This window comes from Gymnoscopelus braueri, assembly GCF_963280865.1.
Source record: "Gymnoscopelus braueri genome assembly, chromosome: 7".
Taxonomy (NCBI): Eukaryota; Metazoa; Chordata; class Actinopteri; order Myctophiformes; family Myctophidae; genus Gymnoscopelus; species Gymnoscopelus braueri.
In genome coordinates this window covers 11099849-11171937 of record NC_137608.1, presented here as the reverse complement: position 1 = coordinate 11171937, position 72089 = coordinate 11099849, and the positions used below count along the sequence as shown (strand labels likewise).

The 72089-nt window shown below is 42.4% G+C and overlaps 1 protein-coding gene, 1 long non-coding RNA gene and 1 pseudogene across 4 annotated transcripts; 2 read left to right on the top strand and 1 right to left on the bottom strand.

Annotated features, from left to right (window-relative positions):
• The first annotated feature begins 28187 nt into the window (after positions 1–28187).
• On the top strand, positions 28188–35622 carry LOC308089514. Its single transcript, XR_013933515.1, has 3 exons — positions 28188–28424; positions 31140–31220; positions 34159–35622. It is a non-coding gene; the product is annotated as an uncharacterized lncRNA (long non-coding RNA).
• A 5155-nt stretch (positions 35623–40777) lies between these two features.
• On the bottom strand, positions 40778–46273 carry LOC308088887 (proteasome adapter and scaffold protein ECM29-like; annotated as a pseudogene). Its single transcript has one exon. The product of its transcript is annotated as a proteasome adapter and scaffold protein ECM29-like (transcript).
• Positions 46274–56206: 9933 nt separating this feature from the next.
• Positions 56207–66633, top strand: arrdc3a (arrestin domain containing 3a). Of its 2 annotated transcripts, none has more exons than XM_080433957.1 (8): positions 56207–56801; positions 59949–60030; positions 60260–60407; positions 61075–61177; positions 61416–61672; positions 62499–62661; positions 62800–62939; positions 63104–66633. In XM_080433957.1, exons 1-8 carry the CDS (start codon positions 56522–56524, stop codon positions 63170–63172), a joined length of 1242 nt encoding a protein of 413 aa, XP_080290083.1. In that variant the 5' UTR covers positions 56207–56521; the 3' UTR covers positions 63173–66633. The 2 variants fall into 2 exon arrangements, with proteins under 2 accessions (XP_080290083.1, XP_080290084.1); XM_080433958.1 differs by having other exon boundaries at positions 56671–56801; positions 59878–60030.
• Positions 66634–72089: the final 5456 nt, after the last annotated feature.

The window sequence follows — 72089 nt, the reverse complement described above, 5'->3', positions numbered from 1 at the left end:
CGTACATAGCCGCTAGGTTTCATTATGGAGTTTAACTGTTAGAAAGACATTTTATAGGCCCATAAAATAACAGGTGATCTGGTCTGTAATATCTCGGGAGAAATCGGATCTCAGAATGAACCTCACGGGTCTGGGTCCATCTTTTAAAGAAGAACGTCTGGTCCACTCGGAACCAATTTCAGTCCCATCACTCAGCATTGCCATCTGAGCAGCCATCAGCCGGGTGAAGATCCCCTCAGGACCATAGAAACACTCCCTTACCTTAAGCTTGCATCTATTTCCCACCAGAGCACATTATTAAATGATGAATTATTAGGATTATTTTACACGTGGAGGCACAAGCACAAACCATGGCATGGAGTCTCATTCATAGTCTACTTCCAACAAAGCCTTGTTGGGTTTTCTCACAAAAAAACTGCCAGTTAGTCGTTCCTTTTATTCGTTCCTTTTGGTTTGTTTGTTCGTTTAGCCCAGACATTCTGGGGTCATTTGTACCTTTTTCTTCTACCTGTATAAATTATAAGTGAGGGTTACCCACCTTTTTTAGAGCCAAACATGCCACACGCTCGTCGGCGTCTCGACCGATTTATGACGCGTCGCGCGGAGAAACTAGCGAACGTGAGCTCGCGGGGCCTGGTTTGGCTGCGCGACGCCGGCGCACAACGATGTGTAAAGGCCGATACGTGCTCCTTCCGCCGTTCGGAAAAAAATATCCGTTTTGGACGCGGCTTTCCGAAAGTCTGGACTTCTGGGGGTGCAGGGGCGTCCGAGAAAATACAATGAAGAACATTTCAGAAGTTCTGAATGACGTCAAAATATAGTTATCATATCTCACCTCCCTGTCTGGGAAGAAAAAAAAAATGTGGACGTAGGAAGGAGCATGTATTGCGCTTTAATGGGCCTTCATAATTTCCATAAGTGTCAACTGTATTTTCAATATTCCAGTGGATGAAATGCACTGATAATGATGATGATGATGATGATGATTATCTCCACTAGAGGCAGCATGCTTGTTTAGAATAGATTGTGCCAAAGACTGGTGTGTATATGCTCACTTTTACATCTCAACGATTGTCATCAATTGTTGTATTAAAAAAGATTTTTTTTCGTGTACTGACAAATGAAGAAAATAAAGCTTATTATTTGGCATCATTAAAGAACACTGACGTCTTAAATGTGTGTGATTTGCATTTGATTCAATTTTAAGATTTTGACTTTTCAATATTGCCATAATTTGGCACTCCCTGGATGCCAGACCAGAACCTCTGCACCGCATTTTTGGCATGGGCCTGTTATAGCGCCACCAAGAGGCTGCTTTTTTTTTGACAGTACTCCTACAGATTTTGTCCAAACATCACGCAAATGGGTACACAGTATCTCTACAGTCATTAAACCAAACGGGCCGGTCATATTTTTCATATTCCATCCTGATTGGCTAAGATTCCAGGCCCGGATCACTCGCGTAGCGGTCTGGGCACCTAGGCTACAATGTAGCCTGACAGCGTGTCGCAGGTTCGAGTCCCGATCCCGACGGCCTTTGCTGCGTGTCACTCCCCATCTCTCTCTCCCCATTTTCCTGTCCGCCTAATGTCCTGTCAATAATAAAGGCATAAAAGCTCAAAACATAAATCTAAAACAAAAAAGTTTCCAAAGTTTGTAGGAGGGGCCCGTTTTGAACAAAATGCTGCAAATCATAAACTTAGCGTCCGATTGCAGTGAAACTTTAGACGCACATTCACACTACGTTGAGGAATAAATGCCACCCTTTTAACATTGCCCTATTATAGCGCCACCAGGAGGCAGATTTTTGCTCACGCATATACATCACGCAAATCGGTACATAATATCTCTATAGTCAAGTGATCAACACGGTTCTGTCTGATTTTTTTATATTCCATCCTGATTGGCGAATTCTGAACATTGCTGGCCCACAATAACCTACCTGACCTCGCGGAGACCTGTGCTCCGAGGTGCACTTTTAGTAATAAAAGTCCAGAATTCTGGACTTTTACTACTTCTACATTGCAGTATTGATACTTTTACTTAAGTAAAACATTTGAGTACTTTTTCCACCACTGGATCTGACGGCGTGAGAAATGCCATGTGTGGCGTGAGTGCGTGTGAAGAGCGTTGTTTGCGTGTGTGTCTCCCGCTCGCTCTACCTCCACGCCTGTCTTAAGACTTTCTCATAAACATAGAAACCTGTTTGTAATGAAGCTAGCGTGACAACCTGTTCACCTGAATGAAACCACAGTATGAAGCTAGCGTGACAAACAAATAGTTTATCAGGTAGAACTTGATTTCCTATTGTCCTCAAATAACCCTACTGAACTCATATAATAGCATGGTGGAAAGTAACTAAGTACATGTATTCAAGTACTGTATTTAACACTTTAGATTTATTTTTTTTACTTTACTGGAGTATTTCCAATTGTCAATACTTTTACTTCTACTCCACTACATCTCAGAGTCAAATATTGTATTTTTATTCCACTGCAATTCTTTGAAAACGTTAGTTACTAGTTACTTTGTAGATTTTAATTATTATAACAAAACATACTTTAACCTCTTCTGCCCTTTTCAGACTTGAAAATAGCAGATCTACAAGCTTGTACATGTGCAATTTTCAAAAGATTGTTGAAATACATTTTATACATTTGAAAATCTGCAAAATGGGACATTATGCATGAGGAGTACTTTTGGTACTTTAAGTATATTCTGATGCCAAGACTTTTACTTGTAACAGAGTACAATTAACAATGTAGGCATTTATCAGACATTCTTTATTCAGAGTGACTTACAGTAAACAAGGTAAACACACAGAATGTAGAGAGACAGTGTAGTGTCTCAGTAAACTATAGGATCATAGAATACAGAGACAGTGTAGTGTCTCAGTAAACTATAGGATCATAGAATACAGAGACAGTGTAGTGTCTCAGTAAACTATAGGATCATAGAATACAGAGACAGTGTAGTGTCTCAGTAAACTATAGGATCATAGAATACAGAGACAGTGTAGTGTCTCAGTAAACTATAGGATCATAGAATACAGAGACAGTGTAGTGTCTCAGTAAACTATAGGATCATAGAATACAGAGAGACAGTGTAGTGTCTCAGTAAACTATAGGATCATTGAATACAGAGACAGTGTAGTGTCTCAGTAAACTATAGGATCATAGAATACAGAGACAGTGTAGTGTCTCAGTAAACTATAGGATCATAGAATACAGAGACAGTGTAGTGTATCAGTAAACTATAGGAACATTGAATACAGAGACAGTGTAGTGTCTCAGTAAACTATAGGATCATAGAATACAGAGACAGTGTAGTGTCTCAGTAAACTATAGGATCATAGAATACAGAGACAGTGTAGTGTCTCAGTAAACTATAGGATCATAGAATACAGAGACAGTGTAGTGTCTCAGTAAACTATAGGATCATAGAATACAGAGAGACAGTGTAGTGTCTCAGTAAACTATAGGATCATAGAATACAGAGACAGTGTAGTGTCTCAGTAAACTATAGGATCATAGAATACAGAGAGACCGTGTAGTGTCTCAGTAAACTATAGGATCATTGAATACAGAGACAGTGTAGTGTCTCAGTAAACTATAGGATCATAGAATACAGAGAGACAGTGTAGTGTCTCAGTAAACTATAGGATCATAGAATACAGAGAGACAGTGTAGTGTCCATTTTGAATTACGTAAGTAGACCCTGCCCGTTGGTAACGTTACAGCACGTACCACGGACACCAGGAGCGGAGGACTCCTCCTCCAGCTCTGAGCTCCACAGAGCCAGGGAAAGTGGGCTCCCTTTGTGCGGGTACTTCTCGGAGTAACGCTCCAAGTATCACTCACGCTGCACTGTCGATCAAGCGACAGACACCCTTATGAGTTAATAACTATAGGTAAGCAGTTGTTAATTCTGGAATCCTCTGAGACAGTTTTAATACAGTCTAAAAGAGAAGGGGAAATTCGAGTAAATCACTACCATAGTGTAATTTTCACTTGGAATCCCAGTAAAAGCTTACAGATCAGACGAAGAGAAATAGAATAGCCATAGGCATATTCTCCTCCTCTTCAAACTGACCCGTAATCTAACTTGAGTGCCGAAATTGCTGCCTGAAAGGAAAGCCGTGTTTTCAACACAAACCTAGCAGGCTCGTACAGCCTGGCTAAGGCTGCTTGATCCTTTCGTGACATTTCAGTTAGCGCCATTTTGGATTGCGTAAACACACCCCTCCCGTTGATAACGTCACAGCACGTGCAGCGGCTTTGTGGAGCTAAGAACTCCTCCCCCAACTACAGTTGAGCTGCAGTGAGACATTCACTTGAGATAAAGAGCTGTGAGCTAACACGGACACAGACCAGTTATTACTACTATATGAACGGGTAAATGAGCGCTGACTCATTTGACCCACGTACGGTAAACACTTAAAGGACGACTTCACCGCTTTTCAACCTATCTTCATATAATTGGTCCTCACTAATACTCATGATAAAATGGTACAATTTTTTCCTACTTGGTCTGTGTCTCATAGGAGGGCTGTGGACAGTCCAGAAACCTGTCTACCAGTGACATCATCGTTAAGCATGATTTTTTTTTCCAACAAGATTTCACATTTTTTATCTAGATTTGTATTAACACGAGAACAATGGCTTCTTTTATTGCATTGCAACTTTCCAGGAATAGAAAGCCTGCAGTTTCTATTAGCTTGGATTCCCCATTGATGATGTCACTGGTAGACGGGACTCTGAACTGTCCACAGCCCTCCTCTGAGACACAAACCGAGTAGATTTTTTTTTTTACCATTTTATCATGAGTATTAGTGAGGACCAATTATATGAAGATAGGTTGAAAAGCGGTGAAGTCATCCTTTAATACTCTGTGTGTGTGTGTGTATTAACTACTCACGTCGCTACGCGACAAGTTAATAAGCTATCAGTCTCTCTTAAAAAGTGATCTCAACCTAACCAAGGGTTGAAAAGTGAAAGTGATCATTGTACTGTGGTGGTGACGTTGTGTGGAGACAGACTAGGATCCAGTCTTGTATTTAGAGGTTTTAGCTATAAACGGTGCGTTCGAATCGGCAAGAGTTTGACTGTGAATTCACAAACAAAACCGGGGTGACAAAAGTTTCATCTGGGTCATTTGGTTGATAACTCACAGGCAGAGCCTGGTTGATCCAAACCCAACGGACCATATTAATTTTTTTTAAGCACAGGGCTTACTGTTCCTCATTAAAGTTTGAGCTCGTTTTAAAGTAAAGGGTTAATAAGTTGACTGCTTAATTCGGAAAGTTAATCTTAGTTAAAATTTGGAAACAGATTATTTTTTTTCCTTTGTGAAACAAGTCTGACAGTTGCAAGGTATTTGCAATATCCGTCAATTTTTCAATGTTTCGGTCTCCAAAGATACCTTGCAGATAGTTCACGTTTGTTCTGAGGTTTTTATAATTGGTTAAAATTATTTAAAGTTTAATAAAATTATTAAAAAAAAAAAAAAAAAGTTGAATTAAAAAAAAATTTGGGATTAATTTTTAGAGATTGAATTTAGTTAAAAGTTTAAAAAAAAATAAAAAAAATATTGGAATTCATTTTTCAAAAACATTTTTCTTTCTCGCATAAAGTTTTTTTCACTTCTCTCTAATTAATTTTTCCAAATTTAAACATTTTGTTTCCTCTTTTTAATCTCGGTTATTTTGGGGAAAACCCAAAGGAATCTTCAAAGACTTTTCTCTCAATCAAAGATACTTTACTATCCGAATCAAATAAACGTTTATTTGAAAAATAAATAAACTAAACTAAGGAACCTGGGACTAATAATCCCTCTTAAATTTTTAGGTCTCGAACAAAGCTAAACACCTCAAAATAATTATCAGGGAAACCTTGTCTCATCTTCACATGGCCTACTAAGTACAATTCCACTGTTAATTCACCAGTTTTGGCTGCATGTACCACTCCTTCTAGTTTTGTCCAAGATAATAGCTAACACTAGCTGAACATATTTGGACCAAATCCAGAACCCTAGTAGTCACTCCTTTGGTCCTGTCCATTAAGATGGCCTCTGAGAAAAAGGTCGATGAGCTACCGGACAAGGTAAAGGATTTGGAAAGTAAAGCTGCTTTGCTGACAACAGCGGAGCAGGAAATAGTACAGCTAAAAAAGCAAATTGCCACGATGGAACTAGCCGTAAACAAATCACTCCACCTCCCCCCAGCGCAGGGCCTGGACAGTCAGGTCCCGCTGACGCGCGGATAATTCAGCTAGAAACAGAGGCGCTCGACCTTCAAGACCGCATCTCTGAAGGACAAACAGCAAAAACTAAACTAACCCAAACACTCCTGGCTATTCAGGCTGATAACAATGACTTCCAAACTCAAGTGAGCAACCTGCGGAAAGACGTAGATGTCTCCCAGGGTACGGTAGCTATCAGAGACCGCCTCATCGGGTCTTTAAGGGCAGAAATAGATGGTTTTACACAGGAAAAACAAGCATGGGACAAATACATCTCAGAAACTAACACTCATGTTGCAAAGTTGAATCGTGAGCTGGAAGTCGCTACACATCAAGTCACTAACCTAAAAGTGGAAAACCAAATTGCCAGCTATGACTTGACTAGGCTAGCACGTAGAGATACGGTTCCCCCGCCGGGGAGAGCAGTGGGTACCCCGTCAAGCGGAGCCCCGCTTCCCCTACCGGGGACCCACCCTGTGTACACTAGCCCAAGTCAGCCTCTCCTGAATGGTAGTCAAACCCTCCCAATTGCAGGAAGCCACCCCCAGCCCTTTGTGACACCAACTGTCCCAGGGTATGGGGCGTCTCTCCCCCACTGGCAAGCAGGCATGAGCCTGCCAGGGCAAACCCAGCCAGGGCAAAACGGTACAGGTATTCACTTAAGGTCAGGAAACGGAACGGTGTCACCTCTGTCACGGTGCGAGGCAGGAGTTTAGGACCCAAAGTAGAACAGACAGTCAGGAGCAGAGCAGGTCATATGCACATGGATTTATTTAACATAAAGGTGAACAGGACTGGACAGAACACCAAGACAACATTTATATTCTAGCAAGGAACATGAGGAACTGAGGGTCTATATATACACACAGGGTAAACTGGACACAGGTGAACACAAGACAAATCAACACAGGGATTGGCTGGGGCACAACAGGACACAGGTGGAGAACATAACTAATCAAAGGGAGGTGAGACAAGACAGGTAGCAAACACTAGGGCAGACAGGAACACTAAGAACATAACTACACAATAAAAGTACAAAGAGAACAGGAGCAATACATAATGATATACAAGGATCCTGACAGTACCCCCCCTCAAAGGATGGATTCCAGACATAAAAAAAAAAAAGTCAGAACACCTAGCAGGGTGGGTGGACGGGGGTCGGAAAGGAGGGTCACATAACTAAACATTGGACTGGCAGGACAAGTTCGGACAAAAAACACTGTAAAGGCTTTGGGCAGGGCAGAACAAAAAGCTAAACACAGAATTAAAGGATCGAATTAGCTGGACAGAGGGACACAAAACTAACTGATTGGGAGACACACAGACAAACATGCAGGCAAACACACAGTCAGACATGCTGTCAGACAGATAGACAGACAGACTGACAAAAAGGAAGACAAACCGAGGAACTGACAAGTGACCTGACAGATTGGTAGACAGGCAGACAAACAAGTCATTTGACATAAAGACAAGTAGGTAGACAAGTCAGACAGAAGACTAGACGACCGGGGAGTAGACTGACAAACGAAAAGACTGGCAGACAAACTGGCAGACACACAAACAGGCAAACAGACAGACAAACAATCTGGCAGGACAGGGTACCTAGGTGGGCTAGCAGACGGGGCAAAGTGAGAGCTAGCAACCTTAGTAACAGGGGGACTGACAAATGGAGGAAGAGCGGTGCTAGATACCTGGGAAACTGTAGGGCTAAAGACAGGGCTATGAATAGGGATACATACTGGGCTAGCACGGGGGCTACGAACAGATTGTGGATCAGGGAAAGGAGCCGACCTCTCGAGTGCAACCGGTGGCAGTTCTGAATGTTCAGGAGGTGTGTCAGCAAAGAAAGCTGACCGGGCTTCAGGCGGGCTGTCGGCTGACGAGGGCTTAGAGGACACAGGCAGGCTGTCCACAAAGACAGCAGACGAGGGCTCTGGCAGGTCTTCAGCTGATGAGGGTGAAGGTAGCAGCAGCTCTGTTGCGCTAGACGGCAGCTGCGGCGGAGCCTCTGTGGCGCTAAGCTGCGGCGGCGGGGCCTCTGCGGCGCTGAGCTGCGGCGGCGGGGCCTCTGCGGCGCTGAGCTGCGGCGGCGGGGCCTCTGCGTCGCTGAGCTGCGGCGGCGGGACCTCTGCGGCGCTGAGCTGCAGCGGCGGGGCCTCTGCGGCGCTGAGCTGCGGCGGCGGGGCCTCTGCGGCGCTGAGCTGCGGCAGTGTCTCGGCGTCGCTGAGCTGCGGCAGCGTCTTGGCGTCGTTGGGCTGCGGCAGTGTCTCGGCGTCGCTGAGCTGCGGCAGCGTCTTGGCGTCGTTGGGCTGCGGCAGTGTCTCGGCGTCGCTGAGCTGCGGCAGCGTCTTGGCGTCGTTGGGCTGCGGCAGTGTCTCGGCGTCGCTGAGCTGCGGCAGCGTCTTGGCGTCGTTGGGCTGCGGCAGTGTCTCGGCGTCGCTGAGCTGCGGCAGCGTCTTGGCGTCGTTGGGCTGCGGCAGTGTCTCGGCGTCGTTGGGCTGCGGCAGTGTCTCGGCGTCATTGGGCTGCGGCAGTGTCTCGGCGTCGTTGGGCTGCCAGTTACACTGCTTGGACCGTGAGCGATGTCGACCACGGCCACGCCTTCTCCTGGCAGACCCAAGACAGGCAGGTTCAGGAAGCACAGAGTCAGGAGGACAGGCAGGTTCCAGACTTAAGAACCCAAGCCGAATCTCTGGAGCAGGCAACTGGAGACTTGTAGGCCGAGGAGTAGCTGACAGGAGAGCAGGCTGAGATGCAGGAGAAACAGGAGAGACCGGCTCAGGGCCAACAGGCCGAAGATGGTTGCTTGATAGCAAGGATGCTAAAATGGAGGTTAGCTCTCTTGCCATTTCATCCAGCAACCTTGCTAGGTCTGGTCTCTTCTTCATAAAGCAAACTTCCTTCAGAGCCAACCTGAGACCTGTTTCCTGCTGCCTAACACAGGAGGTGTTCTTAATAGCATTAACATAGCTATTAATTGCAAGCAGGTCATCGTCGATTTCCTGGAGTTCTACTGAGTCCATGTTTGGCTAGAATATACTGTCACGGTGCGAGGCAGGAGTTTAGGACCCAAAGTAGAACAGACAGTCAGGAGCAGAGCAGGTCATATGCACATGGATTTATTTAACATAAAGGTGAACAGGACTGGACAGAACACCAAGACAACATTTATATTCTAGCAAGGAACATGAGGAACTGAGGGTCTATATATACACACAGGGTAAACTGGACACAGGTGAACACAAGACAAATCAACACAGGGATTGGCTGGGGCACAACAGGACACAGGTGGAGAACATAACTAATCAAAGGGAGGTGAGACAAGACAGGTAGCAAACACTAGGGCAGACAGGAACACTAAGAACATAACTACACAATAAAAGTACAAAGAGAACAGGAGCAATACATAATGATATACAAGGATCCTGACAACCTCGCGCTAACCTAGCCGGTCGACACCTAACCACTGACGATCTAAAAAAGCTTGCTAAATTTATCCCACGCTTTAACCCCACCACAGATGGGGCCGTGTATACCTACACCTATTTGGAAGACATTGACTACCATTTAGAAGAATATGCCCCTGTCACATCTGAAACCAAATTAAGACTCATTACGCTAACCTCCAACCGAGAGGTCAGCAGTTTTGTTAGACGGCAGACAGAACACACCCGCCAAGACTGGCAGGCTATACGTGCGGCAATTATCGAGGAATTTGCCGACCACCAAAGCAAGAGTGGTATTACCGCCGCCATAGGAATTCGCCACTCAAAGGACGAACCTATTAACGTATACTATGCAAAACTGCGTAGAGCGTACTTTGGCGATCAAAACCTACCCAATATGGAAGAAGACGAAAACTTTAAAGCCTTGTTCTTGAGTAATTTGCATCCTTCCATTAAAAGGCAGATCCCCTTGGGAGTCGAACCAAAACAAACGCGAGCTAACCAGCTACGCAATTTGGCACGTGAAGCATTCGAGAGAGATCGCACAAAGCCCCGAGAGCATGCGATGTACCCAATAGAAAGCCTTGAACTTGAGGGGGGGCACCCTCGCACAGACAGGTCCAACAACGGACCGGGTGACTACCCCTCACATCAAGAGCAAAACGATTGGGAACAATATGAAAGGCAAGACGACCGCGATCAGTATAGGAGAAGCGACCGCCAGTCTCCCTCCTGGAGCCGACCTCGCTCCCCCTCATACGACCGCGATCGTCCCTCCTCCCAAGATCGTAGTCCAGACCGCGGTCGCTCCCTCTCACGGTATAACTCTGGGACAAGACCTGGATTCCCTGAGTTGGTGCAACAGCTCCCAGCTGAAGTCCCCAGAGAATCACGACGGCAAAGCCCAGCCCGTGACGACAAGAATTGGAGAAAACCTAATCACTTTGTTCCAACGTATGTTTCATATGACACCACTTCACAATAGTTCGTGTTTCATCTAAAACATCAGGGGGGTCCGGTATATTTTTAACTTTTTGCGCATAGGTTTCTCAAACTTTGTGTCAAATGTTGAAAGATGGTTTGCATTATCGTTCATAAAACGTGACCAACCTAGGGGGGGGCACGACGATACATACGTCAGGGTTACCACGCCAGACGTGGTGGCCCACAATGACAACAACCCCGACCTTTATCTTGACACCAACAAGGCCCAAGCCTGTTGGAAGTATGACTACCTTCCCACCACAAGGTGGGATGACCGCCGTGTGTGTTGTATTTTGTTTGAAAAAAAAAAAAAAAAAAACTTTATATACATTTTGCTTTGGCATTTTATTCTTACACTTTTATAAAAAAAATTCTATTGCATTTTATTTTACTTTAAGTCAAAAGTAATTTTGGGTGCAATACCCGCCCAAACGGGCTCTTGTTTTACTGTTAGAAAAATCCCAGCATGCGATCTTCCCCTTTCCTCCGGAAAGGCAAGCAAACTAAAACTTTAGCGCATACTGAGTGTGGCCCTACTCAAAACCACCTGTTAGGTTTCAAAGAAAACCCTGTAGGTTCAGTTAGATGTTGGGCTAATGTCTCATTGGCACTATGTTTTTGTTTTTATTCTTTCTGTGTTTTTCTCTTCTACTGGGCCCCCATAGAGATTCAGAACCCCATGTCATACCGTGTAAACACTGGCCTTGGCCAGAGTTAACTCCCCCGGTTCTAGGACACAGACGGTCCTGATATCCGCATGGTTTTATTGATTTATTTATTTTGGCCCCATTAGAACATTCTTAGCCAACAGCCAAGCCCGGCGGGCTAAGAATCCCATAGAGAAAGAACACCTTCTTTTCCCTCTCTCTCTCTCTGTCCTTTCACCTCTGTGCCTTTACGTAGGATGCATGCCACTAGACTATAGCAATGTCGCCTTAGGGTTATTGCCAAGTCTAATGGTGGCCGCCCTAGAAGGCCAGATGGAATGTGTGCCACGCTGTGTGTTCTCTCCCTGTTATCCAGTCGCTGAAATTCTGGTACGCCAGCAGAAGACCCTGGACCTGCGGTCCGACCTTCGCTGGCCTAATCGCAAAGAAAAAAACACCTGAACACACCTGTGGATTATACCAGGGACAGTGACTTGGACTTAGCGCCCCCTCGGACACACCTGTGGACTACACCAGGTACAAATGACTTTTTGTTGCACTCCCTCATGGAGCTACTTGCGGATTATACTAGGGTCAGTCCACCCTAGGTGGACACGCACTGACCTTTTGCACCTTAATCCCATGTATAACGCACTGACTTTTTTTTTTCTTTTTTTTTTATTGTGCTCTTTTTTTTTCTCTAAGCACCTTAACGTCCATATGTATATCATGCACAGTATAAGTATAACATGCACAGTATACATACATTGCTGCTATGCTCAGGCACCTTAGTTTTTTTTATTATCTCAGGTACTTTGTAAATAATGTAGATAACTTGTCTGGCCCTCTGTTGCTCTCTTGTTCTGACCTCCTTCCCACTTGCCCCCCACCCCTCTTCTTCCCCCCCCCCCCTCTTCTTTCTATGGAAATTAACGTTGCGATGGGAACTATGTACAAAAACGAATTTCACCCACTTTTTTACCTTGTAAACCTGTGATGTGACAATAAAACTGATTCTGATTCTGATTCTGATTCTGATTCTGATTCTAAATGGGGGTTTGTAACCGACACGGTGATAACAAAGAGAGACGTTGCGGACAAACCGTAAATACCAGACTGCTCACCAAGGAGCTGTTTGGAATTTCCCACTATCTCTCCCCCATCCTGCTAAAAGATAACGTAGATGACATCAAAGATGACAACCAGGAAGGAACGGCAGATCTTTGACAGGCCTTGGAGATCAGTCAGACAGACGCTCCTCACCTCCACACCGGGGGGTGAAAAAGGCACATGGCCCTTTGAACCACACACACACATACACACACACCCACACACACACACACACACACACACACACACACACACACACACACACACACACACACACACACACACACAGAGACAACTCCCCCCCCTCTCTCTCTCTCACTCTTTCTCCCTCTTTTGAGCGCATGGAAAATCATGTTTTCGCCACAAAGAAGACATTTTACACGTGACCTCATGGAGAGACATGTGGACAATAATGGACAATAATGTGAAAATGTATTACTATGCTGTATTTCCAGATGCCTGGTGTGTAGTAGTGACCTGGGCACGGCCCATGACTGACCTCAGTCATAAAGTGCACCGAAGGGTTTTGCTTCCCCCTTTCCATGCCTATTGAGTCAGCAATCTCACAGCAGATAAGGAATTAACATATAGAGAGGACTTGTAACCACTTCAAAGAAATCTTGGAGCATAAAGAGTCCTCAAGAACACTACTCTACGCTCTTCACTACGGAACCACCGAGGAGGAGGTACAGACTGGACCTCCTGTTGGCTCAAGCCAACCAACGACGAGGACTCTACAACCGAGACGATCCAAGGGACACCCAAGTCCCCGACGCACGGAGGCCTACCACGGCTTCACTCTCGTCTCCCAGAAGCAGCGAACACTGAAAGAGCATCAGTGCGCCCTTCTCCAAGAGGACATCGTCGCGACCCGACCTCCGCCACCGTCTACGCTGACTCAGTCTGCCATTACACTGAGATTTCCGAACTCTGCGACCACTCGCTAGAACAAGTGCCAAGTTGGGCTTCAGAGCGCGCCTGTGTATCTTTCTCCCGAAATCCAGAGTCTCCGGACTCAGGCCCCTATCCGGGTCTAAAGGTGTGTTGGACCATTTTGATTTGTGCATTAATCTTAAGGCGACGTTACTGTGTTTACAAGAGAATATCTGTTATAGTTGAGCATAGCTCAGAAGGTGTTACAATAATGCATCCCCAATGCGATTCCTTCTTTTACTCTCTGTGACTTTTTCTCTCTCCTGTGTTTTTATCTCCCCACATTAACTACGGTACATACACAACATAAGTTTCTATTTCCCAAGCGTTGCTTTATAAATACTTCCAATTTTATTGTAACTGGAAAGCAATGATTTTTGGCCTCTTTTGTTGAACCAGTTAAAGATTATCTCTCTCTGATTAAATTGACATTTATTCAAACCTGTCCAAGAACTCACGTTACATTACAGTGACGTAAGTTTCAATAATAATAATATATATATATATATATATATATGTATGTATTATTATATTGTAATGAATTCATAAATTATATTTATATGGTTTATGAGATAATTACGTCCTGTATACATATGCTGCGATATCATCCAGCGTGTGATTGCTACATGTCTCAGTAAACTATAGGATCATAGAATACAGAGAGACAGTGTAGTGTCTCAGTAAACTATAGGATCATAGAATACAGAGACAGTGTAGTGTCTCAGTAAACTATAGGATCATAGAATACAGAGAGACAGTGTAGTGTCTCAGTAAACTATAGGATCATAGAATACATAGAGATAGTGTAGTGTCTCAGTAAACTAGGATCACAGGTAAACAATGAACCTAGCATCAGTCTAAACAAAAACATCTGTCTAAATAACATGGTATCTACATTACATCTATGGTATTTCTACATTGTGGTGTTGATACTTTTACTAGTAAAACCATGTGAGTACTTCCATCACTGTATATAATGCACACCCACTCACCTTTACAGCTAAGTGGTCTTTTGTTCATGTAATATCAGCCAGTATACAGTGAATAGAATGGACCATGTTGCATTGATACATGTATACAGTCAGTATACAGTGAATAGAATGGACCATGCTGCATTGATGCATGTATACAGTCAGTATACAGTGAATAGAATGGACCATGTTGCATTGATGCATGTATACAGTCAGTATACAGTGAATAGAATGGACCATGTTGCATTTATGCATGTATACAGTCAGTATACAGTGAATAAAATGGACCATGCTGCATTGATACATGTATACAGTCAGTATACAGTGAATAGAATGGACCATGTTGCATTGATACATGTATACAGTCAGTATACAGTGAATAGAATGGATGGACCATGATGCATGTATACAGTCAGTATACAGTGAATAGAATGGACCATGATGCATGTATACAGTCAGTATACAGTGAATAGAATGGACCATGTTGCATTGATGCATGTATACAGTCAGTATACAGTGAATAGAATGGACCATGTTGCATTGATGCATGTATACAGTCAGTATACAGTGAATAGAATGGACCATGTTGCATTGATACATGTATACAGTCAGTATACAGTGAATAGAATGGACCATGATGCATGTATACAGTCAGTATACAGTGAATAGAATGGACCATGATGCATGTATACAGTCAGTATACAGTGAATAGAATGGACCATGATGCATGTATACAGTCAGTATACAGTGAATAGAATGGACCATGTTGCATTGATACATGTATACAGTCAGTATACAGTGAATAGAATGGACCATGATGCATGTATACAGTCAGTATACAGTGAATAGAATGGACCATGTTGCATTGATATGTATACAGTCAGTATACAGTGAATAGAATGGACCATGATGCATGTATACAGTCAGTATACAGTGAATAGAATGGACCATGCTGCATTGATACATGTCTTGATTTGATTTGATTTGATTTTATTAGACGTTATACAGGAGAAAAACACATGTTACATCATGTTCATCGTAGAAACGTCAAGGATACAGACACAGAAAAGTCTTGCGACTTATTTTCATTGTGGTCCTTGGTCTGAGACAAACAACACTGCAACAAAATACTTACAGGTAGACAGTACAGTAATAAATAAAACAATCAATAGCTACACAACATCCCTGTCATATACTGTAAACTTTTCATGAGTTCTGACAGTTTGCATGAAGCCATTGTTTTCATTCATTTCTCTAAAGGTACATCCATGGACCTAAAAAAAAGAGTCAATAACTCCTGGATTTCTCCATTTAGTTGCGTGCCGAAAATAACGATCTACAAACTCACACAGCGCGTGGCGCTGACTCGTTGTGAGCTTCTAGATCTGCTATTTACGTCAGTAATAATAACACTGCTGTAACACTGTTGGCAGTAATCCAATCCAATCCACTTTATTGATAGAGCACATTTAAAACAACAGATTGAACCAAAGTGCTGTAACACTCAGTAACAAAATACTAAAATAAACAACACAATAAACAGGACAACATTAGAATCAGAATCAGGTTTATTGTCACATCACATGTTTACAAGGTAAAAAGTGGGTGAAATTTGCTTTCGTACATCGTTCCCATCGCAACGTTATTTCCATAGAAAGAAGAGGGGGAGGAAGAAGGGGGTGGGGGGGGGGTGGGAAGAGAGAGCAAACAAGAGAACAACAAAAAGGCCAAACAAGTTATCTACATATTTACTATAGTACCTGAGATTTAAAAAAGAGGAAACAGCAGCTTCTCAATCTGAATGTTCAAACGCCAAGGAGTACAAGAGACTTTTCAAAGGTGATTTGTTGTTTAACGTATGCGTGACTTGTAGTTAAAGAGCTAAACATGCAATAACTTCCATGGTCCTTTTTTAAATATCACGTCACGTTGACAGTATCTGATGTTGACTCACAGTCGCTTCATTGGTCCAAACAAATCGCCGTTAGATTTTCCCCCCAAAACCGTTCAGCCCTCATTTTGTTTTGTGTTTCTGTTGAAGAAACACATTCTGTGAACCAAGGTTTTTTTTTTGGTGTTGAAGAGGAGGTGTTTGTACTGTATGTGATAAGTCTGTCAAATGTGTCAAATTCATTCATGAAACATTCATGAGGCCGGGTCTCTGTCCTTCGGCCATTTTTATCTACCTAACTTAACATTCCAAGATTCCAAAGACTTGACGAGAGGCAGAGGTAACGAACGCCAAGCGCCCCGTCCTCCATCTTGGGACGGACAGAGACGGTGAACTGTTTATGTAAATGATTCTATGAAGGCCCGTGTCATGCTCCGTCACGTGGCGGTGTACACGCTCACAGCCACACCACCCCGTGACGGAGCAGAACCCAGGCGTTATTTCCTTAATGACGATGATAATTGTAAAATCTAATTCCACCTTTTCCTTGTGTTTGAATTGATGATTAATATGAATAGCCTTGCACTTTAATAACCTATCCAAGTTATGAGCTTAATGTTATGACCTTGTTGTGCTGTGGGTTGAGCCGTTCGATCCGGGAACGCATCTCTTGTCGTTTTAAGATTTCTTTGGCTATTCAAAAATTGCAGATCTACAAGCTCTGAGCTATGAGCTTGTAGATCTGCTATTTTTAGAAAAATCGTGAAAATGTGTCCTCGGCAGCGTTCTGAACACATTCCACTGAGTGATGACAGGTGTGGTGTTGCATCATGCTCTGTACACTGATCAGCTAGAGAGCACTGAACCTGATCAGCTAGAGAGCACTGAACCTGATCAGCTAGAGAGCATTGAACCTGATCAGCTAGAGAGCACTGAACCTGATCAGCTAGAGAGCATTGAACCTGAACAGCTAGAGATCACTGAACCTGATCAGCTAGAGAGCATTGAACCTGATCAGCTAGAGAGCATTGAACCTGATCAGCTAGAGAGCACTGAACCTGATCAGCTTGAGATCACTGAACCTGATCAGCTAGAGAGCACTGAACCTGAACAGCTAGATAGCAGTGAACCTGATCAGCTAGAGAGCATTGAACCTGAACAGCTAGAGTGCATAGAACCTGAACAGCTAGAGAGCATTGAACCTGATCAGCTAGAGAGCATTGAACCTGATCAGCTAGAGAGCATTGAACCTGAACAGCTAGAGAGCACTGAACCTGATCAGCTAGAGAGCACTGAACCTGATCAGCTAGAGAGCACTGAACCTGATCAGCTAGAGAGCACTGAACCTGATCAGCTAGAGAGCATTGAACCTGAACAGCTAGAGAGCATTGAACCTGATCAGCTAGAGAGCATTGAACCTGATCAGCTAGAGAGCACTGAACCTGATAAGCTAGAGAGCATTGAACCTGAACAGCTAGAGAGCATTGAACCTGATCAGCTAGAGAGCATTGAACCTGATCAGCTAGAGGCTACGTAAATAGCCGCTAGGTTTCATTATGGAGTTTAACTGTTAGAAAGACATTTTATAGGCCCATAAAATAACAGGTGATCTGGTCTGTAATATCTCGGGAGAAATCGGATCTCAGAATGAACCTCACGGGTCTGGGTCCATCTTTTAAAGAAGAACGTCTGGTCCACTCGGAACCAATTTCACTGAGTCCCCGCACTCAGCATTGCCATCTGAGCAGCCATCAGCCGGGTGAAGATCCCCTGAGGACCATAGAAACACTCCCTTACTTTAAGCTTGCATCTATTTCCCACCAGAGCACATTATTAAATGATGAATTATTAGGATTATTTTACACGTGGAGGCACAAGCACAAACCATGGCATGGAGTCTCATTCATAGTCTACTTCCAACAAAGCCTTGTTGGGTTTTCTCACAAAAAAACTGCCAGTTAGTCGTTCCTTTTGGTTTGTTTGTTCGTTTAGCCCAGACATTCTGGGGTCATTTGTACCTTTTTCTTCTACCTGTATAAATTATAAGTGAGGGTTACCCACCTTTTTTAGAGTCAAACATGCCACACGCTCGTCGGCGTCTCGACCGATTTATGACGCGTCGTGCGGAGAAACTAGCGAACGTGAGCTCGCGGGGCCTGGTTTGGCTGCGCGACGCCGGCGCACAACGATGTGTAAAGGCCGATACGTGCTCCTTCCGCCGTTCGGGAAAAAATATCCGTTTCGGCTTTCCGAAAAGTCTGGACTTCTGGGGGTGCAGGGGCGTCCGAGAAAATACAATGAAGAACATTTCAGAAGTTCTGAATGACGTCAAAATATAGTTATCATATCTCACCTCCCTGTCTGGGAAGAAAAAAAAAATGTGGACGTAGGAAGGAGCATGTATTGCGCTTTAATGGGCCTTCATAATTTCCATAAGTGTCAACTGTATTTTCAATATTCCAGTGGATGAAATGCACTGATAATGATGATGATGATGATGATGATTATCTCCACTAGAGGCAGCATGCTTGTTTAGAATAGATTGTGCCAAAGACTGGTGTGTATATGCTCACTTTTACATCTCAACGATTGTCATCAATTGTTGTATTAAAAAAGATTTTTTTTCGTGTACTGACAAATGAAGAAAATAAAGCTTATTATTTGGCATCATTAAAGAACACTGACGTCTTAAATGTGTGTGATTTGCATTTGATTCAATTTTAAGATTTTGACTTTTCAATATTGCCATAATTTGGCACTCCCTGGATGCCAGACCAGAACCTCTGCACCGCATTTTTGGCACGGGCCTGTTATAGCGCCACCAAGAGGCTGCTTTTTTTTTGACAGTACTCCTACAGATTTTGTCCAAACATCACGCAAATGGGTACACAGTATCTCTACAGTCATTAAACCAAACGGGCCGGTCATATTTTTCATATTCCATCCTGATTGGCTAAGATTCCAGGCCCGGATCACTCGCGTAGCGGTCTGGGCACCTAGGCTACAATGTAGCCTGACAGCGTGTCGCAGGTTCGAGTCCCGATCCCGACGGCCTTTGCTGCGTGTCACTCCCCATCTCTCTCTCCCCATTTTCCTGTCCGCCTAATGTCCTGTCAATAATAAAGGCATAAAAGCTCAAAACATAAATCTAAAACAAAAAAGTTTCCAAAGTTTGTAGGAGGGGCCCGTTTTGAACAAAATGCTGCAAATCATAAACTTAGCGTCCGATTGCAGTGAAACTTTAGACGCACATTCACACTACGTTGAGGAATAAATGCCACCCTTTTAACATTGCCCTATTATAGCGCCACCAGGAGGCAGATTTTTGCTCACGCATATACATCACGCAAATCGGTACATAATATCTCTATAGTCAAGTGATCAACACGGTTCTGTCTGATTTTTTTATATTCCATCCTGATTGGCGAATTCTGAACATTGCTGGCCCACAATAACCTACCTGACCTGGCGGAGACCTGTGCTCCGAGGTGCACTTTTAGTAGTAAAAGTCCAGAATTCTGGACTTTTACTACTTCTACATTGCAGTATTGATACTTTTACTTAAGTAAAACATTTGAGTACTTTTTCCACCACTGGATCTGACGGCGTGAGAAATGCCATGTGTGGCGTGAGTGCGTGTGAAGAGCGTTGTTTGCGTGTGTGTCTCCCGCTCGCTCTACCTCCAGTCTAAAAGTGATCACAGATCAGGAGCCCTGCCATCAAACCAGTTGTGACTCTGAGTCTGCATTCCTTTAAATGTTGTCACTTCATTAATGTGTCATCAGATACAGATCTGTTTCTATTGTTCCAGTGACAGCCATACATCATCACACCTACGCCTGTCTTAAGACTTTCTCATAAACATAGAAACCTGTTTGTAATGAAGCTAGCGTGACAACCTGTTCACCTGAATGAAACCACAGTATGAAGCTAGCGTGACAAACAAATAGTTTATCAGGTAGAACTTGATTTCCTATTGTCCTCAAATAACCCTACTGAACTCATATAATAGCATGGTGGAAAGTAACTAAGTACATGTATTCAAGTACTGTATTTAACACTTTAGATTTTTTTTTTACTTTACTGGAGTATTTCCAATTGTCAATACTTTTACTTCTACTCCACTACATTTCAGAGTCAAATATTGTATTTTTATTCCACTGCAATTCTTTGAAAACGTTAGTTACTAGTTACTTTGTAGATTTTAATTATTATAACAAAACATACTTTAACCTCTTCTGCCCTTTTCAGACTTGAAAATAGCAGATCTACAAGCTTGTACATGTGCAATTTTCAAAAGATTGTTGAAATACATTTTATACATTTGAAAATCTGCAAAATGGGACATTATGCATGAGGAGTACTTTTACTTTTGGTACTTTAAGTATATTCTGATGCCAAGACTTTTACTTGTAACAGAGTACAATTAACAATGTAGGCATTTATCAGACATTCTTTATTCAGAGTGACTTACAGTAAACAAGGTAAACACACAGAATGTAGAGAGACAGTGTAGTGTCTCAGTAAATTATAGGATCATAGAATACAGAGAGACAGTGTAGTGTCTCAGTAAATTATAGGATCATAGAATACAGAGAGAAAGTGTAGTGTCTCAGTATATTATAGGATCATAGAATACAGAGAGACAGTGTAGTGTCTCAGTAAATTATAGGATCATAGAATACAGAGAGAAAGTGTAGTGTCTCAGTAAACTATAGGATCATAGAATACAGAGAGACAGTGTAGTGTCTCAGTAAACTATAGGATCATAGAATACAGAGAGACAGTGTAGTGTCTCAGTAAACTATAGGATCATAGAATACAGAGAGACAGTGTAGTGTCTCAGTAAACTATAGGATCATAGAATACAGAGAGACAGTGTAGTGTCTCAGTAAACTATAGGATCATAGAATACAGAGAGACAGTGTAGTGTCTCAGTAAACTATAGGATCATAGAATACAGAGACAGTGTATTGTCTCAGTAAACTAGGATCATAGAATACAGAGACAGTGTAGTGTCTCAGTAAACTATAGGATCATAGAATACAGAGAGACAGTGTAGTGTCTCAGTAAACTATAGGATCATAGAATACAGAGACAGTGTAGTGGTCTCAGTAAACTATAGGATCATAGAATACAGAGACAGTGTAGTGTCTCAGTAAACTAGGATCATAGAATACATAGAGACAGTGTAGTGTGTCAGTAAACTATAGGATCATAGAATACAGAGACAGTGTAGTGTCTCAGTAAACTATAGGATCATAGAATACAGAGACAGTGTAGTGTCTCAGTAAACTAGGATCATAGAATACAGAGACAGTGTAGTGTCTCAGTAAACTATAGGATCATAGAATACAGAGAGACAGTGTAGTGTCTCAGTAAACTAGGATCAGAGAATACAGAGACAGTGTAGTGTCTCAGTAAACTATAGAATCATAGAATACAGAGACAGTGTAGTGTCTCAGTAAACTATAGGATCATAGAATACAGAGAGTGTAGTGTCTCAGTAAACTATAGGATCATAGAATACAGAGACAGTGTAGTGTCTCAGTAAACTAGGATCATAGAATACAGAGACAGTGTAGTGTCTCAGTAAACTAGGATCATATAATACAGAGACAGTGTAGTGTCTCAGTAAACTATAAGATCATAGAATACAGAGACAGTGTAGTGGTCTCAGTAAACTATAGGATCATAGAATACAGAGACAGTGTAGTGTCTCAATAAACTAGGATCATAGAATACATAGAGACAGTGTAGTGTCTCAGTAAACTATAGGATCATAGAATACAGAGACAGTGTAGTGTCTCAGTAAACTATAGGATCATAGAATACAGAGACAGTGTAGTGTCTCAGTAAACTATAGGATCATAGAATACAGAGACAGTGTAGTGTCTCAGTAAACTATAGGATCATAGAATACATAGAGACAGTGTAGTGTCTCAGTAAACTAGGATCACAGGTAAACAATGAACCTAGCATCAGTCTAAACAAAAACATCTGTCTAAATAACATGGTATCTACATTACATCTATGGTATTTCTACATTGTGGTGTCGATACTTTTACTAGTAAAACATGTGAGTACTTCCATCACTGTATATAATGCACACCCACTCACCTTTACAGCTAAGTGGTCTTTTGTTCATGTAATATCAGCCAGTATACAGTGAATAGAATGGACCATGTTGCATTGATGCATGTATACAGTCAGTATACAGTGAATAGAATGGACCATGTTGCATTGATGCATGTATACAGTCAGTATACAGTGAATAGAATGGACCATGTTGCATTGATGCATGTATACAGTCAGTATGCAGTGAATAGAATGGACCATGTTGCATTGATGCATGTATACAGTCAGTATGCAGTGAATAGAATGGACCATGTTGCATTGATGCATGTATACAGTCAGTATACAGTGAATAGAATGGACCATGCTGCATTGATGCATGTATACAGTCAGTATACAGTGAATAGAATGGACCATGCTGCATTGATGCATGTATACAGTCAGTATACAGTGAATAGAATGGACCATGCTGCATTGATGCATGTATACAGTCAGTATACAGTGAATAGAATGGACCATGCTGCATTGATGCATGTATACAGTCAGTATACAGTGAATAGAATGGACCATGTTGCATTGATGCATGTATACAGTCAGTATACAGTGAATAGAATGGACCATGTTGCATTGATGCATGTATACAGTCAGTATACAGTGAATAGAATGGACCATGCTGCATTGATGCATGTATACAGTCAGTATACAGTGAATAGAATGGACCATGTTGCATTGATGCATGTATACAGTCAGTATACAGTGAATAGAATGGACCATGTTGCATTGATGCATGTATACAGTCAGTATGCAGTGAATAGAATGGACCATGTTGCATTGATGCATGTATACAGTCAGTATGCAGTGAATAGAATGGACCATGTTGCATTGATGCATGTATACAGTCAGTATACAGTGAATAGAATGGACCATGCTGCATTGATGCATGTATACAGTCAGTATGCAGTGAATAGAATGGACCATGTTGCATTGATGCATGTATACAGTCAGTATGCAGTGAATAGAATGGACCATGTTGCATTGATGCATGTATACAGTCAGTATACAGTGAATAGAATGGACCATGCTGCATTGATGCATGTATACAGTCAGTATACAGTGAATAAAATGGACCATGCTGCATTGATGCATGTATACAGTCAGTATACAGTGAATAGAATGGACCATGTTGCATTGATGCATGTATACAGTCAGTATACAGTGAATAGAATGGACCATGCTGCATTGATGCATGTATACAGTCAGTATACAGTGAATAGAATGGACCATGTTGCATTGATGCATGTATACAGTCAGTATACAGTGAATAGAATGGACCATGTTGCATTGATGCATGTATACAGTCAGTATGCAGTGAATAGAATGGACCATGTTGCATTGATGCATGTATACAGTCAGTATGCAGTGAATAGAATGGACCATGTTGCATTGATGCATGTATACAGTCAGTATACAGTGAATAGAATGGACCATGCTGCATTGATGCATGTATACAGTCAGTATGCAGTGAATAGAATGGACCATGTTGCATTGATGCATGTATACAGTCAGTATACAGTGAATAGAATGGACCATGTTGCATTGATGCATGTATACAGTCAGTATACAGTGAATAGAATGGACCATGTTGCATTGATGCATGTATACAGTCAGTATGCAGTGAATAGAATGGACCATGTTGCATTGATGCATGTATACAGTCAGTATGCAGTGAATAGAATGGACCATGTTGCATTGATGCATGTATACAGTCAGTATACAGTGAATAGAATGGACCATGCTGCATTGATGCATGTATACAGTCAGTATACAGTGAATAGAATGGACCATGCTGCATTGATGCATGTATACAGTCAGTATACAGTGAATAGAATGGACCATGCTGCATTGATGCATGTATACAGTCAGTATACAGTGAATAGAATGGACCATGCTGCATTGATGCATGTATACAGTCAGTATACAGTGAATAGAATGGACCATGTTGCATTGATGCATGTATACAGTCAGTATACAGTGAATAGAATGGACCATGTTGCATTGATGCATGTATACAGTCAGTATACAGTGAATAGAATGGACCATGCTGCATTGATGCATGTATACAGTCAGTATACAGTGAATAGAATGGACCATGTTGCATTGATGCATGTATACAGTCAGTATACAGTGAATAGAATGGACCATGTTGCATTGATGCATGTATACAGTCAGTATGCAGTGAATAGAATGGACCATGTTGCATTGATGCATGTATACAGTCAGTATGCAGTGAATAGAATGGACCATGTTGCATTGATGCATGTATACAGTCAGTATACAGTGAATAGAATGGACCATGCTGCATTGATGCATGTATACAGTCAGTATGCAGTGAATAGAATGGACCATGTTGCATTGATGCATGTATACAGTCAGTATGCAGTGAATAGAATGGACCATGTTGCATTGATGCATGTATACAGTCAGTATACAGTGAATAGAATGGACCATGCTGCATTGATGCATGTATACAGTCAGTATACAGTGAATAAAATGGACCATGCTGCATTGATGCATGTATACAGTCAGTATACAGTGAATAGAATGGACCATGCTGCATTGATGCATGTATACAGTCAGTATACAGTGAATAGAATGGACCATGCTGCATTGATGCATGTATACAGTCAGTATACAGTGAATAGAATGGACCATGTTGCATTGATGCATGTATACAGTCAGTATACAGTGAATAGAATGGACCATGCTGCATTGATGCATGTATACAGTCAGTATACAGTGAATAGAATGGACCATGTTGCATTGATACATGTATACAGTCAGTATACAGTGAATAGAATGGACCATGCTGCATTGATACATGTATACAGTCAGTATACAGTGAATAGAATGGACCATGCTGCATTGATGCATGTATACAGTCAGTATACAGTGAATAGAATGGACCATGCTGCATTGATGCATGTATACAGTCAGTATACAGTGAATAGAATGGACCATGCTGCATTGATGCATGTATACAGTCAGTATACAGTGAATAGAATGGACCATGCTGCATTGATGCATGTATACAGTCAGTATACAGTGAATAGAATGGACAATGCTGCATTGATGCATGTACACAGTCAGTATACAGTGAATAGAATGGACCATGTTGCATTGATGCATGTACACAGTCAGTATACAGTGAATAGAATGGACCATGCTGCATTGATACATGTCTTGATTTGATTTGATTTGATTTTATTAGACGTTATACAGGAGAAAAACACATGTTACATCATGTTCATCGTAGAAACGTCAAGGATACACACACAGAAAAGTCTTGCGACTTATTTTCATTGTGGTCCTTGGTCTGAGACAAACAACACTGCAACAAAATACTTACAGGTAGACAGTACAGTAATAAATAAAACAGTCAATAGCTACACTACCTACAGTGTAGGTAGTGTAGCGCTGGGCAAGAGTGGAGACCTCACTGTCCATGAAAAGATTACAGCGCCGCGGCTGCGCCAGTCCCGACGCTCTCGCATAAGCGCTCGTATATTTAGAAAATAGCCAATGCAGCCAGATCTGCAATCTTATCCGAATGACTGTCCGGTTTTAACCAACCAGCCGATTATCAGTTTTACATATGTATTATTTACATATTTTTACATATTTTACATATGTAAAACTGATAATCGGCTGTTTGGTTAAAACCGGACTCAAGAGCCACTGTGAGGCCTAACTGGGTTGTAAAGCCAGCTAGTCGTCCTTGAATACACAATCTGTGATTAACTGGTTTGTAAGGCGAGCCAATCTCCTGGGACTCTGGAGAGAGTTAAGATGATCTTGGAGCGTCGCTGAGGACACTCATTAACCAGGGCATCCAGGGTCCTTTATACTGTTGGCTGTGTCCCCTGATTTTATAAAATGTTATAGCCAGATCTGCAATCTTATCCGAATGACTGTTAAAGCAGTTTGTTTAAATGAGCTGATAAAATGTTATATTTTCACAGGGATTATTTATTAGTGTGATAGATATACATTGTGGAATGGATACATGTGTCCAGATGCCTGTCAGACGGTCAGACAGACAATGTTGCTCCGCAGGTCTACGATGGAACAAACGTCTACACGCTCTCAGACCTGACGTGAGATCTGAGCGGGCCGTGCGCTGAAGTCAAAGTCGGGATATATTGATAAATGCAGATTATAAGGTCATGTAAATGCATTGTGATATGTATATAACACTGTGTAATTACAGTTATAAGCACTCATAATGCAATCATAATACATTATAAAACATTTTATAATGACACTTTCTATGCATCCCATGTTAATTCTCATAATTGTAAAACATAATCATGTTATAATGCTTATAATCACCCTTATAATGCATTGTAATCACTGTTAAAATGCATTATACTGTCATAAATCACTATAAGTGGTCATTTGTTGCTTTAAAAGATTATAGAGACAATTATAAAGCTGACCATAGAAGTCATTATATGATGCTTTATAATGTGTTATGATTATTGTTATAAAGCATTCTGAGCATTAATTAGTTATTATAACTATAATTATACAGTGTTGTAAGCAGATTATAATACATTATAAGTATATTCATAATGCATCATAAACATGGGATGCATAGCAAGTGTTACAGCGTCTTCCTCTGATATGTGGAAATATCCCCACACTGTAGACATGCTGTCTGCCTGTCTGTCTGTCTGTCTGTCTGTCTGTCTGTCTGTCTGTCTGTCTGTCTGTCTGTCTGCACACACCATGTTTGTCACTGCGTTTTGATTTCATCATCAGAATATCCTCCTTCTGTGATAATCTTTTGACCAATAATTTTTTTTGTTTTGCCTTTTCGGATGAATATTTTCGGTGGCTGAGTTTTGGGGTCATCACTGAGTAGGATCCTATAGTCAGGTGAGGTGAGGTGAGTTAGGCTCTTAATCTTCTACATTCTTTTCTACTGATGAAGCATCAGGTTGATGTGTTTAGGAATCCAGTATAACAACATGTCTCTATGTCTCTCTTCCCAGATCATCACCTTATAGAAACCTGATTATTATCTGGTATCAGTTCATACCTGACTGTGTGTCTGCTGGTTCATACCTGACTCTGTGCAACACATTCAACATTAACACTTCTACAGACGAGGTTCAACATTAACACTTCTACAGACGAGGTTCAACAATAACACTGTGGTATATTACAGGACTTAAAGTAGATATTAAACACAAAATATATTACTACCAGGTTGTTTTGTTAAATCCATTGGCGTATTAAAATAACTAGGGATAAGGCTAAGCATTCAGTTAATGTAAATGAGTCTAACCATTTGTTTGCAGGATCCTTAGAAACTGTAAAATGGGTTAAATAAGCTGGATGAAGAAACATGACTTCTCATACTAAATAATATCCTTTGGTTTACCCTTCAAAAGTATATATAGGAATTAGGTGAATAAAGCTTTGGTGATAAATAGTCATGGAAATTTAATTGGATATCATGCATAAAGTCTATTTTCATTGTAATCATTTTTATTCTGTCTTATTTTATTATTCTGGGTTGACATAACATATTTCTATGTTGTTTTGATATTTCTTGAAGTACATGCATTTTGGAGTAATGATTGAATTATGAGTTTATATTCTTGAAGTTATACCTTTGCAAAATAACTGATGATATTGTTTTAAAGTCCTGTGCTAATTAATTCCTTTGACGAATCCGCCGATGTGAAGAGGTGGAGTCGCAGTAGACTAGATGCAAGTTACCTGAAAGTTATTGGCCTGTGAGAAAGTAAAGGCGTGTCTAAGTCCATTGTTAAAGAAATGGAGGTAAACCTACTGTGTTGTATAAAAGATGTGTTTTGGTGTAATGTAATTTGCACTATTCTTATTTTGACCCTTGAATGGTTTTGCCTCTATGACAATAAATACATTGTTGTAAACCCCCACTTGAACCGAGACTTTGTTCATCATTTTAAACACTCAGGAGATAATACCTGTTTTCGTTGGAAAAGACTCACATCATTCACCACAACACTTCTACAGACGAGGTTCAACATTAACACTTCTACAGACGAGGACGGTGGACTCATCAGGACGTGTGACCGGTAAGGGCTGAAGCCACAAACCAAACACATGTGATGGTAAAAAAAGAAGGGAAAGACCAATTAAAAGGTATTTGTTGTATTGGCCAATGCAGAGGCAAGAACGCCTTGCCCTGACTAAACGTTTAGTCACCATGATTCGAGACCAGCCCGAAACGGGACCGAGGCAAACTGGACCTGTTCCGAAACGAACCAAGGATAATTCAAATGTATTAGACCCGGTCTGACCGGGTCTCTATACCCGTACTGGACCCGGAGCTCATTTATGGCTAAAATCACCGTGGTATTCAGATTATCCATGTGTGTCAGTCAGCTCCTGCTCCCCCCCGCCCCAACAGAGTAATCACAGACGAGCTGCGTCGCGTGCATTCTGCTCCGTGTTGCATGCAGACAGACAGACAGACAGAGATCATTTCGCCGACTTTATACCGTCTGTCCCCGCAGATTATGTCCATAAACATGCTCCACACAGACGACGTTCCAACTTGCATCTTCCCGGTGGCTTTTGTTTGCATTTCACCTGCTAAAAAACCTCCATGGTGTTACTCAGGTCGCAGGGTAGCCGCCCGGAAACACACTCGCCCCCCATTTTCTTGTATTTGTTTTACTGAGGATAAGGTTAGAAATAAGTTTAGGGTTAGGCATAGTCTTACTGAGGTTAAGTTTAGGAATAAGGTTAGGTTTTGGCACCGTTTTAATGAGATTACGTTTAGGATTAAGGTTAGGTTTAGGCATAGTTTACTGAGGTTACGTTTAAGAATACCAGGTGAATGCCGCCCCGGGGCGAGTGTGTTTTGGTATTCTTTAACAGCAGTGCGGTGCGCATGAGATTGGCTGCGTAGCGTTTCAATTGACTGTTAACATTAAACTATGAGAGAACAGGCGATATGGATTTGGGAACGTAATTACAACGCATTGGTCTCATTTTAAAACCGAAGGTTAAAGAGATTAATATAATAATAATAATAATACAAAGCTGGTCGTCGGGTAGATCAGGGGTCCACACGGGTCCATCCATTTCAAATTATCTGACCCGTGCCCGAGGGACATGTCAATATTTTGGCCCCGAACCGGCTCGGTTCTCAGTTCGGGGTTCGGGTCTTCGGTTCCGGGTGGACTCGTAATACCCTCTACATCGATGCATCCATTTCTTTTTTTTAAACGATCTACTGTATGGTTTTATTAAACAGAAAATCGTCCTTGCCATTATAATGCCATTATATAATGCCATTATATAATGCCATTATATCGATCTAAAATCTGTTTGCAATGTAAATAATCGATTGTATTGTCTGAATGTATTTTTACAATTAGAATGTGATCATCGCCGTGTTGATATTATTCTCTCATTCCTGGGTTTATACTTGGTCTTGCAGATCAGATATGACGTCATTACTCAGGCGACGGCATGCTCAGCTGAGAGAGACGAGGCTACTAAGGCCAGGCTGGGCGCACGCCCACGCATGCGGTGCACAAAACAAACAGAGAGAGGACGAGAGACAACACAAAGTTTAAAATGGCAGAAAGTTCCAGCAGTAAAGTGACAGACAGAACGGTGGACAGAGATATTTAAGCCGAAGTTGAAGTCGAAAGTGTGGACACATTTTGTAAAAAGGGAGACACCCCCACACTTGATAAATCACTCGCCGTTTGCATTGCAAAGCCGAACTTAATACAACGGCAACACAACCAATCTTTCCATCAGTGGTGGAAAAGTACTCACATTTCATACTTAAGTAAAAGTATCAATACTGCAATGTAGAAATACTCTGTTACAAGTAAATGTCCGGAATTCAACATTTACTTGAGTAAAAGTACAAAAGTATTGGTATCAAAATGTTCTTAAAAGTACCAAAAGTAAAAGTACTCATTATGCAGAATGTCCCAGAAAGTTTTCAAATCTACAAGCTCATTGTGAGCTTGTAGATCTGCTATTTTCAAATGGCTGAAATGTATACAGGGTGGTTAATGTATGTTTTATAATAATAATCTAAATCTACAAAGTAACTAGTAACTAAAGTCAAATCATTGTAGTGGAGTAAAAGAACATTTGCCTCTGAGATGTAGTGGAGTAGAAGTAAGTACAAAGTTATCAAGAAAATAAATTAAATTAAATACTCGAGTAAAAGTGTGTTAAGTAGGCTACAGTACAGAGTAAATGTACTTAGTTACTTTACACCACTGTGAATGACGTGGAGCTAAATCTAATTATGGGCAAGCCAAAGGCGCTGTGGCTATCGCACATCGCTTGCGTGCTGCTCAGGTTAGCAAGAATTGGTACTGTACCGGTGAGGAACTCAATTAATGAACATGTCGCTCTCCTGTCATCATATGTAGCAGTTAATAACAGTATCCAATTAAACATTGAGTCAACGAGAGAGAGAGAGGGGGAGGAGAGCAAGAAAGAGAGGGGTAGGCGAGCGAGAGAGAGAGAGAGAGAGAGAGCGAGAGAGAGGGGGGAGTAGAGCGCGAGAGAGAGAGAGCCTCACACAGCCCTTGAGTGGGGCCAAAATTTTCTCCCTTTTCGGCCCTCTTCAGCCCCACTGAGCCCACTTTGGCCCGGGTCCTTGTATATGGAAGGCCCCCAGATGGTGAGAGTGTGGTGCTGTGTGGTGCAGTGTGGAGACATGCCAGTTGAAACCCAGCATAAATGTACTATATTTGAATGATAGAATGCAAAATTGTCTCACACATTTTCCTATAATTATTTCCCTCTAGATTTGAATCTTTCATCGTGACAGATGGCACAGCCTCCAGTTCCTCCTCCAGAGAGCACAAAAAGAGAGGAATATTTAAAACGTGAGTCCATGTTGATCAGTACACAGCTTTTACACTGTGAAACTGTTTGGATAGCAGTATACATGTACAAGACCCCCCACTACATATTGTATAGATGAGAGAGAGATGAAGCAGGGACCCCCCACTACATATTGTATAGATGAGAGATGAAGCAGGGACCCCCCACTACATATTGTATAGATGAGAGATGAAGCAGCGAGTCACTTTGTGCCGCGCTGCAAGCTATGAGTGATTTAATAGTTATTAGTAGAATGGGCCTCAGGTCTTAATGGGTTAATGTGTTTCATGTTAAAGTGTATTTTCACACATTTAACCCTTTAAACCCTCAATACTTAGTAAACTTGACTGTTTGCTCTGTACTTGGTCTGCTCTTCTTTCCCTCTACACCAAACCTTTTCGCCAAAAATAGCAGATCTACAAGCTCACAACACCTCTCAGCACGAGGCGTTGTGAGCTTGTAGATCTGCTATTTTCAGCTAACGTTCCACCAGAATAGAGATGCTGGGGTTCAAGTGGTTCATGTACATAAAATATAAACAAATATATAAACAAAAATAAACACCTCAGTGTCACTGAAGACTAAGCTTCAAACCTCCCAAAACAAACTGATTCGGCTACTCCTCGGATTGGGGCCCATGACCCACCTTTTTCCCACCCATTTTGCCAGCCTAGGCTGGCTCAGGGTGGAAGACAGGGTTAAACAACTAAAAATGGGACTGGCCTTCAAAATTGTAAATGCAAATTTGCCCGATATGCCCCCTATTCCCGCATATCTGAGTAAATACCTCCAAAAGGTTAGCGACACCCACAGTCACAATACCAGAGGGAGCGTTAACAACAATTTGGTACCACCCACCCATAAAACAAACATGGGCAAATTCTCCTTCTACAGCACTGCCACCCAGGATTGGAATAGTCTAACCCCATCCCTCAAAAAATGCAGTTCGCTGGGCTCATTTAAAAGAGCCTTAAAAAATCACCTTTCAGGAGGCCAAAAGAGGAGGTAGTACCATTTTCCCGTTAGACAGCAGACCCCCCCCCCCCCCCTGTTCTTGTACAGATCTTTTTCCCGCTTTTTACTTTTTATTTTTTGTTGTACATAGTGTTATTCTTTTGCTGTTTTTTTGGTAATGATATTCGAACTGTGGTGCCACTATATATGTCTATGAATTGAATACCAAGGCCCTCATTGGAAACAAGTCCGCAAGGACTTTTATGAACGGACCTGTTAGACAAAGTATTTTAAATGTAACTGTGCTGTTTTACATTTTTTGCCTAATAAAATATTCAATCAATCAATCATATCACACACAGATTTGGCGGCCCCCCCTGTAGTAACTCTGAGGACCCCTAGGGGTCCCTGACCCCTAGTAACCCTGAGGACCCCTAGGGGTCCCTGACCCCCTGTAGTACCTCTGAGGACCCCTAGGAGTCCCAGACCCCCTGTAGTAACTCTGAGGACCCCTAGGAGTCCCGGACCCCCTGTAGTAACTCTGAGGATCCCTAGGGATCACGGACCCCCTGTAGTAACTCCGAGGACCCCTAGGGGTCCCAGACCCCCTGTAGTAACTCTGAGGACCCCCTAGGGGTCCTGGACCCCCTGTAGTACCTCTGAGGACCCCTAGGGGTCCCGGACCCCCTGTTGAAGACCCTGATTTAAACTGTAAACTCAAACAGATGTATGAGGTTTTAAAGGAGGAGTTCACCCAAAAAATGACTTATTTTATATCAATTGCACGCCCCATGAAGCCTTGAATTCATGGATTTATTTGTGTTTTTGTGGCATTCCTAAGCCAACAATTTGATGACCGTGTGTATTTCCGGTAGGAGACACAAAGAATCTACTTTGTGTCTCCTACCGGATACATTAGTCGGTAGGAGACGGGAATCAAATTATTAGCTTAGGAATGCAACAAAAACAAAAACAAATACATGAATTCAAGGCTTCATGAGGTGTGCAATTGATAGAAAATAAGTACTTTTTTGGGTGAACTACTCCTTTAACCTCTGTATGATGAATAGTGAAAATAACAGATCTACAAGTTTACATATCATCATGACACCACACGGTGTGAGCTTGTAGATCTGCTAACTTTCACAATTTTTTGACATTCTTCAATTGAATAATAATAATAACAACAACAACAATAACAATAATAATATGTATTATTATTATAAAAAGTTTAAATGTATGTTAGAGTTAAAACATGGTCTAAAGCTGCACCTTGACAGAGATTTCTAGTGTTTTCACAAACCTTTGAAAAATCATAGATTATTATTCTTCATAAAGATCCACCCGCTGATCGGCTCAAAAGACCAGATGTGGGAAAAGTACTCACAATTCTTACTTAAGTAAAAGTATCAATTCTGCAATGTAGAAATACTATTTCTGAAAATGTGTTGTTCCAGGGACCCCTTAGAAGCAAAGATTTGAGTTAGAAAAATTATATATATATTGTAGATCTGCTATTTTCAAACATTTTAGTACTTTTACTTTTGGTACTTTAAGTACATTTTGATGCCAATACTTTTGGATTTTTACTCAAGTAAATTTAGAATTATTTTACTTGTAACATAGGATTTTTATATTGCACTATTGATACTTTTACTTAAGAAAAGAATTTGAGTACTTTTTCCACCACTGAAACCCTCTATACTATAGCTGACCGGGGTTCCTCAGGGCTCTGCTCCTTTTTTTCTCTCTACACCAAATCTCTTCGCCGAAAATATCAGATCTACAAGCTCGCGTCGCGTTGTTGTCAGCTTGTAGATTAGCATTTTCATGATTTAAAAAAAAATAGCAGATCTACAAGCTTGCTACGAACTTGTAGATCTGCTATTTTTGAATAGCTAAAGACATCTTAAATATGACACAAATGCGTTCCCGGTCTTGAATGGGTTAATTAGTTGTGTGTTTTATCATGTGTTTTTCTCACAGATTCCTCTGCTCTGTCATGGGACCCAAACACAGCGCATAAGAACCTCAAACTGTCAGAGAACTACAGGAAGGCGACTTATACACAAGAAGACCAACCTTATGCTGATCATCCACAGAGATTTACCCGTAACCCTAGTGTGTTGAGTAGAGAGAGTCTGTCTGATACTTGTTACTTTGAAGTTGAATGGAGTGGAGAGGATGTTCAGATAGCAGTCTGTTACAGTGACATCGACAGAAAGGAGAAAGGGCCATCAGACTTTGATGGGACTGAAATGTCCTGGATGTTATGGTGCAGTGGTTCTTCTGATAGTGCCAAATACCAGTTCATTCACAACGGCGATGGTACTATACCGTCAGAACATGAGAGGAGCAGGGTCGGGGTGTTTGTAAACCAGAGAGAATTAGGTCTTCTCCGTCTGCGTTTCTACTATATAGATGGAGACAGAATGATGCTCATTCATTCAGAATCAACTTACCTTCCCTCCTTCACCAGAGGACCTCTCCATGCAGGGATAAGGGCTCATAAAGCTACTGCAGAGGTCGAGGTGTGTGAGATCTGGTAAACATGAAACGTAATGTGTAACCTCTTAAACCCTCTATACTATAGCTGACCGGGGTTCCTCAGGGCTCTGCTCCTTTTTTTTCCTCTACACCAAAACTCTTTGCCGAAAATAGCAGATCTACAAGCTCACGAGGCGTCGCGTTGTTGTCAGCTTGTAGCTCAGCTGTTTGACGGCGGATGTTCTCCCACAGGGACGCTATGGTTCATGGGGTTAAAAACCCTGGTGTTGCTAGTTTATACATGAATACAAAACTCTCTCTCTCTCTCTCTCTCTCTCTCTCTCTCTCTCTCTCTCTTTAGAACATTTACCAGTTAATTTTTAAATAGGTTTGGTGTAGAGTGAGAAAAAGAGCAGACCAAGTACAAAGCCACAGGTGAAGTTTACTAAGTATTGACGGGTTTAAATGTGTGAAAATACACATTAACATGAATCCAACAGATTAATAGAAAAGATTATGTGTAAACAAAAAAACACTGATTTACACAACACTGATGACAGAGTCTATGAAGTTATCTATGAGACCTATGTTTAATCTGTAACACCATGTTGTTCATCCCTTTATGTTTTTATGAGGTTTTCACTTCATGTTTTCACTTTAGTTTGTATTAGTTTTTAAAGCAGGTTTTGCTAGTTTAGTTTTAACTTAGTGAAAATTGTAGTTTAATTGTTGACGATAATCTTGGTGAATGAGACCCAGTGTGTTTTCATGTTTGCTCTATACTTATATTATGTTATAATTACCTGATCAAATGTTTTATCTAAATCAATCTTTCTATAACCTACTGATCAGCTGATGTGAATTACTGATCAAATCAAATGTCTTTCATTTTGATGATTCTTTATGTGTTACTGTACTTCTGTGCTGTTTACTTTTTCTCTAATAAAGTATTTAAACAATCAATCAATCCCTTCTTGCATAAACCATGAGAATAAAGGTCATAATAATAACTTCATAATGGCATCTGTGCCATTATGTTATACTTTGGCAATTCAAAAATAGCAGATCTACAAGCTCATAGTGCAACTTTCTTTTTTGAAAAATCATTAACATTTTTGCAAACCTTTGAATAATAATGTCATTTTTTTAAGTGAACATTTGTAACTCAAATCTTTGCTTCTGGAGGATTCTACAAATGTCTTCTAAATCCTGTGTTGCTATAATAATATAATATCAGGGGTTCTCAAACTTTTTTCATGTCCAGGACCCCCAAAATGATATGTATTTGGCCCCCATGTATTTGACCCCCATCTCAAAATATGTTGTTCCAGGGACCCCCATCTCAAAATATGTTGTTCCAGGGACCCCCCAGAAGCAAAGATTTAAGTTAAAAATGTAAAACTTGCAGATCTTACAAGCTCAGTGCCGCGCTATGAGCTTGTAGATCTGCTATTTTTGAATGGCCAGAGTATAAATGGTTAAAGTGGTTACACAGATGCGTACCTGGTTTTAATGGGTTAATGTCTAAACTTACACCAGAACATAAGTTCTGTCCTAAGTTAGGGCAGTGGTTCTCAACCTTTTCAGGCTGGGACCCCCCAAAATAACCATATTTGAACTGGGGACCCCCCACGGTGGGGGGCTCCACCCTGACATGCACTTGGAATGTAAGAGCTGAGGCATTACATTTAGTTTGACTCGGTTCCACAGATCAATATTGGGAAAATAGCAGATCTACAAGCTCGCAACTCCTCGCGTTGCGAGACGTTGTGGGCTTGTAGATCGGCTATTTTCACATCTTTCGCCTCTTTCTTATATTATTTGACAATGTGGCCAATGTTTAAACCGGTTTTTATAGTAATAATAATAATAATAATAAACTTTATTTATATAGCACCTTTCATGACATGAAATGCAGCTCAAAGTGCTTTACAGAGCAAGAATACAATTACAGTTAGAACCAATTTAACAATAAAGCAAACAAAAATAAAATAAAATAAAATAAAAGCAAAAACATAAAACAACATTAACATAGGCAATACAGTGAGGAATTAAAAATCAACCAAAGAATCAGCTAAAAGCAAGAGGGAAGAAATAGGTCTTGAGCTGTGCTTTAAAGCTATCGACAGAGGCTGCCTGTCTTAGGTGTAATGGGAGTTTATTCCACACTGTCGGTCCGTAAAAGCAGAATGCTGCTTCACCGTATCTTTTATATGTCATTGTAGGCACCTCGAGCAGGTCAGCACTTGAAGACCTGAGGGCCCGGTTTGGAACATATCTCTCTAGGCAGTCAGAGAGGTAGGAAGGTGCCAGACCATTTAGAGCTTTATAAACTATTAAAATAATTTTAAAATCAATCCTAAAAACAACCGGGAGCCAGTGTAGTGAAGCTAGAACTGGAGTGATATGTTCTCTCATCCTAGTTTTAGTTAAAATTCTGGCTGCCGCATTTTGAACAAGTTGTAATCTGTCAGTTGTTTTCTTTGGCAGGCCAGAGTAGAGTGCGTTGCAGTAATCAAGCCGAGAGAAAACAAAAGCGTGGATCAACGTTTTTGCATCGTCTAACGACAGATAGTCTCTAATTCGCGCAATATTTCTAAGATGAAAGAAAGCAATCTTGGTGACATGATTAATGTGTGTATTAAAATTCAATTCAGAATCGATAATAACCCCCAGGTTCTTTACTGTGGTGTTACTTTCTACAGCCAGGTTACCAAGTCTACTTATTATTGATTCTCTCTGCTCACTGGAGCCAATTATGAGAACTTCTGTTTTATCCTCATTTAGCTTAAGAAAGTTCTCACTCATCCAGCATTTTATACTGGACAGACAGGTCAACAATGGGTCTAGAGCGCAGGGGTCGTCTGGAGCTACTGAAAGATACAGCTGGGTATCATCAGCATAGAAATGGAAGTTCACTCCGTGATCGGCGATGAGTTCTCCCAGCGGTAGTATATACAGGGAGAACAATAAGGGACCCAGAATTGAGCCCTGTGGAATACCAGAACAGATGTTGTGTTTGTCTGAGTCAAAGTTAGCTAGACTGACAAAATAGCTTCTGCCTGTTAGGTAAGAGTAAAACCAAGACAAGGCTGTGCCTGACAAACCAATCCAGTACTCCATGCGTAGAATTGTGTGATCAATCGTATCAAAAGCAGCGGTTAAATCAAGGAGTAGGAGAACAGATACATTTTTGTCGTCAGCGGACACCCTAAGATCATTAATTACTTTTACAAGTGCTGTTTCTGTGCTATGACCTTTCCTGAAGCCAGATTGGAATTTGTTATTAACCTTATTGTTCTGTAGGAACACATCCAGTTGATGAAAGATAGTTTGCCCAGAGACCTTGCCCAGAAATGGCAGATTAGAGATTGGTCTATAATTACCCAGCACCAATGGATCAAGGTTGTGTTTCTTGAGTAACGGCCTGACTACAGCCGTTTTCAGTGAGTCTGGAAAGACGCCTGAAAGTAGAGAGCTGTTTACAATTCTTAGGATATCTCCATCACACTGTCTAAAACCTCTTTGAGAAACGGGGTGGGTATTGCATCCAGTGAGCAAGATGATGATGTCATCTGTGATATAGTTTTACGGAGTTCCTCTTCATTAATTGCGCAGAATGATATTAGGCTTCCTCTGGAGTGATCTCTTTTGCACCATGCACCATTTGCTGCATTTGCACTACTAGCAGCAGCATTCATAATACCAGCTCGAATGCTAAAAAAAATGTTTTAAAAAAAGGATGCGAACTCATCACACTTAGCTTTAGAAGCAGGGAGCGACTCCTTGTAAGCCTGGGGGGGTTTAAGAGATGTTCAATGGTAGAGAATAAGACTCTGGCATTTTGCTTGTTGTCATTGATAATGCCTGAAAAATATGCCTGCCTTGCCAAGCGCAGTGCTTTGTTATAGGCCACTGTTGACTTCTTAAAGATCTCTAGGTGGACAGTGAGGTTTTTTTTTCTCCAAATTCGCTCAGCTCTACGACATTCTTTCTTGAGTGAGCGCATGTGCTCGTTGATCCAGGGTGTTACTCTAGAGTTAAGTTTCTTTTTAGTTTTCATAGGAGCCACTATGTAGAGAGCTGACTCTAATTTGAGATTAAAATGTTGAACCATATCATTCACTGAGGGAGCATCAAGTAGGGGGGGCACCTGCACACACGCCAGATGACGAGGAAACTCGTTTGCTGCAGATGAGCTAAAAAAACGTTTTTTTATAGTATATTCTGTATTGTTTTTCCCTAGATTAGAGACAGTCATATTAAAACACAATAAATAGTGGTCTGTTAGTTCGGGCTTATCAATAATACTGTCAACAGTGATATTCAAACCTGTAGTGATCACCACTCCCATGATCAGTCGCTCCCTGCTTCTAAAGCTAAGTGTGATGAGTTCGCATCATTTTTTGAAAACAAAATCTTTAGCATTCGAGCTGGTATTATGAATGCTGCTGCTAGCACTGCAAATGCGGCAAATGGTGCATGGTGCAAAAATGTAGATCACTCCAGAGGAAGCCTAATATCATTCTGCGCAATTAATGAAGAGGAACTCCGTAAAACTATATCACAGATGACATCATCATCTTGCTCACTATAGTTTGTTGATTGCTTTTGATGCAGTACTGGTATTTTTCTTTTCTTTTTTCGAGTAATTAAAAAGGTCTCAAAAGTCCTTAAATTGTCACTTAACTGTCATCTGGGGTCTGGAACCCCCACAAAATCATGTTGGGGGGGGTCCCAACCCACAGGTTGAGAACCACTGAGTTAGAGAGTATAAGGTTCTTACTAGAGGCTTAGTAACTAGTTAGTTTATAGACTGTTTATGGCATAACTTAAAGGGATAGTTCACCCCCCAAAAAAAATTTATTAGTCACCCCATGGAGACTTGAATTCATGGATATTGTTTAGTTTTTGTCTCATTCCTAAGACAATATCATTTGATGACCAGCGGACCGGTAGGCAGCGGTTCCGGTAGGAGATACAAAGGAGACTCTTTTGTGTCTCCTACCGGAACCGCTGCCGGTCATCACATTATTGTCTGAGATGAGACACAAACTAATAAATATCCATGAATTCAAGTCTCCATGGGGTAGTCTCGCGTGGCCAGACTGTTGCCTCCCACAATTTTCAAATGTTTCCGGTCATACAGTCTGGGACTCGGAAGCTCTGATCATGATTAGAATATAAACCGGATGTGAAGCTTCCTCCCCACTTCCGTTTCGTCTTTACAGTCTATTAAATTCTATTAAAAAGACAAATCATGAACATTTTTGCAAAATGTGTAATGTAGTTTTTGTAAGTGAACATTTGTCTCAAACTCAAATCTTTGCTTCTGGAGGATTCTACAAATGTCTTCTGAGCCCTGTGTTTCTATAATAATATAATATCAGTGGTTCTCAAACTTTTTTCATGTCAAGGACCACCCAAAATGATATGTATTTGGCCACGGACCCCCATCTCAAAATATGTTGTTCCAGGGACCCCCAGAAGCACAGATTTGAGTTAAAAATGTTCGCCTTAAAACAATATTATATATATATATATATTCAAAGATTTGCTCCAATTTTCACGATTTATAATCAGATCTAAAAGTAGTTCTACAAGCTCAGATCTACAAGTTCAGATCTACAAGCTCAGATCTACAAGCTCAGATCTACAAGCTCAGATCTACAAGCTCAGATCTACAAGCTCAGATCTACAAGCTCATAGCGCGGCACTCGGTGCCGCGCTATGAGCGTGTACAATATGAGTAGATTCATAGAAATCTCCAAAGTCGAGTGTAAGGCGTGTGTCATTGTTCTAGGTTTAGCATCATGATGGCTTGACTACACAGAAATCAGACGTCCTCTAAAATGGGGGGGATTTCAAAATAAGAGCTACCCAATAGGAACTGAGTACGTCCAAACCCCCTCCCCATCTGCGTCCCTGCTTGTCACAGTGCAATGTGTTTTGAGATGGTAGATTGGCTGTTTTTGGTATGTTGGGGTTAAACATGTAAAAAGAAAGTTAAAATGGCCTTCATAAAATGTATATTATCCTTACAAAGTGTGTGTGTGGGGGGGGGTCCCCAGTTCAAACTTAATAGGATTTATTTTGGGGTGTTTGGGGACCCTCAGGCTCAGAGCCAGGCGTGGTTCAGGGGTTCTCTGGTCTGATGGCTCTGGATGAGTCTGAGGAGCTCCAGAGCCTGGTCCTTCAGGTCAGGCATGACGTCCGACGCCTGCAGGCCGGACAGAGAACTCTGGAGCCGCCGTCTGCTCTCTGGAGACAGGCAGTCCCAGCGGCCGCTCTCCCCGGTCCTCCGCAGCAGCAGCTCCACCATGGACAAGGCTTCGGTCCTCACCGATGCGTAGCTCTTGTTTTCCAACGGGTACGTGAGGGCAGCGCAGGTCTCTGACAGGATCTGGGACAGCGTGTTTGAATCCTGACCGTCGTGATGGTGGTCCTTCTGGAGCAACACCAGGCCCTGGAAGTAGGCCTTCATGCACCGCAGGACTCCCAGCTGCACCCTCCAGCTGCTCAGCCTGAGCTTGTCACACATGAGCGCACACACCTCGGCCCGGAAAGCGTCCTGGGTGAGTGGGTTCCTGGGCCAGCTCTTTGCCAGCGTGTCCAAGGCACAGAGCAGAGCTTCTGTCCGCAGCTCGCCGTCCTTCACATCCTCCTCATCGTCGTTCTCTTCCAGTGACCGACAGCCGCCGCCGCTCTCCGGACACTTCTTCCTGATCAGAGGGAGGAGGATCTCGGCCATGTCGCTAAAGCCGTCCTCCTGGCTGCTGTGCAGCACGTCTCCGGCGCAGCGCAGGGGGGCCATCTTGTACGTCAACCGCTCCTTCTTGCGGCGGCACTCCTTCATCACCGCCGACAGCATCTCGGAGACGGTGGGCTGGCCGGGGCGGGGCTTCTGCAGCTCGGAGCGGCACCGGGATGCCACCGAGCCGATGGCGTTCAGCAGCTCCTCCTTGCCCACCCAGGTGCCTCCGGACAGCCCCCGCAGCAGAGCGCTCAGCACCGTGCCGAGGTGAGGCGCCACCAAGGAGCCCGTCTGCTCCTTGGCAACGGTCGCCATGGCAACGGCACCTTGAGCCTTCGTCTTCCAGGACTGAGACTGCAAAGCCTTTTGGGTAATGGCGATCAGCTCCGTCATGTAGAGCCTGACGCCTCCGGAGCTTCCTGGGACGTTGTCCTGCCACACCTCTGCCCACAGCGTGGCGTCGTGGCACCCTCCCTTCTCCTCCTCCTCTCGGCCCGGCGCCTCCTGGTGCATGCCCAGGAAGGCCAGGGGCAGTGCTACTCTGGCGTGGCTCTTCAACACATCAGGGCTGTGGAGGCTGATGGCGTGCACGGTCTGCGCGCATGATGACCTGTACGCCGGGTCCTCTTTCTCCAGGTACCAGGCGTTGAGCTTCAGCAGTAGCTTTTCGACACTGCTGTCCTTGGCTGCTCTGACCACGTGGCCCAGAGCGAAGGCAAACGCTTTCTGCACCATGGCGTTCCGGTCATGGATGCACTCATCAGTTTACCTGAGTATGGGGTGAGGTCTCGGGGACACTGCACCGCGAGCGACACGATGACACTGGCACAGCCGTCCTTGGTTCCCAGACCTACCCCACTCTTCAGCAGCTCACAGAGCCTGGGGACCAGCTCTCCCAGTACAGACACGTCCAGATGCTGCAGACACAAGTTAATGGTCTCCATCATGGGGGAGGACTTGGCAGCGGTCAGCTTGGCTGCATCCATGGCGCTCCTCTCTTGCTCCGTAGCTCGTACACTGAGGTAGTTGAGGAGCTGGGGCTCCAGGGTGCTGAGGGCCTCCAACAGGGCTGGGATCAGCTGAGGGGTGTGGGGTTTCAGCCTGGCGCCGGCCGTCTTACTGACCTTCACCAGGGTCTGAAGGCTGAGCGAGCGGACCTCCGGAACATTGCTAACGATGCCTTTGTCCAGCAGGGTGGGTAACATGACTGCCACGGTCCTCTGGGCCAGGTCTGCAGCCGTCCTCACAGACTCCTTGATGTCGTCCAGGACTCTGAACAGCGTCTCCCACATCTCCGCCAGGTGCTCCGTGATGTCGTCGGCCTGGCGTCCGCAGATCAGCTCATTGAGGGCCAGGCAGCTGGACTCTCGAACCCTCCAGGTGTTACTGGTCAGGTTAGAGATGACGTGCTGCAGGATGTCCTTCAGGTGCTTGTCCACCACGGTCTTGTCCTTGACCAGCGCGTCCCAGATGCTGCTCATGGCCTGGCGGATGCCCAGGTTTGGGTCAAACTGGTAGCAGTAGAGGCGGGGCACCAGCTGTGGAAGGTAGGGAGTCAGCTGTTCGCCAGCCTTCGCAGCGATGACGTGGAACCCGAACGCCGCTCCCTTGCGGGAGTTCCACATGGCGTGGTGATTGGCCAGGTTCATGAACTTGTAGATCAGATCTGGTTGGTTGAGGTCGCTGGCCAATGAGCAAAGCTCCTTGTACGTGGACAAGCCGTGTCCGTCCGGTGCTTTCCCCAAAGCTTCACCTTGGAACACCTCCGTGTCGTCTGACACCACATGCTTCACTCTCCTGCCGGTCATGAGTGTTTCCACCAGCGCGGACACCAGCTCCTGCTGGTCACCTTCTCCTCCCATCTCGTAGACCAGGCCCAGGCCTTTAGACGCCACATCCTGACTCAGCTCATCGGGGTCTGACAGGGTGGAGATGAACGCCGTCTGGATCTCCCTCAGGTTGGACCGGATCTGCTCGTTATGGCCGAGTTTCTTGACCAGAGAGAGCAGCCAGATGCAGGCTGCTCGTCGGACATGTGGGTTCTGACTGGGTATGTACTTGGACAGAACGGAGTTGAGGACCCACGGCACCACATCATTGTTCTTAACGTGTGACATGAGTGGTGGGCTGTAGTGATCGTCAGTGCAGGTCCACGGGTCCCTGCCGGCTCTGGAGCTGCTTCCCAAGGCAGCACTGGTGATGGCCTCTCCCACCGTGAACTGCAGCTCAACCTGCTTCGCCTCCACAGAGTCCATGAGACCCCGCAGAATCCTCTTCTGATGGGGGAAGTCCACGTCTCCCACCGGAAGGTAGCCCAAGGTCTGGACGGATCGCTCCTTCATCTTGTTTCTTTCCTTTCCAGAGGGGATGCGAGCCAGCAGGTTGTCCACCAGGGACAGCTTGGTGAAGCCCTCACCCTCCGAGGGCACCAATAAGGGCCCGTTGCGTCCGATTTCCCCCAGCGCCGCACATGCTGCCACAGCCAGCGGTGCGCTACCGCTGTCCAGGAAGGAACCGATCGCCCTGGTGGCCGTGGCGACAGCCTCGTCCTCCTGGGGTGTGGTGTTCATGTGCTGATCTACGGCATTCCTCTGACTCATGTACCTGCCCACCATGTGGCCCAGAGCCACGACGGCCCTGTGCTGAGTCTCAGGACTACGTTTGTCTTCGGTGATCTTGACCATGTTGTACACGGCCGTCTTCAGCTCGTTCCCAGACATGGAGGAAACGACCACGGCGTAGAGCTGGGCCGGCAGCTCCCTCACGTCTTCCTTGTTTGTGTTCATCAGACTTTTAATCCAGTCGATTTTGTCAACAAACCGCGGAGCCAGTTTCTGTGGGCAGACAGACACCACCTCTATAAGACAGTACATGACCGGGACTCCGCTTACGGCCGTCAGGAGCTGCTGGAGCAAGTCAGCGTAGACGTGTACCGGGTTGGACCGGGAGGTCTGGGGTTCAGCAGCGTGTGGACGTAGCGGCCGATGGCGGGGGCGTCGTCCTGCATGTCCATCACCGGGCTCTTGGACGTGGGCGTGGCCCCGCCCCCGGCGCTGTAGGCTAGACACGTCCTCAGGTACAGCACGATCTCTCTGAACGCAGAGGGGTCAAAGGGCAGAGTGGAGGTTCCAACAACGTACTTGGCTGGCGTTGTCATACTCTGAGCTGCTTTCTCCTGGACATAGACCACCATGTCGGTGAAGGAGGGCAGTGGTTTTGAGCCCTCCTCCTCCTTCGTGCTCTTGGTGTTAAAGGCCCTCAGCACCCTCTGGGCCTCCCCGCGCACCTCCTCTCTCGGGTCTCCTGCGGCCAATAGCAGCAGGTATCTGGAGGGCACATGATCGGGCGCAAACACTGTGTTGGCAAACTTGATGGCCACCTGGCGCGCCTGCACCTCGGGCCTCCCCATGTACGCAGCCACTAGAGCCTCCATCAGAGTGAGCGGCGCCCCCTGCAGGTTGGCATATGCTCCTACCATCATGGACAGAGCCTCCTGGATGGCCAGACGGACGTCCGGCTCCCCCGTCCGGCACATAGACTCAAACAACTGCTGGACCAACGCGATATCCTTGGCGAACAGCCGGGGCATGCGGCTCGACAGCTTCCCGACAGCAAAGTATGCGACGCCCAGCGACTTGGGGTCTCCCTCGTACTGGTGGATGAGCTTGGTGAGACCGTTGAGCAGCATCAGGCCCAGAGGTTCGTTGGTGTCGGGACAGAAGGCGCAGATGTGATGCACGAACTGCAGGCTGAGAGCCAACAGTCTGCTGTTGGCGTCGGCTCCAAACAGACCGCCGTACACGACCTGGACGTTGGCAGGGAAGCGTTCCGCCGCCAGACGGGACCGCAGAAGATGTGGCAGGATCTTGAGTTTGACCCTGGTGCTCGCCGGCCGGCGTTTCAGCTCCGGCCTCGCGGCGGCCGCCCCCTTGGTTCTGAGAGGAACGTGGCCCAGGTAGACCTCGTACATCCTGCTGACGACGGAAGGATCGTTCCAATCCACTGCGCTCTGTCTGCTCCTCAGCTGCAGATCGGCGGCGGCGGCCACGCTGTGCCGGGAGTCCGTGGAGGCGACCACCAAATGCACCACGGCGTCGACCTCCGGAACCCGCCCGGCCTCCAGGAACCTCACTATGCCCGACTTACACCGCTCCAGCTGCTCGTCGCTCCACTGGGCTTCTCCAACCACCCTGGTGGCAGCGTAGACACTCATCCCCGGGGGCGGCTGGGGGAGACCGTGGCCGGCTGCCACCTCCGTACCGCCTCCAACGATGCTTCCCTGGCAGGGGCAGGAGGAGGAGGAGGAGGAGGAGGAGGAGGAGGAGGAGGAGGAGGAGGAGGAGGAGGAGGACGTCCAGCATGAACTCCAGCAGCAGTCGCGCCGTCTCGGGTCTCTCTGTCAGCGTGAAGGGGGAGGCGTCCCTGGGCTGGTCGGGGAGGTACTGCATGTGGTACAGTGCAGGGATGAGAAGGTGCATCAGAATGTCCTGCTGGGACCGAGGCTTGCCCTCCAGGGCAGCGAGCAGGGCAGGGGCCAGTTCATACTGTTTGCCCGCCTCCAGACGAGGGAAACCCATCCGGATGTAGATGATGGTGAAATGTGTGAGGGCCGCGGCCGCGGGGTCCCGGTACTGCAGCAGCAGCGCCTCTACCGGAAACTGGATCTTGGGTCGGCAGGTGGACCAGCAGCTCCATGGCTTTGCTCTGCCCTCCGTCCTGAACGCTGCGGAGGCAGCGGAGCGTCAGGAGAACGGGGGCCAGGAACCTGGAGATAGCATCCTGTAGCTGCACATCGCTCTCTGCGTGAGCCAGGCAAAGGAACACGCGTTCCAATTCATCCAGTTCATCCCGGGCGGCCATGTTTCGAGGAGGCCGTGAGCGACGTGCTACGATAGAACAGAGTGGCGCTGGCAGCGTTTAAACGTTTTGCCCATTCATCTGGCAAAGCCATATATGGTTGTTATGATGCGGCCCTCACCTGATTGGCTGAAAGGTGTGACCTATGCCACACCTTGGTGGACAGGCTGGGTACTTAAAGGACCAGCAACAATTCAATTTGAACCAAAAATATTATTTTGTGGAATATGTCAATCAAATATCCTGTTTGATTAGATGCCCGATATTCTGTAATATTTGGCATCACCCTCTCACCCTCTTCCCCATTTCTGCACCCACCAGAAAGAGAATATTTCTCTCTCTGCTATGATTTCTCACACCAGTGTGAGAAACCATGACATTATCGGTAATTTTATTTTTAAGTTTCAGTCTGAAACGGCCCGCCACCAATCAGAAGGTTCCATCCCTTCAGGCTATGGCACGGTGGAACCTCACTCTCTGCAGTCGTGTGGAGCACAGTGCTAGTGTTTGTAGCCTGCAGGCTATCAGATACATATTTTAGTGCTGATTAAGTTTACAATGAGTAATACGCCGTCTGGACATCATCTTAAAATGAGATTAAAAACAGAGTAGTTCTGTAATTAAAATCAGCTGTGTTTGGAGGAGCCTGAGCTATGGGAATCAAACAGGGTAATGATGAAATCATGATTCATTTATATTCATACAGGTCTACATATCTACAGCATGTCATCACACAGTACATTTTCTTTCAGGAAGTAAAAGTAGAATTTTGATATAAAAACATACAAAAATGTATTATTTGTTTATTTATTTTTGGCACCTATTCCTAGGTATGTCCATATTATGACCGTGGTATTTTTTGTTTCACTAGCGATCCTTATAATTACATTAAACATATTGTCTCTGCTAGTATGTGTTCTAACACATTCTGTACTCTCCTACAGAAGTTGTAAACTCATCACTGCATCCTGTATGATAGTGATTTATATCTGAACATTATAGACTCATCACTGCATCCTGTATGATAGTGATTTATATCTGAACATTATAGACTCATCACTGCATCCTGTATGATAGAGTTTATATCTGAACATTATAGACTCATCACTGCATCCTGTATGATACAGTGATTTATATCTGAACATTATAGACTCACCACTGCATCCTGTATGATAGAGTTTATATCTGAACATTATAGACTCATCACTGCATCCTGTATGATAGAGTTTATATCTGAACATTATAGACTCATCACTGCATCCTGTATGATAGAGTTTATATCTGAACATTATAGACTCATCACTGCATCCTGTATGATAGAGTTTATATCTGAACATTATAGACTCATCACTGCATCCTGTATGATAGAGTTTATATCTGAACATTATAGACTCATCACTGCATCCTGTATGATAGAGTTTATATCTGAACATTATTGACTCATCACTGCATCCTGTATGATAGAGTTTATATCTGAACATTATAGACTCATCACTGCATCCTGTGTGATAGAGTTTATATCTGAACATTATAGACTCATCACTGCATCCTGTATGATAGTGATTTATATCTGAACATTATAGACTCATCACTGCATCCTGTGTGATAGAGTTTATATCTGAACATTATAGACTCATCACTGCATCCTGTATGATAGTGATTTATATCTGAACATTATAGACTCATCACTGCATCCTGTATGATAGAGTTTATATCTGAACATTATAGACTCATCACTGCATCCTGTATGATAGAGTTTATATCTGAAAATTATAGACTCATCACTGCATCCTGTATGATAGAGTTTATATCTGAACATTATAGACTCATCACTGCATCCTGTATGATAGAGTTTATATCTGAACATTATAGACTCATCACTGCATCCTGTATGATAGAGTTTATATCTGAACATTATAGACTCATCACTGCATCCTGTATGATAGAGTTTATATCTGAACATTATAGACTCATCACTGCATCCTGTATGATAGAGTTTATATCTGAACATTATAGACTCATCACTGCATCCTGTGTGATAGAGTTTATATCTGAACATTATAGACTCATCACTGCATCCTGTATGATAGTGATTTATATCTGAACATTATAGACTCATCACTGCATCCTGTGTGATAGAGTTTATATCTGAACATTATAGACTCATCACTGCATCCTGTATGATAGAGTTTATATCTGAACATTATAGACTCATCACTGCATCCTGTGTGATAGAGTTTATATCTGAACATTATAGACTCATCACTGCATCCTGTGTGATAGAGTTTATATCTGAACATTATAGACTCATCACTGCATCCTGTATGATAGAGTTTATATCTGAACATTATAGACTCATCACTGCATCCTGTATGATAGAGTTTAGATCTGAACATTATAGACTCATCACTGCATCCTGTATGATAGAGTTTATATCTGAACATTATAGACTCATCACTGCATCCTGTATGATAGAGTTTATATCTGAACATTATAGACTCATCACTGCATCCTGTATGATACAGTGATTTATATCTGAACATTATAGACTCATCACTGCATCCTGTATGATACAGTGATTTATATCTGAACATTATAGACTCATCACTGCATCCTGTATGATAGAGTTTATATCTGAACATTATAGACTCATTACTGCATCCTGTATGATAGAGTTTATATCTGAACATTATAGACTCATCACTGCATCCTGTATGATAGAGTTTATATCTGAACATTATAGACTCATCACTGCATCCTGTATGATAGAGTTTATATCTGAACATTATAGACTCATCACTGCATCCTGTATGATAGAGTGATTTATATCTGAACATTATAGACTCATCACTGCATCCTGTATGATAGAGTGATTTATATCTGAACATTATAGACTCATCACTGCATCCTGTATGATAGAGTTTATATCTGAACATTATAGACTCATCACTGCATCCTGTATGATAGAGTTTATATCTGAACATTATAGACTCATCACTGCATCCTGTATGATACAGTGATTTATATCTGAACATTATAGACTCATCACTGCATCCTGTATGATACAGTGATTTATATCTGAACATTATAGACTCATCACTGCATCCTGTATGATAGAGTTTATATCTGAACATTATAGACTCATTACTGCATCCTGTATGATAGAGTTTATATCTGAACATTATAGACTCATCACTGCATCCTGTATGATAGAGTTTATATCTGAACATTATAGACTCATCACTGCATCCTGTATGATAGAGTTTATATCTGAACATTATAGACTCATCACTGCATCCTGTATGATAGAGTTTATATCTGAACATTATAGACTCATCACTGCATCCTGTATGATAGAGTGATTTATATCTGAACATTATAGACTCATCACTGCATCCTGTATGATAGAGTGATTTATATCTGAACATTATAGACTCATCACTGCATCCTGTTTGATAGAGTTTATATCTGAACATTATAGACTCATCACTGCATCCTGTGTGATAGAGTTTATATCTGAACATTATAGACTCATCACTGCATCCTGTTTGATAGAGTTTATATCTGAACATTATAGACTCATCACTGCATCCTGTGTGATAGAGTTTATATCTGAACATTATAGACTCATCACTGCATCCTGTTTGATAGAGTTTATATCTGAACATTATAGACTCATCACTGCATCCTGTATGATAGAGTGATTTATATCTGAACATTATAGACTCATCACTGCATCCTGTATGATAGAGTTTATATCTGAACATTATAGACTCATCACTGCATCCTGTATGATAGAGTTTATATCTGAACATTATAGACTCATCACTGCATCCTGTATGATAGAGTTTATATCTGAACATTATAGACTCATCACTGCATCCTGTATGATAGAGTTTATATCTGAACATTATAGACTCATCACTGCATCCTGTGTGATAGAGTTTATATCTGAACATTATAGACTCATCACTGCATCCTGTATGATAGTGATTTATATCTGAACATTATAGACTCATCACTGCATCCTGTGTGATAGAGTTTATATCTGAACATTATAGACTCATCACTGCATCCTGTATGATAGAGTTTATATCTGAACATTATAGACTCATCACTGCATCCTGTGTGATGGAGTTTATATCTGAACATTATAGACTCATCACTGCATCCTGTGTGATAGAGTTTATATCTGAACATTATAGACTCATCACTGCATCCTGTATGATAGAGTTTATATCTGAACATTATGAACATTATAGACTCATCACTGCATCCTGTATGATAGAGTTTATATCTGAACATTATAGACTCATCACTGCATCCTGTGTGATAGAGTTTATATCTGAACATTATAGACTCATCACTGCATCCTGTATGATAGAGTTTATATCTGAACATTATAGACTCATCACTGCATCCTGTATGATAGAGTTTATATCTGAACATTATAGACTCATCACTGCATCCTGTATGATAGAGTTTATATCTGAACATTATAGACTCATCACTGCATCCTGTGTGATAGAGTTTATATCTGAACATTATAGACTCATCACTGCATCCTGTTTGATAGAGTTTATATCTGAACATTATAGACTCATCACTGCATCCTGTATGATAGAGTGATTTATATCTGAACATTATGAACATTATAGACTCATCACTGCATCCTGTATGATAGAGTTTATATCTGAACATTATAGACTCATCACTGCATCCTGTATGATAGAGTTTATATCTGAACATTATAGACTCATCACTGCATCCTGTATGATAGAGTTTATATCTGAACATTATAGACTCATCACTGCATCCTGTTTGATAGAGTTTATATCTGAACATTATAGACTCATCACTGCATCCTGTATGATAGAGTTTATATCTGAACATTATAGACTCATCACTGCATCCTGTATGATAGAGTTTATATCTGAACATTATAGACTCATCACTGCATCCTGTATGATAGAGTTTATATCTGAACATTATAGACTCATCACTGCATCCTGTGTGATAGAGTGGGTTGGCCTTCCTTGGCCGACAGGCGAAGCAAACACTGGTACCTGTTCATTTTAAAGGCAATTGATGGGACTTTACCATAAATATTAAATCTCTGCTGGATTGAAATCCTGTAACACATAGGACACGCTCCAGTGATTGGCTCACGCTAAAATTCCCCAAAGTAAAGACTGAACTGGGGAAAACAGCCTTTTGTTTTAGTGCCCCAGCCACCTGGAATGACCTACAGCTTAAATAAAGATCTGTTCTCCCATAACATACGGACAATTTAAAACCTTGATTGCAGACCTACCCACAAGTGTCTGCAACTGCTTTTAAACTTGTGTTGTATCACACGATAGGGAAAAGTTTCTGTTTTATTTAGATTTTTTTTACAATTTTGAAATTGTACTGTGATGTATCTGGATGACACTGCAAATGAGGGCGACCTCAATGTCTTTGGAGAATAAATGAAGGTTTGAGAAGTTGAAAAATGCTCAGAACATGCAGAGAGAGATAGTAGGGGGTACTAAGCACAAAAAATTGCCAAATCGTTACGCGGCGGATAAAAGCATGAAATTTGATACAGATGTCCCTTGGGTCATCCTAAAACATCCTAGAAGGGGTGCCCAAAAAAATCTTAAACAGGAAGTGAGTTATGGACAAAATTCAAAATGGCCACCTAAACTGTTGACCGTTGACTCAAAAGACACCAAAAGAATCTCCAAAAAGCATAAAATTTGGCACCCTTGGGTCATCCTAAGACATCCTAGAAGAGGAGCCCAAAGGAATCTGAAACAGGAAGTGAGTTATGGACTAAATTGAAAATGGCCGCCTAGTGTTGTCGATTGACTCAAAAGACAACTAAAGAATCTCATAAAAGCATACAATTTGGCACACATGTCCTTTTGGTCATCCTAAGACATCCTAGAAGGGGTGCCCAAAAAAATCTTAAGCAGGAACTGAGTTATTGACAAAATTGAAAATGGCCGCCTACAGTGTTGTCGATTGACTCAAAAGACAACTAAAGAATCCCATAAAAGCATACAATTTGGCATACATGTCCCTTGGGTCATCCTAAGACATCCTAGAAGGGGTGCCTGAAATTATCTGAAACAGGAAGTGAGTTATTGACTAAATTGAAAATGGCCGTGTACAGTGTTGACAGATGATGCAAAAGACACTCATAAAAAATAATCTCATATAAAAGCATGAAATTTGGTACAAATATCCCTTGGGTGTTCTGAATGCATCCTAAGGGGTGCCAAAAAAGTTTTAATAGTCTCTCAATGGAAAACACTCCTCCCACACGGGCTGAACTGCATATTCAAATCGAGCAGCCAATCTGGCATTTGGTCCAGAAGCCTGAAAGCTATGCAATCTCTACCATCTCCTGACAAATATGGATGGATTAAAGTCGCTGATTCGTGGACACCTTTATGGACACTCTTGCCAGAGGCTGCTTAAGTTTGTAGAGAACTCAAGTGTGGCTGCAAAGCTGAGCCCTTCTGTTCGAGAAAGTGTAGATGCCGGGATGCTGGGTTACCTTGCAGAGCATTATGCCAATGTGCTGGTAATTGCGAAATGGCACACATGAATACATGTAGTTACTAAACACTAATCACAAAAAAACTGTAATGATCAAGAACAAAATACATGAGAAGATAGAGTGTAAAACAAGCAAGAAGATGTAGAGTGCAAAATAAATAAGATGCAGAGAGTAAAATAAGAATATGCAGAGTAAGATAAGATGCAGAGTAAAATAAATAAGAATATGCAGAGAGTTAGATAAATAAAGAAGATTCAAAGAGTACAATAAAAAAAATAATGCAGAAAGTAAAATGAATAAGTGATGTAGAAATGAAAACAGAAGGTAGACTACAAAATACGGCAGGTTATGCACTGCATAACCTGTCGTATTGAGTCTGCATAATATGCAGACTGCCATGGTCAACTGTTTAAACAGCCATTTAGAATTTCTTCAACATGGTCCCTTCCTAAAAAGTTAATAAACAAGCAAATAAATAACCCCTTCTAGGATATATTAAGAAGCACTCAATGTACGTACCAAATTATACACTTTTATGACGTCCCTTTATGTTTTCTTTTGTGTCAACTGCTTTAGGCGGTCACTTCCTGTTTAAAACCTTTTTGGGCACCCCTTGTAGGATGCGTTCAGATCACCCAAGGGACATTTGTACCACATTTCATGCTTTTATGAGATTCTTTAGGTATCTTGCATCATCTTTCAACACTGTAGGCGGCCATTTTCAATTTAGTCAATAACTCACTTCCTGTTTCACATTATTTTGGGCACCCCTTCTAGGATGTGTTAGGATGACCCAAGGGACATATGTGCCAAATTGTATGCTTTTTGGAGATTCTATAGGCTTTTTGAGTCAATCGCCAGCACTGTAGGCGGCCATTTTCAATTTAGTCAATAACTCACTTCCTGTTGAAGACTTTTTTGGGCACCCCTTCTAGGATGTCATAGGATGACCCAAGGGACATGTGTGCCACATTTTATGCTTTTTGGAGATTATTTTGGTGTCTTTTGAGTCAACGGTCAACAGTTTAGGTGGCCATTTTGGATTTTGTCCATAACTCACTTCCTGTTTAAGATTTTTTTGGGCACCCCTTCTAGGATGTTTTAGGATGACCCAAGGGACATCTGTATCAAATTTCATGCTTTTATCCACCGCGTAACGATTTTTCACTTAGTACCCCCTACTATCTACAAGTGCAAGTTACATCCTGCAGACAGTTTGGGGACATTTGTATCATCACACTGTTGATTTGGTTTGTTGTACAACTAAAATAGTTGAAAATATGCTTAAAGCATATTTGCAGCTATTTTCAGATCATGGCATAATTTGTAAACTGACAATCTGCACTTTCTTAATCTGTATAACACACACACACACACACACACACACACACACACACACACACACACACACACACACACACACACACACACACACACACACACACACACACCAACAACAACAACTAAACAACAGTAAAAACTTTTTTACAAAAAGGCCTGAACAGCGACTGGAAATATGATGTAATTACCAAGAGGAAACGCTAGAGGGAAGCCTAAACCTATACATGAATGTGAATGAACCTGCATGATTGCCAACAGGTGATAAGGACCAGCTCAACTTTATTAAATATTAATGTAATGGCTTGTCCTTCCTTGTCATTGGTCGAGGAACAGTATGCAGCTGTGAGGAGCTCTCCTTCAGCAGGAAGGGGACTGAGTGACTGTGCTTAAGAAGTTTAACCCTCTGATTGGGATGGGGACATGGTGGTTCAGAGTCCTCCTGCAAGCAGTGGTGGAAAGTAAAGTATATTTACTCAAGTACTGTACTTAAGTGCACTTTTGAGGATTTGTTTATACTTTACTGGAGTATTTGTAATTTTCAATACTTTCTACTCCACTTCATGCCAGGGACCAATATAGTACTTTTACTCCACTATAATTATTTGAAAACTTTAGTTCGTAGTAACTTTGTAGATTTTTATAATTATTACAAAAGCACTCTACAAGCTTGTGATGTGTGCTGTGAGCTTGTAGATCTGCTATTTTCAAAGGATTTTTATACTTTTGAAAACTTGTGAAATGGCACCTTCTGCATAATGAGTACTTTTACTTTTGGTACTTTAAGTACATTTTTATGCCACCATTTTTGTACTTTTACCCAAGTGCATTTTGAATACCGGACTTTTAATTATAACAAGAGACATTGTCTACATTGTGGTATTGTTACTTTTACTTAAGTAAAAAAAAGTGAATACTTCTTCCAACACTGCTGATGAATAGCTTACTACTATTCAACAGGTGTTTATTTTTTTTAAGCCTTGGTTAGCCGGCAGGTGGCGCTTTGAGCTTCTGAGTTATGCTGTGTGTGGTGTAACAATGAGGAGCCCCAACCCCCAGTTTCCATGTGTGTCAGTGTAGTGTGGTCTGTGGACCATTTGAAGCTTCATACCTTGGATGCTGGGGTTGATATGGGAGGATAATTTCAACAGCTCGGCTAATATTCACAAATAATTTCCCTATATATTGTCTGATGTCCTCTGCATCACTCACAGAGTAACACGTTTTCTGTGGAATGCAGCAGGAGAATCTGTACCTAGAATACAGCATGGCTAGACAACTGGCCAGCTATGTTCTTCTTCGGTGACGGTGACCTATATATCTATATAACAGATACAGCTATACTGTTGGTGTTGCAGTTGCAGCTTGGCAATGGACCTCTTTGAGGCCTACGTGTTTTTCTATGACCTACATACGTAATAAGTGTGTAAGAAACTAGGTATAGGTCTATTATGTGCACTGCTGCAAATTATTTTTCTTGCATTCTTTATCCAGCATTTTTTCCTTTTATACATCAAATTGCCCCTTCCCATAGAAATGGCTGAATGTCCAGTGGATAGCAATAGCATAATATATATATTAGCTCAGCCTCTGGCCCATCGCGTTAGAAGGAGAACTCCTTCTAACGCGATGGACCAGAGCTACATACAGTGTCTATATACTGTGTGTTGCAGCTATCTAATGTGCATGTTTGATTCAAAGACCCCTTCGGGGTGAATCTACATTATTAACACAGGCGATCGCACATTAACGTCGATCGCACATTAACAAATTAATATTATTTTCAGCGTTTGCACAACGGTCGGCACCACGTCTCTCTCTCTCTCAGCTGTTGAACCCAACTAGTGTGTCATCTCATCTGGCTGCACACACAGTACAGTAACAGTAGTGGTGCCTCACTCACTGCCTCCTCCTCCATTGGTTCCACAAGACGGAAGGAGGGGGCTGGCTCATTATACGGATAGAAAAAAAGTGTTCGCGCATGCTCCGTGGGTTGTTTTTCACCCAAAAAGCCGACGCTTTAAGAGCGCCTCTCGCAGGGAGCGCAGCGTCTTTGACCGGAGACCCAACGCGAGAGAGACGAGACACTCGGGGCGGCTGTTATTCAGCCTTCCAGTGCGTCTCCAATGAACTGCACAAGAAGAGAAACCGTTTGATTGCCCTGGAACTGCTTATTTTTTTTTGCAGGGGCAAAAAAAAAGAAAAAAAGATACAGATCTAGTCAGTGTCTGAACAACACTGGCAATCTGTATTATTTTCTTATTTCTTAAATGAGATTATTTTTTATTACAAAGACTCTATTTTTTATTTCTTCTTACAGTCTCCTGTCGTAGGCTTTTGCCTTTTTTTTGTTTATTGCAACCATGGTGCTAGGAAAGGTGAAGAGCTTCACCGTGAGCTACGACTGTCTGAACGACAGCAACGTGCCGGTGTTCTCCAGCGGGGACTCGGTCTCGGGGCGGGTGGTGGTGGAGGTGACCGGGGAGATCCGCGTCAAGTCGCTAAAGATCCACGCGAAGGGCTTTGCGAAGGTCCGCTGGACCGAGTCCCGCAACGCGGGCTCCAACACCGCCTACACGCAGAACTACACCGAGGAAGTGGAGTACCTGAACCACAAGGACATCCTGATTGGACACGAGAGAGGTAAGAGAAGAAATTGATCATTAATTCAATATATTTTGTGTTTGCTTTTGATTGAAGATTATCGTTGGGGTCAGGTTGTTTTTTTGGCTGATGCTTTTGTCTTGAGTGACTGAACACAACTGAAATGACAGGGTAGAAAAATGAAACAAATATGAGGATATCAACATTTTTAGTAGCCTATACAACAATTCTATTGAAGATGCTCTTTGTGGGTGGATCGTTCATCGTTTGGGTCAGGTTGTTCTTGGCTGATGCTTTTGTCTTGAGTGACTGAACAACACGAATGAGATGACAGGGTAGAAAAAAGAAAGATGTGAGGATTTCAACGTTAATGTGTTTTAGTAGCTTATATTTGAGCCTGTGGTCGTATTTGACAGTGGCTGTAGGCTACTGTAGGAAAAAAAAGATCCATCCCCAAGTTGTTTGTGTCACACAAACAGCCCTCGAATGAATGACAGCCAGAGAGAGAGCTGCTTGCCTCCACACATCATCACCACTTTTGTTTTTACCAAATAGAAAATACAACAATTACAGTACAATCTCTGAGGTTCCAACACTCTGCTCTCTAGGATTTATTAGAGGATTTCACGTGCAACATTTGCTGCATATTATTCTGGGTTGTTTGTTACAATGTAGCCCCTTTTTCTTAAGTTTCCACCCATTGTTCAAAGCGGTTCAATCCTGTTCAGATTCCGGACGGGAGGGGGAGGGGGGAGGGGGGGGACTAGCCTGCTCCCTTGCTCTGCGCTGATTGGCTGAGGTGCTCGTGTGTCGCTGGCGACGTCATCCTCTTTGCAGAAAAGTGACAGAAGGCTCTGCAACTTTGCAAGATGCTGCTGTTGTTATCAAAGCCTGATTTATACAGGCCGTGGTCACTTTTACCAAACGCAACTTGTTCTAGATCTGTTATTTGTGGCAAGCGACAACCGCCTAAGATGGCATATAAATACATCTTTAGGAAATACTATTTAATAGCCCCCCTAAAAAGCTGTATTAAATGCTCAACAGGCTTGGTGGTCGACTAGGTTGTTAGATGCGTGCAGCTGCGTAAAATGCGCACTTTCTTTTAGAGATGGACTGAAATAGTGCGACTGTTGTAATTAATGATGAATAGGTTGCATTGGAAGAACTTATTGTCTGCAACGACTTGATAGAATAGAATATTTTGCCTAATACATGCCCAGGTTTAATTCATGCACCTGGCGCGTCACGATGCGTTTTAACGTACAAAGTAATAAAAGCTGGGATGTGTAACAGTATGTAAGACATTTGGGTTTATTTGGTGATAGAACGTCTCACATGTGTGAATGAATGGGTTGGATTGTTCTGCGTTGCATGCTGCATTACACGCGTCAGGGGGGCCGTCCCTCCCTCGGCGTTGCCAGATTCGGTGAGAGAAACAAGCAACCACGATCTAGGAAAACAAGCCCCAAATAAGCGACTAAATAGGCCATATGATCACTTTTTAAACCTATATGCATTGGCTATTTGAAAATAGCCAATCTACAAGCTCACAACGCGTCGCATCCGCTTGTAGATCTGCTATTTTCAATCTTGAAAAAAATTGGAATATTTTTGGAACATGATTCTAACAACAACACAATCAACACATTATGGGTATGGGTGTCCCTGGAACAAAATATTTCCAGATAGCATTAATTTGGGGGTCCTTGACATGAAAAATGTCAATAAAAAATCAAATAGAAACCTTGGAAGCGAGCCCAAAAAAGCAAACTACACCTTAGAAATAATCCCCCAAAACCGCAACTACAACTACCAATATTTACAAGCCACAGAACCAATATTTACAAGCCACAGAAAAATAAGCCCAAAGTCGCTTATAATAAGCGGACATGGCAACACTGGGCTGAGCCTGCCAGTGAATGCGTAATGCGTAATGAATGCGTAATGAGGGAGAGAAGCTGCTCGCACCGGTTCAGGCCGGTCTCCTCCTGCTGGAGTCTGACTGACAGCCCCAGAGTTGTTTACAGGGTTGCCATGTCCGTTTATTATAAGCGTCTTTGGGCTTATTTTCTGCAAAGTTCCTTATAAATATTGGTAGTTGCGGGTTGCAGGTTTTTTTGGGATTGTTTCTAAAGTGTGTTTGCTTATTTGGGCTTGTTTCCTAACGTTGTTTAAACCAGTGGTTCTGAAGCATTTTCAAGTCAAGGACCCCCCAGATTAATATGTTTTGTCTGTGGACCCCCATCTGAAAATATTTTTTTGCCAGGGACGAGAGACCTCCATACAAGATTTGTGTTGTTAAAATATTTCAAAAATATTCCAAATTCTTTCAAATATTCTTCAAGATTTTTATTTTTATTTTCAAATAGCCAATGTGCTATGTTTAAAGGGCAAAGGGCTCGCTTCTTTTGGGCTTGTTTTCATAGACCTGATGCTTGTGTCTAAAACCTGGCAACCCTGGTTGTTTACCACAAGAGAGCTCTCTGCTAAGGAGAGGAAGGGAGGGAGGGAGGGACTGCTGAGCTGGCAGAAAGTACAGCAGCCCTGCTGCCGGCTGTCCTGTCCGACCCTGATCTTTTATGCAGTTGTTGTTGCACTACTCTAGATGATTTGCCTTAAAAAAAATGTTGATTATCCGTTGTCTTTATCAAATAAGATCTAGTGCGTAATTTTATGATGCGCAAGCAACCCCCCTCCCCAGCAAACTGAGAATAAGGGCTATTTTTAGAGGAGAAAATGCCCGTCTACTGTACCCCGACTAACAAAACATAATCATATAGTAGCATGAATAAAAAAAACTATTCACATTACCACATGGAATTCATATCGTTAGACATTCCTATTCTAAAACGGGTCTCTATATGGATGTTTGAGATACAATGTTCAGTGTACGTTCAGTGTTTTTTTGTATATGAAAAAAACACAGTTTTGTCATGGTTTATAATATTTCATAATCGGTCTCTTGCACTGTGTGATGTTGTAATATTAATGCATGCTGATGCATGTTTAAGTCCATTTCTTTGTTTCAAACTAACACATGTGATAGTAGTACTAAAGTCCATTTATTATACTCTCTCTGTCTCCCCTGCCCTGTGTTGTTATGACTTTTCAGATGCCTTCGTAAAGAATATTACCCAGGTATGGTACACACGTGTCTGGAACATTGTCCCTCTTTTCTTTCAGACGATGACAACTCTGAGGAGGGTCTCACCACTATCCATTCAGGAAGACATGAGTATGCATTCAGCCTCGAGCTTCCACAGACGTGAGTGTCTTTTCCACTGCGCTCATCATCTTGAACAGTGAAAACGGGGGTTAAAAAAATGCAACGTTAGTCTTGTTATATTGTCATCAATGTCTACGGGGCAGGCTGTGTAGATCTTGTGAGCTAGAAGGGCACATTTTCATGATGATCTGTATTCACTACTGGCAACTTGAAACTCCCCCGACGATGGTTAAACTTGACCATTTTTTTTATTCCTCCTGTCCCGCAGACCTCTGGCTACCTCTTTTGAAGGGAAACATGGCAGCGTGCGTTACTGGGTAAAGGCAGAACTCCACAGGCCATGGCTCCTGCCCATGAAGACCAAGAAGGAATTCACCGTCTTCGAACACATCGACATCAACACTCCATTGCTTCTAGTGAGTTTCTCTCCCCCTTCTCTCTTTGTTTTTCTAAAAACTAATCTCTCTAAGACAGCCTTGTAGAGTCCTGTTATTGAGTGAGTTCTTCCTGTTGGCTGAGGTTTCTGAGAAGCAAGAGTATATTATTCTATGCACAAAAGTGTGATTCATCCAAGGCCGCAGTTTCCAAACAATATGGGTTGAATTTGGATTGAATTTGGAAAGAACTACCAATGTAGTTCTTCACTGCTTGTTCCCAATTATGATGTATTTGCTTGCAGCTAGTTTAGGCTGGCTATGTAATTGTAGTTGCGTGTCAGCAACTTGGTGGTACGTCCTATAAAAACAATTGCCATGGGCAAATGCAAGTATATGTTGAGATGAAAGCGCTAGTTTGGACTGATGTTGATGGACGTGTTAAATGCCAGCTTGATGATATATGTAATAATGTAGTAATGCGCGGAAACTAATTAGTGTTGCCATGAACACAAAATGATATGCCTGGTTTTGAAAGATATGCCCTCAGGCAACGATATAGTTTGCACCAGTTTCTGTCAGGAGACCAAGGTTTCAACAGACAGTTTTATCCAGACAAGGAAAATAGATTTTTTTTTGTGGGTGGCGGAAAAAAACTCTTGACTAACTTGTCTTTCATTTCCCTTTTTTTGTGTGTTTTTCTCTGTAGTCACCGCAGGCAGGCACAAAAGACAAGACACTTTGCTGCTGGTTCTGCACCTCAGGTCCCATCTCCCTAAGTGCCAAAATCGAAAGGAAGGGATACACCCCCGGTAAGCCAAAAACCGTTGCTGCAGTCTATTTGCAGTGAAATTGGAAACAGTAATATAGCCCCCCCCCCCCCCAGCCGTCAGTAATCAATTACGCAAGAATTATCACACTGATTACCGAAAGCTCTTACTTATAGATTACAAACTGAAGAAGGTTCAGTGTTGGCAGAAAAAGTTTGAAAACCCCAGTAGAATGACTGGACATGAAATGAACCCCCCCGCCTCTCTTTTCCCGCTGCAGGAGAGTCGATTCAGATCTTCGCCGAGATTGAAAACTGCTCCTCCCGCATGGTGGTGCCAAAAGCAGCCATCTACCAGACCCAGACATTCTATGCCAAAGGGAAGATGAAGGAGGTGAAGCAGCTGGTGGCCAACCTGCGCGGAGAGTCCCTGTCCTCGGGCAAAACGGAGACCTGGAGCGGCAAGATGCTCAAGATCCCGCCAGTCTCCCCCTCCATCCTGGACTGCAGCATCATCCGAGTGGAGTACTCCCTCATGGTGAGTGAGAATGACTCTCAACCACTTAAACCCTATATGTTGACCAGGTTCTCAAGGGCCTTATACTTAACACTAAATATCAAGTGCATTGTGAGCCTGTGGATCGGCTAATTCTGGCAGCTGCCCCCCCCCCCCCAGAATAGGATTGCAAGTGGTTAATTATATTTTTTAATTTTTTATTTCGCTTTGCAGTCTTTTGGTCATGTGCCTTGGTCTGTTGATGGCTAACTTGCACACAAGGTCAAAACGTCATTAGAACTGACACTTCAGCCTGTATTAATTGAGTTAAACAGCAGCCAGGTTGCTCAATAATCGTTACCAGTGTAGGATCAATATTTCCTAGAGAGATTGGCGTCTCCGGGAGGTCTGACTCAGCCAACCTTGAACCAAAGCCTGGGATTGTACCAGGTGTTCTCTCTGCATGCACTGTTAAGAGGATTAGCCCAGGATATCTGAGGCAACACCTGCCTGGGAGGCGCTTATGACCCCTTTACCCTGTGAACTGACCATCCCAGACAACCAGCCCCGGGGCCTGGTACTACATGAGACTGACCCACATATTTACAGACCTGCCGCTGACCCACATTGGCTCTGGCGACTTTCAACATCATGTTATACAACTTTTAAGCCGTTTCACAAACCACTCGTGTTTGTTCGTTTCATGGGGTTTGGTGTCACTCCATGCCAGTGCTCTTGTTTCAGTTTGACCACAGCACATTTAGGCACCGTGTTTTCATCCCAACACGAGATGTTTAACAGACCCTAACCATCTCTCTCTCTCTCTCTCTCTCTCTCTCTCTCTCTCTCTCTCTCTCTCTCTGTGCAGGTGTACGTGGACATCCCAGGGGCCATGAACCTGTCCCTTAACCTTCCCCTGGTCATCGGCACCATACCACTCCACCCCTTCGGCTCCCGCACCTCCAGCGTCAGCAGCCAGTGCAGTATGACCATGAGCTGGCTGGGCATGGCTCTGCCTGAGAGGCCTGAAGGTAAGCTCAGAACATACCACATACTCCACCCATGACCTTTTGTACAACCTGCTTTCAAAGGGGAGTAATTATGGGCCGTTTGATTCGAGTTCAGTGTTCTCTGGAATGCTAATCGCTGTGTCCGTCCCTCCTCCTCAGCCCCTCCAAGCTATGCAGAGATCGTGACGGAGGAACAGAGGCAGAGCCTTGAGGTTCCCTCAGCCCGCGAGGAGCTAGACGGTCCTCTCTTTGCCTACATCCATGAGTTCCGCTTCCAGCCCCCTCCTCTGTACTCTGAGGTGAGCAGCAATCATCAGTGCATCCTCTTTGGATGGGTAGCAAAATAACTTTAGGCTGATGCTCTCAAAGTCCATTTTTTGATCAAATTAAAAAGCAACATCCAGTGACTAAAGCCTCTCTTCTCTCTCTCTCTCTCTCTCTTTCTCTCTCTCTCTCTCTCTAGATCGATCCTAACCCAGATCATGCCATCCGTGCAGAGGAGCGCAGACCTGACACCTGTCCGTCTCGCTGAAGGAAACCCTGAACTTTACCCCGAAGAACTCGGGGAGGAACTTGGGAAAACAAAAAACTTCCTCCAAGCTGCAAGGCTTGGCTTTGTTTATTTTTCCCCGGCGACAGCGCTTGCACTCCGCCGTCGACGTCGAGAGAAAACAAACAAACAGAATAACCAACAAACCAACCCACGACTCACCGACCGACAAACAAACAAAAGACTTGAGGACGATGAGTTCGGTTGGGGGCAAAACTCCTCTCACTTCCCCTCAGTGGGGAGAGGAACAGGAAGTCACTACTTGGGAGGGGGTACCACATCTGCCTGTGGGGGGAGGGAGGGGGGGGGGTTAAGGGCAGACAAACATGCATCCGATCTACTAGAGAAACCCCTCTGCAACAGCAACAGCCCTGGTGGTCATACTGATGATGATGATGATGATGGCGACGACACATCAGGGCTCCATCTGTCCATCTTTCTTTTTTGTTTTATCCCTTGATTCTTCTTTACTCGTGGCACATAAAGGACATGGGCTCTTCACAGAAAGGGCAGGACTAATCATGTCCAGACCTGAGCAGAATCAAGACAAGAGAGAGACGGGAAAAATCGGCAACAACCACAATAACCTGATAACCACCATACTCTTTTAAGAATGAAAGCGCTGAGCGGCGTCAGTCAACAACGGAGCAAAGACTTGCCTCCTCCTGCCTCTTTTGGGATTTTTAGTTTTGCACCTTTTTATCCTTTGCTTGAGTTGTGTGGCTCCGTTTGACGAGAACTGAGAAAAGAAATCACTAATAGTTTGGTTTCAGCCTTGTATTGCGCACTATATTAAAGAAACTGCAGGCTTAACTCCTTAGACTATCCGCACAACTGAGCAATGCAGAGAACAGCGTTTGATTTTTTTTTTAAGAGAGAGAAATGGACAAGAACAATGCACTGATTTTGTTTTAAGCTGTTTTAATGACATTTCCTGAATTACTTTTTTTTTTTTTCGTGACTAGACTGGACTTATATACAAACTTGCGGCACACTATTCCCACCCGGAAGCTCTTCTTATTTACAATGTCGCCTCCTCAGCTCAGACCCAAGTGTGGCTTCTTCCCTCCTGTTTAGCTGATCTCTTCTGCGTCTGTCATAGAACGTCTGTCTGTGTGTTCAGCTCAACATAGAACGCCTTTCAGCCAATGTGTGTTGTTTCTTCTTTTCTTTTTTCCCCCCTTTTCTTTTTGCTTTGCGTTGAGGTTGCTCTGGGTTCAGGCTAGGAGGGTTGCAGTCTTTCTTTTTCCACTCAAATTGTACCCGCAAGAGAGAAAAGTGTATGCGTGTGTGTGCGTGCATGCGTGCGTGTGTGCCAGCGTGGTTGTTTGTATATTACAGAAAGGGTGGGGTACGTAAACAGAGGGACTCCCCTCACTTGGTTAGCTCGCTGCAGCCCCCCTATCCCCGATCTCAGGGTAACACTGGCTTACATAACTGCCTAAAAGAAAAAAAAAGTACTGTCTCAGGTGGTCTTCTTACTTGCCAAACGGTTATTGGGGGGGTGGGGTATATGTTATGGTTTTCTTTTAAATTGCACTGTTTAGAATAATGAAGAGTTTGTTAAAAAAGAAAAAAAAAGAAAAAAAATGAACTTATACCAAACCGAGAGAGATGAGAAGTACATGAGAAGCAAGGCAGCTTTCTCAGATGAATGACATTCCCTTTTTGTCCTGCTGCAACTTGCCCAGTTCATCCAACCAACTGTTAGATTCACCAGACCAGTGAAGCCAAAATGCTAGGAATAATGAAAAAAAGAAAAGCGATACAAAAATGGGAGGACATTTTACGATCTTGCTTCTGCTACGGTAAAAAAAATAAAAATAAGAAGCAAGCCCCATCATCACCAGCGAATAGCTGGGGGACACTGCTGAACCTCTGTTTGACCCGGCCTCAGAACAAGTAGTGTTAGGTTGACACGGGTAATACATTGGTTTTCTAACTCGTTCAACGCAGAAAGACCGGCTGGAACAGTGGTTTAGCAGAGTCGGGAGGAGGAGAAGATACGGAGAAGAAGCAGCACTTTGTTTTTATAAGAAAATGAGAAAAAGAAAAACTTAGCATTTCGCGGTGAAGGTCTGGAGAGGAAAACATTTGGTTGGGACCATGTTATTACTGAAGCGACATTTCAGGCAAGCAGTGTTGTATAGGACATGAAAACATTTAATCTTTTCAAGATTAGTGACTTTCTTTCTTTTTGTTTTTGTTTTTGGAAAGTTTACATTTTAACCGTAGCTGACGACATGTGTGTGTGTGCGCGCGTGTGTCTGTGTGTGTGTGTGTGTGTGCACGCTCTTATCGATATCCAGCTGACAACTTTATGACTGAACAGATTCTGACAGTAACCGACGCAACTGCAGATTATTGAAAAGATTACAAAAAAAGAAAAGAAAAAGTGATCTTATCTTAGTGGCCTTGACATAGAAAAGACCCTGATGGTGATAATATAACTTCATATTTCAGTGTCTGTGTTCTCTGTTCCCTTTAAAACTCTTCCTTCTCCTTTTTCTTTTCATCTATATCTAATAACTGTCCGTTTGAGATCTTTACATGTTTAATCAAAAGGGACAAAAAGGGAAGAGAAGACAATAAGTCATTTTTTTAAAAATAAAAACATAAAAATAAGCGAATGTTTTTCAAGACACGACGGTCCCTGGACAAAGCCTCTTTGATTGTGTGTTTAGTCCAAGGCAGATAAGAGCTCCCACTGGGCTGTTTTATTTTATTTTGTTTTATTTCATGTACTTTTGGGCATTGATGTAGTTTTGCTTTACCAGGCCAGACGACGACAACAAAACGCTATTGAGTTGGAGTCGAGACCCTCTCAGTCTGGGTGGGGGGCCGGTGGCAGCTGTTGACCAGCCAACCCTTCCCCCCCCCTGCTTGAGAACCGCTTAGTTATCACAGAGCAGTAGACAAATCGCTTTATTCCGAGATGATAATAATGAAAAAAAAAGATAAGACTTCTCTCACAGTCATATTTTGTTGTAATTATCATCCTTGTTTGGATTTTATTTTTTTGTCTTAGGGAATCTGCGTCAAGCTTAAACAATGATGAATGAATAAGCTCACACATTTTTCTTTGTTTCAGGTCGGTCAGTTCCATAGTCCATTCACTCTATGGGCCTCAGAATATAAGTCCGGTGTCAAACTTAAGCTAAAACTCCTGACTTATGATAAAAGGCAGAAACTAAAATGTTAAGGAACAAGAACTAGGGAGGGGTGGGATCTGAAACGTTTTAGAAACAAAGTGCAATATTACTCATTTCAGTTTTCTTTATTCTCCATTTGTATGTCTCGTTTATTTTTCCTTTTATTTTGTCTTTAAGTTTTGCTGATCATGATGATGTATAGATATTGTACGAATATGTTATGAATGATTTTAACCTTTTGTCTAGTTCTTCCTTTTGAGTTGAATAAACCTTTGTTTTAATTGAAAAGTACAGTAACTGGCAATTTCCTTCTTTTCTGCATGAATACGCACAACATTATGCATTAATGCATATATCATTTACAAATGAATTCCTCTATAAACACACTTTATTGCAGGAACACTACGATAGGCAGTTGAAACATGGGGGGAAAAAGCAAATATGCTGTACAAACATGGTTTGAAAATTGGGTCATAGCACCTCTCTAGCTTGAAAGAAAACAAGCTACCTCTCACCAGCTAAAAGGCCTCTTCTAATAACTAGTGCAACAGCGCTCCTAATGGTTATATGCACAATTGCACCTAACTTTGGCGCAGTCTGTTGCATGATAATAGAAGGCCCCACAGCAGGCTCATACCATACATACCATATACTCAAAGCCCTGTTTGTGCTCTGTACTGGTACAGAGATAGTTTTTTGTAATTTCATTTCATTTCAAACCTTTATTTATACTCGAAGGACATTGAGGTTGCCCTCATTTTCAGTGTCGTCGAGACTCGAGATACATCACAGTACAGTTTCATTTTCACATCAATATTCATATCAATGATAAAACAAAAGAAAACAAAACAGAAACAAAAAAAATACAGAAAGTTTCCCCTATCGTGTGATAGAACACAAATTTAAAAGCAGTTGCAGATACTTGTGGGCACCTGTCTGCAATCAAAGATTTAAATTGACCATATGTTATGGGGGAACAGATCTTAAAGCTGTAGTTCATTGCAATGGGTATTGCAATAGGTATTGCAATGTAAAAAGGCAAGTTTTCTTTCTTCACCAGATATCTTCATATCTGCACGTATCAAAACCTTAATAGCTCCTTTTGAGCAATGATTAAGGTGGTGTTAGAGGGTGAAATTAGTTGGCAGTATAGGCAGTACTCCAGCTGACTCATCATCATGACACCCCTGTGAACGCAGAATGTCATTTATCAGATAGACTGCATACTGTTTTTCTTCCAGATTTAGTCACGATAAACACAGTTCTTAGCTACTTTTTCATTTTCTATAAAGAAGTGTTCGTTACAACACTCCTCAGATGACAGTGAAGTCACAATGTAAGGACTTTTAAGACCTTTAAAATACCCCCCAAAAAGAGAGAGAAAATACCATTCAAACAAACTATACTATAATAATGGTCAAACATTGACCAAATTGTCAAATGATATAAGAAAGAGGTTCACAACGTGAGACGTTGTGAGATTGTAGATCAGCTATTTTCACAATATTTATCTGTGGAACCGAGTCAAACTAAATGTAATCACCTCAACTCCTACAATTCGGGGTGGGGGGGGGGGTCCCCAGTTCAAATATCATTATGATTGGAGGTCCCCAGTTCAAATATCATTATTTTGGGGGGTCACCAGTTCAAATATCATTATTTTGGGGGGTCACGGCCTAAAAAAGGTTGAGAACCACTGCAGTATAACCTACGTACCACTTCCATTCCATTCAGAGTAGCCTATTTGCCATTGTTTAAGATGTGTGTCAGTTTTCGGTTTCATAGCCAGATTGTTATCCTTTTCTTTTCTTTTCCGTTTTTGCAGAGCAGAAATATTTTTAGGTCACATTCATTCACCTTCTATACCTGCTTGAACCAATTCAGGATGACTGGGGCGAGGGCTGGGCAATACAGTATATCGATATCCACATGGCTAAGAGCCCCTATAGGCCCTAGAGACGCCAGTGATGGAAGAGTTACTCACAATGTTTTACTTAAGTAAAAGTATCAATACCACAATGTGAGAAAATAGTCTGTTACAAGTAAAAGTTTGGTATTCAACATTTACCTGAGAGAAAGTACAAAAGCATTGGCATCTAAATGTACTTAAAGTACCAAAAGTAAAAAGTACTAATTGTGCAGAATGTCACCATTTCACAAGTTTTAAAAATGCATACAAATTTACAAATCTTTTGAAAATAGCAGATCGACACGTTGTGGGCTTGTAAGATCGGCTATTTTCAAATCCTCGTGTTTACCTTGATTACTGTAAGTCGCTCTGGATTCAGTGGATTGAGAGTGTCTGCTAAATGCCTAAATTGTAAGTTGTAATTGTAAATTGTAGTAGAGTAAAAAATACCTCAAAATTGTACTTAAGTACAGCACTTAGAGTAGAGTACATATACTTAGTTACTTTACACCAGGGGTTTTCAATCAGTGGTCCGGGGACCACCAGTGGTCCTTGAGGGAGTACCAGGGGGTCCCCAGCAAAATTAGTTAACAGCATCACAATCATTTTTAACCACTTAGCTTTGGCTATTCAAAAATAGCAGATATACAAGCTCATAGCGCAGCACCGAGTGCCGCGCTACGAGCTTGTAGATCTGCTATTTTTGAAAAAGTGTGCAAATCTTTGAATATTTATATTCTTTAAAGCGAAAATGAACTGATATCTTTGCTTCTGGTGGTCCCTGGCACAAAACATTTTCAAATGGGGGTATATCAATTTAGGGGTCCTTGGCATGAAAAAGGTTGAAAACCACTGCTTTACACAGTCCATCACATTGTCTGTGGGCTGTGTGGGAGGAACCAAGTCCCACAACACAGGGAGGAGAATGCCCGGGCCGAGGTTGGGAATATGGGCTGATGGGAAGGGAGGGAGGGGTGGGGGGGGTTGTGAGATGACAATGCTAACCTCTGAGTCACAGTTAAGGTTGAGTTATAGTTGCGACGCCGGTCTCGCACAGCTGATCTACAAGCAGTGGTGGAAAAAGTTCTCACGAGTTCAATGAGTATCAATGCTGCAATCTAGAAATACTCTGTTACAAGTAAAAACCCAGGATTTTAATTAAATGTACTTGAGTAAAAGTACAAAAGTATCTATTGGTATCAAAATGTACTTAAAGTACCAAAAGTAAAAAGTACTCATTGTGCAGAATGTCACCATTTCACAAGTTTTCAAAAATACTTAAAAATATTTTGAAAATAGCAGATTTACAATGCGACGCGTTGTGGGCTTGTGAAGTATATATTAAGGCTGAAGTGGTTTAATATGTTTTGTAATAATGTAAAAAATCCGCAAAGTAACTGTAAATGTACAATATTTGCCTCTTAGATGTATAGTGGAGTAGAAGTAAAAGTATTGAAAATTGGAAATACTCAAGTAAAGTGAACAATACCTCAACTCCTGTCTTGAGATGACAGCGCTAACCTCTGGGTCACAGTTAAGGTTGATTTATATAGTTGCAACACCGGTCTCGCATGGCTAAAAGCTACCGGTTTAGAAGGCATTTGTAGAATCGGCCTCAGGTCTTAATGGGTTAATCTTTGTGAGTGTGTGTGGGGTCAAAGGTGAGCAGACAGTCGGGTGACGATGGCCAGGCCATGTTGGACACGCAGACGGCATAGACACAGACTGGACTTGCACACTGACTTGCCTCCTGAAAACCAGTGGTGTAACTAAGTACATGTAGGCTATCTACTCATGTGCTGTACTTAAGTACAATTTTGGGGTGAGTAGTTCCAATTTTCAATACTTTAACTTTTAGGCCTACTCCACTACATCTAAGAGGCAAATATTGTATTTTTTTATTCCACTATTTTTTTTTGGAAAACTTTAGTTACTAGTTACTTTATAGATTTTGATTGTTATTACAAAACATATTAACCACTTCAGCCCTATACACACTTTGGCACAACGTATTCACAGTATTGGCTCATGAAAGTCCCTTTCATGGGTGTACGTTTGTTGTTGTTTGGAAGCCCCTATAACCCTAAGACAATGTTCTATCATTTTCTCCATTATCTTGAATCTTAAAGTTGTACATTTAATGTTTGTTTGTTGTTTGTAGACGGACACATGTGAGATCATCTAATGTCTCTTCTTAAACCCGGGCTTGTCTTTGTATCTGCATATGTCGCTGGCTTCCATTGAAAATGAATGGTAGCGTGTATCTTTTATCTTTTAATCTGCCCGTGTGAACGCACCATAATGCTGCGTTCACACGGGCAGATACAAAGATATACAGTCTACCATTAATTTCCAATGGAAGTCAGCTACACGCAGAAAGATACATCTGACGTTTGTAGATCTGCTACAAAAGATACAAAGATATACAAAGCTACTAATTGAAGTTGAGCTGGGTTCAACGTCCAGATACAAAGAAACAAAACTACAACTGTAGCTCCGATGACGCAGCGAAGACGATGACGTCAACGATGATACAAAGTGACAGAGCGACAAATATGCTGTGTATCTTTGTATCTCTTTGTATCATAATCTGCTCGTGTGAACGCAGCATTAGACATCTTTGAAGAAGATGAAGATATCAAGTCGAGCAGAATAATATGAAACAGAATGAGTTCCATAACAACAATGGCTTCATTTCTGGACTGGGTTGCAGGTAAGGTGAGTGAGTATTCCCTGCAATGCTCTCCAGGAACCAGCGGTGAAACCTGACACTGATGCAGTGCAGAGGGGCTGGGAGCCAGGCGGGGGACAGCCAGCCCACAGGGCCATACAGCAGCAAAACACATCATTTATTGATCCGTGCTGCATTGTGTATGCATGAGAAGGAACATGCAGGCCTGTTGCAAACCCAGTGGTGGAAAGTAACTAAGTAAGTACATTTACTCAAGTACTGTACTTAAGTGCAATTTTGAGGTACTCTTTTGCTTTACTGGAGTATTTCCAATTTTCGTTACTTTTACGTACTTGCTCCACTACATCTCTGAGGCAAATATTGCACTTTTACAATTATTGCACGACAATTATTTGAAAACTTTAGTTACTAGTTACTTTGCACATTTAGATTGTTATTACAAAACATACATTAACCACTTCAACCCTATTTTGTCTACTTGAATATAGCTGATCTACCAGCTCACAATGTGTCACGATGCGACGCATTGTGAGCTGGTAGATCTGCTATTTTTCAAAGGATTTTTATACATTTGAAAACGTGTGAAATGGACCACTCTGCATAATGAGTACTTTAACTTTTGGCACTTTAAGTATATTTTGATGTCAATACTTTTGTACTTTTACTCAAGTACATTTTGATTACCAGACTTTTACCTGTAACAGAGAGTATTTCTACATTGCAGTATTGATACTTTTACTTAAGTAAAAAAAAAAGAGTACTTCTTCCACCCCTGATCGAGGAAAAGACCAGCATGATGCAACTTGTATCTCGTTTTGACCCTGTTCACGTATACCTTGAAACTCTGTTATTACTCTGGAATGATTGCCACTGGAGAAGATTAGATATACACTGCATCTGGGACACTAAAGAAATTTGATCTTACATGCCATGGTCTCTTTTTATAAGTTATGTCAAGAACCTGACGTATAGATAAACTTTATGTTATTGTTACCACTCCTCTGGTGTGGGTATCCTAGACCAATATCATATTACAAAAGTGATGGGTCGCATTCAGAATGGCAAGAGTGAGTTAACTTCTTTATTGTTATTTCGTCTCCATGCCTTTAAGGCTTACAGAGGACAAACGTTTCTGCTATCCAGCCT

Bases quoted from the DNA above. Each gene is read 5' to 3' on its own strand.
- arrdc3a (XM_080433957.1), top strand. From the start codon at position 56,522: ATGGTGCTAGGAAAGGTGAAGAGCTTCACCGTGAGCTACGACTGTCTG. The intron at 56,802-59,948 runs GTAAGAGAAGAA...CTTTTCTTTCAG, and splicing joins CCTGATTGGACACGAGAGAG to ACGATGACAACTCTGAGGAG. The intron at 61,673-62,498 runs GTGAGTGAGAAT...CTCTCTGTGCAG, and splicing joins GAGTGGAGTACTCCCTCATG to GTGTACGTGGACATCCCAGG.